The 72089-nt window shown below is 37.0% G+C and overlaps 2 protein-coding genes, 2 long non-coding RNA genes, 1 other non-coding gene and 3 pseudogenes across 11 annotated transcripts; 4 read left to right on the plus strand and 4 right to left on the minus strand.

The window, feature by feature from the left end:
• Positions 1 to 25713: 25713 nt before the first annotated feature.
• On the minus strand, positions 25714 to 26852 carry LOC145028759 (flavonol 3-sulfotransferase pseudogene; annotated as a pseudogene).
• A 1191-nt stretch (positions 26853 to 28043) lies between these two features.
• On the minus strand, positions 28044 to 28822 carry LOC145028760 (putative diphthine methyl ester synthase; annotated as a pseudogene).
• A 1783-nt stretch (positions 28823 to 30605) lies between these two features.
• On the minus strand, positions 30606 to 31906 carry LOC145030714 (flavonol 3-sulfotransferase pseudogene; annotated as a pseudogene).
• A 939-nt stretch (positions 31907 to 32845) lies between these two features.
• On the minus strand, positions 32846 to 35158 carry LOC145030715 (putative diphthine methyl ester synthase). The gene is made up of 6 exons (XM_078979113.1): positions 34950 to 35158; positions 34280 to 34404; positions 33950 to 34179; positions 33818 to 33857; positions 33264 to 33355; positions 32846 to 33180 (listed from the first exon to the last, which is right to left on the minus strand). Exons 1-6 carry the CDS (start codon positions 35097 to 35099, stop codon positions 32999 to 33001), a joined length of 819 nt encoding a protein of 272 aa, XP_078835239.1. The 5' UTR covers positions 35100 to 35158; the 3' UTR covers positions 32846 to 32998.
• A 101-nt stretch (positions 35159 to 35259) lies between these two features.
• On the plus strand, positions 35260 to 35341 carry TRNAS-UGA (transfer RNA serine (anticodon UGA)). Its single transcript has one exon. It is a non-coding gene; the product is annotated as a tRNA-Ser (tRNA).
• A 1829-nt stretch (positions 35342 to 37170) lies between these two features.
• On the plus strand, positions 37171 to 39857 carry LOC145028761 (uncharacterized). 2 transcript variants are annotated; one of them, XR_013676169.1, is made up of 5 exons: positions 37171 to 37525; positions 37707 to 38033; positions 38562 to 38664; positions 38750 to 39326; positions 39400 to 39857. It is a non-coding gene; the product is annotated as an uncharacterized LOC145028761 (long non-coding RNA). The 2 variants fall into 2 exon arrangements; XR_013676170.1 differs by having other exon boundaries at positions 37707 to 37814.
• Positions 39858 to 41554: 1697 nt separating this feature from the next.
• Positions 41555 to 45138, plus strand: LOC145028762 (uncharacterized). Of its 3 annotated transcripts, none has more exons than XR_013676172.1 (6): positions 41555 to 41995; positions 42121 to 42178; positions 42258 to 42796; positions 43063 to 43469; positions 44203 to 44265; positions 45008 to 45138. It is a non-coding gene; the product is annotated as an uncharacterized LOC145028762 (long non-coding RNA). The 3 variants fall into 3 exon arrangements; XR_013676173.1 differs by having other exon boundaries at positions 42121 to 42175; XR_013676171.1 differs by having other exon boundaries at positions 42121 to 42796.
• Positions 45139 to 56380: 11242 nt separating this feature from the next.
• LOC145030716 (putative HVA22-like protein g) lies at positions 56381 to 60150 on the plus strand. 4 transcript variants are annotated; one of them, XM_078979117.1, is made up of 7 exons: positions 56381 to 56648; positions 57069 to 57204; positions 57487 to 57539; positions 57641 to 57739; positions 57849 to 57905; positions 58412 to 58475; positions 59477 to 60150. In XM_078979117.1, exons 3-7 carry the CDS (start codon positions 57508 to 57510, stop codon positions 60062 to 60064), a joined length of 840 nt encoding a protein of 279 aa, XP_078835243.1. In that variant the 5' UTR covers positions 56381 to 56648; positions 57069 to 57204; positions 57487 to 57507; the 3' UTR covers positions 60065 to 60150. The 4 variants fall into 4 exon arrangements, with proteins under 4 accessions (XP_078835243.1, XP_078835241.1, XP_078835242.1 ...); XM_078979115.1 differs by having other exon boundaries at positions 57499 to 57539; XM_078979116.1 differs by lacking the exon at positions 57069 to 57204.
• Positions 60151 to 72089: the final 11939 nt, after the last annotated feature.

Genomic DNA, 72089 nt, shown 5'->3' on the forward strand with positions numbered 1-72089 from the left:
TTACTATAACTAATTAGAAGCTATATTAAAACTAGCGTAGGCGTAGCTCACTTACAGCGGGTTTTTCGCAAAACCGGGCTTCGCTGGAGCAGCGTTTCCCGAGCCGAAAGGCTCTTTTCTCAGAGCTTTCGGGCGCTCCGGGGCTTCCGCCTCGTGCTAGGGAGTTACCCTAGGCTTTAGGGGGTTAGGGAGGCTTAGAGAGAGAGTTTAGAGAGAGAAAGAAGGGTTTGAAGGTGTGAGGAAGAGGCTAGACCCGGCACCTCTATTTATAGTGGAAAATCTGATGGACTCGTCGAGTCTGAGTCATGACTCGCCGAGTTGGTGCATGTGGCAACCTTCTGGTGGTGCCACGTGTCCAATTATGGTGGTGCCACGTCACCCCCTATCGCGTATCAGCCTTCAAACTTAGAAAAATCATAACTTTCGCATACGAGCTCCGTTTTCGACGTTCTTTATATCCACGCATAGGTAAAATCAAGATCTACAACTTTTGTTTAGACTCTGTTGGCGAATTCTCGAACGATCTCAAATTTAACAGTAGGAGGCGTTTAGATTGTTCAATGACCGCGAAGAATTCATAATTCCTTCATACGGAATCCGTTTTCGTCTGTCTTTTTACCGTTGAGTTCCTATTATTGAGATCTTCAACTCTCATTTAGGTCGCTTAAGTCAAAAACCGCTCGAACTAAAATTCGAGTTTCGGGTTGTACACTGCTTAGCCGAATCTTAGAAAAATCATAACTTCCTCATACGAAGTCAGATTTGGGCGTTCTTTCTATCGACACTCTTAGTTTAACATATTCTACCACTTTTGTTTAGATCGCTAAGGCTAAATCTCGCTCTATCGTAAATTCACTATTTACACTTCCCGGTATTATGTCGGTTCTGTCGCGAAACTTCAACGGGTCGTAACTTCTTCGTTATAACTCGGATTTCGGTGTTCTTTATATGTACAGAAACCTTGAGACATACTCTACAACTTGGTTAAGATTATTTATTCTAAATAATCTTTTGTCAAAAAGTCGTTTTCGACCCCTATTGCCTCTAAATTCACTAGCCCGGACCTGCGGGCGTTACAAGGATGCCTTATGTGCCTGTTATATGTACTTTTGATCTGCATGATAGTGCTGAATAGACAGTAATAGGATAGCCAGATTAGGTTATGCCTGAGTTTATGAGTTGTGTTGCATGCTAGTTCAGATTCTTGCTATGTAGATATGATTGCTTGAGTATGTTATGGATAGATTTTCCCTTTGTATGAATGCTGCTTGCTTTGTGCATTGTGGGATTCTGAGTGATGGGAGTTAGCCATTAGGTGGATGCGGTACGTCACATGTGATCAGGGTTGAATAATCTCAGAGTGTTGGGTTTGGTCCTACTGCGCAGCTCTTGTTTGAGTCCAACCGTTGTGGGAACGAGTCCTCTACTTGAAGGATTATCTGAGCCTCGTCACATGTGATGGTATCCAGGTAATCGCTAATTGGCATCGCAAGGAGACCTTCAGCAGCTGAGGGCTGGTTTGAGTTGAGTTAGAGGTTTCCCTAGGGCAGGCCTAGGATGAGGAGTGGTGGGAGCAGTAGTAGTAGCAAAGGGACCTGGTGGAGTCAAAGCAGTTCTTGAGGAAAGTACGGATAGATGTGGAAGGTAGTATGGGCCCGTACTACTGAAAGGAGAGGATCTGTACTCGATTCGGGAAAGGCCAAGACAAGACCGGGAACCTGGTAGTGAGTATGTTTGGTCTCACAGCAGTGAGGAGTATTCTGATAATGGTTATGTTATATGTTTCAGTATGGTGACGTTGCAAGAGGGACCAGCAGGTGGATCAGGCGCCGGAGAGGGATCAGGCTCGGGTTTGGGGACCGAGCAACTCGAGGAGCGGATGAGAGGGTTGATATCAGCTGAGGTTACGCGCAGTATTCTAGCTCAAACTCCTGTGATCTTTGGCACGGTCAAGGAGGGTATATTGGAGATTTTGGATGAGAGGCTGGGAGCCTTCCGTACTGAGATGATGGCTTTGTTGGGAGCACGTACCTTGACATTTCGGGAGTTCAGGGTTTGCGGGGCACCAGATTATCATGGGGAGAGGGACCCCATCGCTAGCAGCAGATGGTTGGCTGATGTTGCCAACGCATTCCGTACGAGCCGGTGTCCTGAGGAGGACAAGGTTAGACTCGCTTCCTGTCTTCTGAAGGACAAAGCGAGGGATTGGTGGGAAGAGATTAGTCATGCTTTGGGTGATGATGTCGCGTTGGACGCGATGACTTGGAGTGATTTCTCAGCTAGGTTCAGGGCGGAGTTTTCGCCGATTATCGAGGTGCAACAGTTGGCCCGGGAATTTCAGGATTTGACGCAGACCACTGAGACTGTGGCGGAGATCACCGCCAAGTTTAGGGAGAGAGCACTTCTTGTTCCGCAGTATGTCACGGATGAGGAGATGAAGAAGGCCCGATATCACGAGATACTGAGGGATGACATCAGGGAGTTCGTGAGCAGGTCCGACTGTAAGATGCTGGAAGATATGATTTCTCGGGCTAGGGAGAGGGAAATTGATTTGGAGCAGATCCAGAAGAGGAAGTCGGATGAGGTTCAGGTAGTCGCAAGTTCGGGCAAAAGGCCCAAAGGATCGAATTCGGGATCGAGGGATTTTCAGGACCGCATTCGGTGCGGGAAGTGCGGCAGGGCGCACGGGGGCTCGTGCAGGAGTCGTAGTGGTGGTGAGTCTGGCTACTTCAGGTGCGGTCAGTCTGGTCATTTTAGCAGGGATTGTACTGTTACCGTCACTCAGGGATCAGACTTGATATGTTTTCACTGCAATCAGTGGGGCCACAAGAAGGCCTAGTACCCCGGTTTGTTTTCAGCAGGACAGGTGATGGCACCTGCCCCTGCAACCTTGAGGATCACAGGCGGCCGTCAGGACCGTGCCGAGGCGCCTGCAGAGGCAGGGCTTTCTAGATGGCTACTTTGGAGACGTGAGCAGCACCGGACGTTGCAGGTATGCGACTTCCGTTTTCAGTTCTTTTATTTTGTGCATGATTATATTGTTATGGTTCTGCATCATTGTCGGTTGAGCATTTCATTTTCGAGCGGTTTGATTGTGATCGAGTTATATTCCATCTGCATACCTTGGATATTTGGTTAGTAGTTAAGGGATGGGTTCTATTGGAAAAGGTTACTTAGGGTGTAGTATCTGTAGCATGCCTTGGAGGGACTCGGAATGTCTCGCTAGTTCGGAGCCGTATAAGTTTTAGAATGGACAGGTTAGATCCCTAGCTATGGTAAGCATGGGATTCCTCAGCAGATTAATTATGGAATGGTGGCAAGGATTTGGAATTCTATTCATTGAGCAGCTAGGTGTGAGCAGGATCGAAGTGGGGGAGAATCCTTCGAATGAACAAGGGTAAGAGCACGCAAATCCAGAATGAGTATGTGACTTCTGAGAAGGAAAATAGGTAGTTCAGCATTTGATGGATTGAGTAGTTCAGGGTTGGGAGTTTGAGAAACTCCCCATCAGTCCGTGCGTGTAAAGGGTAATGGTGAGTATGTGGTTTGGATGCAGGTTGAAGGGTCGCCAGTAGGACTCGTGTGAGTCGGAATGAAGATCTTGAGGTCAGATAGCATGGGGTGTTTTTGTGTTAGTAGTCAATGGTAGAAGCAGCATGTAGAGCATGGAAGAGTGGCGGGAGAGCCTCAGCTTTCTTCAGCAGCAGTCGTGGTGGGAAGTGTTGTCAGACTACGGGGTAGTCGTAGTATTCCGTAGTAGCTTCGTTGGCGGAGTCGGGGCGAGGCCCTTATCTCCTAGCATTCAGATAGGGATTGGGAATGGGTAATGGATGAGAATGGTAAGGAGTTGCCTGTATAGTCCTTGAGAGGTGAGACCTTGGGAGAGGCCGCTCTAGGATATATTCGGGTGAGACCCGTGGGCGAGGCCCGTATGAGAATAGCAGTATAGGTGAGACCTGAGAGCAGGGTTGCTCAGTAGTATGGTTGGGTGAGACCCGTGGGCAAGGCCCGTGCGAGAGTTGTTAGACAAGTGGGACTAAAAGGATAGGGATAGGTGAGACCCGTGGGCGAGGCACATAAGTTTTAGCAGCACAGGTGGGACCTGGTAAGGATCTTAGTGTCTAGATAGGGGATCGGGGATCCCAGAATATTGTAGTGCCAGCCTGGTAGAATAGATTAAGCAGTATAGGTGGCGGAAGTTTCTTCGAATGTCGCTGGGAGCGACTAGTGGTTGTGTTGGGTCAGCAATCGGTAAGAGTCGGTAATCTAGATATTGATAGGTTGGTAGGGACCAGGATGGTATCAATTCATCCGGAATCCCAATAAGGAATAGAAGAATTTCTAGTCAGTAGCAGTGCGGGTATGCAGAGTATCGTGGAATTCAGTTAGTCGATCGTGGGAAACTCGACACCGAATGATAGTAGAAAGAACGCCAAATGGATATTGGTAATGATGACCCGTACTGAGTAACGGGAGTAATAGATTGAGTGAAGACAAGGTCTTTGTTGGGTTTTGAGCAATCTAACACTCCTAAGTGTACATGCAACCCTAAATACCTTGGATCTATGTTTTCTCTATTATACATGCAAATATCAACTTTCCAAGGTATTGTACTATTCTAGCATACAAAACTTTAAATAACACAAGTTAGAATAACATACCTTTTGTTGGTGCTTGTCTTCATGAAGCTTGAGTGCCTAGTGCCCCAAGTGTGACACCTCAAATGGTTCACACAACATCAAGTACAATTGGAATAACTTGAGAGAAACTTGAACACTCCATGAAATCGTTTAGCCCTCACACACACATAGTATCGATTTCTTGAGCCATGAGTTTCTTTTATATGGTGGCTATTAGGGTTACACCATGTAACTCATGACTTTACCCATTCCTTATGCTCCATGGATTTTAACCTCCATGGAGCATCCATAGGTCACCCCATGGACTTAGTCCAACATAAGGAATCTTGGATCACAAGCCCACATATATAAGAATGAATGATTTACACAATCAACCCATATATTTAATTAGTCTCCTTTTGATCACTTAATTAATTCCAAATTAATTCTTGATCAATACTAATTAAATAACCTTATTAATATATTAGAACTTATAATATATTAATAAACCTTAAGTGTTATTTCTCTCATTTTAGTCTATCCAAGTGCATGATGCCATGCAACCCAAATGGACCATGCCGAGTCGGGTCAAGTTTTACCAATTATAGTTATGGACGTAGACATTAATCCAACAGTCTCCCACTTGGATAAGTCTAAAACTATTATTGCAAGTATGACTTCAAAACCCGACTAGTAATCGTATCTCTCAAAAGCTTCTATCGAACTCTGACCTTGTAGATGAACTCTGACCTTTGTCAATAACTTGTCCATTAGATAAGGGATCATATATTCCTCCATTCTAGATATCATATGGACTGAGACATGGATTATAATCATTCTCTCTGTCCATTTGTGGTTTCCCGATTTCTGATTTATGACGACTGACTAATTGAACAAATCAAATCAGTCCTGGCCCGGCCGAGCACTTCCATTTGTCATCATCAAATCATCGAGGGGCTCACAGATATCGCTTTTATCCTGAAGGTAAAAGGAATGGATAAACTTCGACTCATATGCTTGTACTAACTATTTGTTGAATCATACACAAAGGCACATTTTATAACATCGAGTTACTAATGTGTTTACATGCAATCAATGTATAACCAACTCATAGTCAACAACTCATATCTCTAGGTTTGAAGAATATAAGATATTATCGTCTCATGCTTCACTCGTGATAAAATCCATGAAGTGAATCCAAATGAGCGTGGGTTGAATCCAATACTCAGCCCTTATGAGTACTCATGAACGTTGTAGCAACTATTGCATTGTCTAAAGCACTTTAGACAAATCATACAAGCCAAATTCATGACAGTCTTGATTCATATCTACTTCCAACATATGATCGACTGTGGATGGTTTGAATAACCTGTTCATTCGGGAGAATGACCTAGTTATTCTGGAAGTCAAAACATGCAAAGTGAAACACAAAATAATACTAGTCCTATATGGCCTCAACACTTTGAGCGTAAATAAAACACCTTTTATCTAAGCACCATATTGATCACTCATTATTCATGTTTCGATTAATCAACTTAATACTTGAATTGAAACAGTAGTGATGCCATGCTCCAAGCATGCATACTATGTTTCTCTAAACAATAGCTATGCCATACTCCAAGTATGCACACTATGTTTACATATGGTCATCTCTTTGTGAAATGTATATCAATTGAACATGACTTCTATGATTCTCATTTCACAATCCCAATCCTTATTGTAAATGTAAGAATACCAAGTTCTTGTCATTTACCGTAATCTATGCAATGATCCTCTTGTAATGATATTCACACAAGTCACAAAGACTTGGCGACAAACATTACAAAGTATTCCAATGGAAAGCAATTCCATGGAGATGAAGTCTTAAATTCAAAGTACATTCCTTTGAACATCCTTCTTTGCATAGATTCAAAGAATAACTTCCACCTATGGAAACAATTCCATATTCCCATCTTGACCATCACTTTTGAACAAGAGTTGCCTCTTTCCAAAATATGTCAATAAGATCCTTACTCTATACTTCCAATTGTCCATGAGTAACCAAACTTTGGAAAACCCCAAATTGTTCTCGACAATTGCTTAATCATCTTAGTCATATCCAGTTCTAATCCCTTTTCCCTTCTTAACGCCCTAAGCATTAGGAAAATTTAGAATGGATGAATATTATAACACATGCAATCGATCCTATATCCGAAGCATATTGGATACGATTCATGCTATAATATTTTTATTTTCCATGTTCTCATAATTAGAACTATGAAGAGGGATGTCGTAATCATAATCGAATTTTGAGAAAGCAACATATATAGAAATTCCTTATGTTGAACCATTTCAACATAACATTCATATATATTCTTGACTAAAGTTGATTAAAATCTCAATCTAAGCTTGTAGAATTGAAATGAAGTATAAATTTCTCTCCCTTAATTATAGTAAAACAACTTTTTCAAAGCGAGTTGAAACTTTTGTTTTCTATAATTAACATTTCTAACTTTCAACATAATCATCATACTCCCACTAGCATAATGATTATTATCTAACTAGCATAACACTTTATGCTCCCACTAGCTTTGACATGTACCTAGAAATCAGTCAGATTTCAGATACTAGATTGCCTTGATAATACTTTATCAAATCATACACCTGGAGTCTAACCCTCTCCTTAGATAGCTCACGTGTGAGTCAAAACCTTTGCCATTCTCATTAGTTAGTGTGCCGGTTAACCACACACGCTCCACTAACGACATGAGAATGCAAACTTCACACTTGCTATCCACTTAAATCTACTTAGTGAAAGAGTTTCCTCACTATCATTTTCATGAATCAGAGAGAAACCTTATGACACTTATATTTAATGGTGTATGTGTTCTTATCCATGTGAATTGTCAAAACCATAGTCACAAGACAAGGATAATGACAAATCCAAACTCATATGGACTGAACTCAATCTAATTTATTGCCACCTGGCAGCTCAAGGGCCTGCCATTACTTCCAAGTTGTTATGCAACCAGTTGAGAACTCTTAGAACTCCAATGCAAAACCAACTTTAACTGGAATGGGCATAGAATATGTCAACATGATAGGTTACAAACCTCAAGTCGTGGTCTAGTGATTAACAAAACTCTTGATTAGTTCTTGAATCTATCTTAAGATCCTTTTAAGGCTCCCACTGACCTCTTGACATATAAGATTCTCTATGTCAAGAACCATTCCTTGACAAAAATGAATATTCAAGAGTTAGTGCAGATTCTTATCAAGTTAAACACTTCTCACAATTGGTCTTAGTTGGTCTTTGTTTTATTCAAAACATCACAACTTACCAATTTCAAATGTACAAGAGTAAGAACACATTTTACTCTACATTTAACAAGTGTTATAAACCTTTCTTAAGATTATGTCACTCAAGGCTTAATCTTGGAGTATGACTCTAAGATTTAATTTTGGAACGAAGTATAATTTATCTTTTGATCTAACCATTTCAACAATTCACGATTCCTCTCCTTAGTCAAACAAAATGAACTAAGGTGTCCTCAGAGGATCAATTGTGATATGGTTTCATAATCACTAAGATAATCATAACACAAAATACACAAGTACTCTCCCATCTCTTCAGATTGGAGAAACTTTTATCTTTCTGCCTTATTTGATTCTTCTTTTTCATTCTGTCATACATTGAAACTTTTCCAATGTTTCAGAATTACACTTAAACTTGTAAGCATAATCATATTTACTAAACTTTAGTAAATCTTATCAACCTTTGTGGTGGACCTGACCAGCACACAACCAAGTGTACCCAATCCTTTAGTCCTTCACTTGACTCACATGCGAATGTGAACAAGGAATTAGTCTTAATTTACCAAAGATGAAAATTCTCATTCATCACACAATACAACTTGCATGATTCTAAGTTTCTATCCAACTGAAACTTGGGTGATGAGAATTTTTCCTTATTTGGTAAACTATGACACTACCACAAATGAAAGAATCAAATCCATTTCCTATATTGCTTATCAATGGAAACATATAATCAACAATTTTTCACAAATACCATTGTAAGGATACTTAAAATAAATAAAATCGAAACCATTTTCTTTTATTTTAAAACTTTGCAGAAAAATTAATCCTTACAATCCATATGGAAAACTTGTTGTTATCTACTCCTAAGCAATATATCATAACTCTTAAGTAACAGCTCAAAATTCTGATCACCGAACCATGCGATCGAAATCCATCTTCGCGATCAGAATCAACATATACTTCCTTTAAGTTTCTTCACCTTTTCTTTGATTCTTAAAACATCAACATGTGACCTCGTCACATTATGCAATAAAAATCTCAGAATAAAAACTTAATAGAGTTAGACAATGGACTTTACCTGAAGTAGAGTCAAACCTATTGACTTTACCATCCTTAAGATGTTTCAGGTAAATTTAGCAGCTTCGCAACCAAAATCTTTCCTTTGGCAACAGAATCATATGGACTCTTTGGAAACGTACATGGAACTATCATAGACTTAACCTTTCTCTTTACCATTTGGTCAACCGACTTGACTATGGCCGATCCTTATCCATTGGGAAGAGAAAGTTTTTCCTGGACCTCCAATGTCACCATTTTCAATGTCCAAATAGGTTTGGAAAGTAGATCTTCCAATCCAATTTGCTTTACTAATGCTCCAAATCATTTCTGATTTAGCATTATCGAGCAAATAGGTAAGATCATTAAGGGTCTTGTCGCGACCTGTCATTAGGGAGTGACTGAAGAACCAAGTCAGCAGCCAGCTACCTCGAGACTTCGACACCCGACTCTCCCGACTTGTCAATATGTGGCTTAATCCCCAAGATCTAAGCACATATAAACTTTGCTTGCCAATAGGGATTGAGTGACTTAGAACTTATCAAGTCTTAAAACTTGTGGGATAGGGAGATTTATTGGAGGAGGTGGATTAAGTGAAGTATGATTTCTGGTCCCACAAATGCCCAACAAAGGGATTGATCTTTCACCTTCATTGCCATTTGGGATATCATCTTCATTAGGAAGCTTGTTCCTAAAGATTTGGGAAGACCATAGTTGTCTAAACTAGACATCTATAATGGGAGAAATTCAAGTTAGTTAATTTAAAATCCTTAATACAACACCCAATATGAAGTATTAAGGCTAGGACCCAATAACGTATAATGCCGTAATCCAAGTTATAAAATAGTTAAAGGTAGGCAAATGACGATTTACCAATTTCCACCATGAAAACGAAATATTTTATTATTAGGTTTTATTGATTTTGAAACTCCTAGATCTTTTGAGATACATTGAACTTTTCAATGGCATGTTTGAATCTCGATTGTGCCCTTTCAAATTTGTGACTGGGATGCCGAGGATCACAAACAAGGTGTGAATAACTATACAAATTGACTTGGTACCCTCAACAATATTACCTAATCGATGTGTCGGTTAACCACACACGCTCCACCAATCTATAATAAAGTCAAGTTACCCTTTGCCACTCTTACTAGTCCATGTTAGTGTGTCGGTTAACCACAGACGCTCCACTAACGACTTGGTAAGGTACAAAGTGTAATTTTATGGGCTAGCACCTTTTCACATTTTCCTAAGTAACTAAGATTGGGAATTTATAAGTGTTTAGTTACTTAGTATTTTTCATTATACTTTTAATGAAGGGAGAATTATAGTCCATTCCTACCCGTTCGGCTAACGACCCTCCACCAGTCAAGGAAGCGGTGGGTGAGAGTGGACACCCATTAAACTGCCATTTTATAGGCAGTAACCTTATACCCCCCTTATAGACCGGCTTCGTGAATGAGGCCTACTAACGGTAAGATTGACTTCCTCTTATACATATCTATATAATTAAAATTATAATAATAGTATAATGGTTGAATTTTAAACTTTTTTTAAAATTTCAATGTTCAATTTGGAATTAAAGTATACATGAGGAGTAACTTTTCAAATTCCAAAACTTGATGGCAAGTTTTGAAACTATTTCAAGACTCTTTAAATCATAACTTACGAGTTTAATGGTTCATTAAAATGAAGACTCTTCATTTTAATGTAACCCCTTATTCTTTAAAAACACTTTAAAGAAGTGTCTCTTCAACATCTATAACTTGAGGACAAGTTATGGAGTCATTAAAGTATTTAATGGAAAAAACTCTTACATTTTATGTAACCTACAAAACTTTTATGAGTTTTTAATATTCATAAATATGACTTTTCACATAACTTGAAGACAAGTTACAAAAACATATTTTATGAACTTCTTTTAGACTAATAAGGATTGAAAACAACTAAAACATAATTTTTCATTATCAATCTAAACTAACTCATAAATCAAGGAAACATAAAATTATTGAAAATTCATAACTTGAGGACAAGTTATGAACTCCATACAATATTCAACAAGATCATGAATTATATCAACAAACAATTTGCACACAATTCCTATGATCTAGCAAAACTCATAAGCATGATTATTCATAATCAACAATTTTCAAGAATAACATGAACACATATAAACTTGAAACTTTTATTATAGCAGTGAAATTGCTTTAACATAATCATTACCACATTCAAAACAAGTTTTATAAGCCCAAAACAGTCAAAGGTAATGATTCTAGACCAATTCCAGCACCAAAACTCGTAAATATGCTGTCTGGGGGTCCAACTCGTCGAGTGCACGAACAAACTCGGCGAGTTGGATGCATTTTGCCTTGGACTCGTCGAGTCCCTTCATGGACTCAGCGAGTATGCTGGGCAAACAGCACCAAAAGTTGATTTTTAAGCAGTTTAAGCAAGTACATCAAGAAAACAAGCCTAGGCTCTGATACCACTGTTGGGTTTTGAGCAATCTAACACTCCTAAGTGTACATGAAACCCTAAATACCTTGGATCTATGTTTTCTCTATTATACATGCAAATATCAACTTTCCAAGGTATTGTACTATTCTAGCATACAAAACTTTGAATAACACAAGTTAGAATAACATACCTTTTGTTGGTGCTTGTCTTCATGAAGCTTGAGTGCCTAGTGCCCCAAGTGTGACACCTCAAATGGTTCACACAACATCAAGTACAATTGGAATAACTTGAGAGAAACTTGAACACTCCATGAAATCGTTTAGCCCTCACACACACATAGTATCGATTTCTTGAGCCATGGGTTTCTTTTATATGGTGGCTATTAGGGTTACACCATGTAACTCATGACCTTACCCATTCCTTATGCTCCATGGATTTTAACCTCCATGGAGCATCCATGGGTCACCCCATGGACTTAGTACAACATAAGGAATCTTGGATCATAAGCCCACATATATAAGAATGAATGATTTACATAATCAACCCATATATTTAATTAGTCTCCTTTTGATCACTTAATTAATTCCAAATTAATTCTTGATCAATACTAATTAAATAACCTTATTAATATATTAGAACTTATAATATATTAATAAACCGTAAGTGTTATTTCTCTCATTTTAGTCTATCCAAGTGCATGATGCCATGCAACCCAAATGGACCATGCCGGGTCGGGTCAAGTTTTACCAATTATAGTTATGGACATAGACATTAATCCAACAGTCTTCACAGTGGCAGAGGAGATAGATGGTTATGGAGCGTTGCCTTGGGAAGGCAAGGAAATCACGCAAGGAAAGAAGGGGTGAACCCCTATGTTGCAGTACTCAGAGAATACCAGAAAGATTGTCGGTTGAGTAAGTTGTGTTTCCAGGATGTTCAGGGTCAGGATGCACCCGAGATTATTATCGGTAAGGATTGACGTTAGTCGGAATGACTGAGCGGAAGGCCAGTGAAGTTAGGCAGCTGGTGTTAGAATGAATGGTGGGGTATTGGAGGCAGATCGCAGGCAGTGGAGTATAGTAAACTTCGAGGATGAAGTTTAGTTTAAGTGGGGCAGAGTTGTAACACCCAAAGTTTTGAAGGCCAAGAAAGGAAAGAAAATCCCTAATTTTAAGGGTAGACTCGGCGAGTCCAAGGAGGGACTCAGCGAGTCCGAGCGGGATCCGGGTCGAGGAGTAAGCGACCGACTCGGAGAGTCGGCCAAGGTGACTCGGAAAGTCTGGTCTGAACGAGGAAAACCCTAATCCCGAGAGTTGTATCCTATTTAAAGGGTGTTATGTCCCTCCCTCAGCCCCCATATCACCCTAGAGAACCAGTACACCCTTGATTTTGTGTGAGCTTCCATCATTTGAGAGAAATAGCTTGGAGGAAGGAACTTTGGGAAAGGAACTTGAAGATCAATAAGGTTGCTTCAAAGGAGGAGGTGTAGATCCGAGATCTACTTCAGTGGTGTTCATCTTGGAGGTAACAAGCTGCTATTTTCCCTTCTTTGCACCTAGATCTATGTGTGTATTTGGGCATTCATGGCACAAGAGTAACCTTTCGAGCTAGGGGTTCAGATCTGAGGTTGCTACCTCAGATCCATGCTTATTTTGATCTAAAACCCCGTAAAGTATCAGCCCTTGAGTGGATCATGGAGCCTCTTTGCCTTAAACCCTAGTTTATAGCATATTTCGGCGAGTAGCATGAAGTTGTGGAGAAACTCAACGAGTGGGATGAACAACTCGTCGAGTCATATGAAGATTCCCTTGTACTCGGCGAGTCTGTTCTTGGACTCGGCGAGTCAGGTCGTGAAACCCCCCCCCCCCCCAAACACTTCGAGTTGAGACTCGAATCAGTGAGTCAGGTGGAGACTCGATGAGTTGGACAGGTCAGGACTCAGAAATCGGCAGACTCGGCGAGTCATGGATTGACTCGGTGAGTCGAGTCGCGAATGGAAGGAATCTGATCATTTTGAACTCGGTAAAGTCAGTAGGGTGACTCAGCGAGTAGGGTTGATCTGGAAGGTAGACTTTGACCAGGACTTTGACCTTGACCAGGGTTGACTTGGTTGTCTTTCGGGGGTCAGTTAGACTCAGTGTTGCATTGATATTGGTAGTTCGGGGAGCAAGGGGAGCAGGAGTTCAGTAGTTGCAGGGCAGCAGCTAGTGAGATCATCAGCAAGTTCAGCCAGTGCAGGTGAGTTTCCCTTTGTGTGAATGGGTCTAAGGCCACAATGCTGACCCATGTAGTTATGAGTAGAAGACCCGGGGGTTAGCCCTAGGCATAGTATGCTAGTATGATTTTCAGGACGAGGTCCAGTAATACCTGGCGGTTGCCCAAGGATTTGTTTATATGATAGTTTATACTTGTTGTCTGTGTGATACATGTATGTGCCTGGTAGGGAGGTGAGTGTGGGCGAGGTCCCGTATCTCACCAATAGCAGAGTGTGGATGGGGTTCCACATCTCAATAGTCGCATAACAGGGGCGAGGCCCAAGTTAGGGAAGGAGTGAGGGTGGCTTGGGCCCGTATCTCACTACCATTAGGAGCGTGGATGGGGTTCCATGACTCATCAGTAGCAGTACATGGGCGAGGCCCAGGATAGGCGAGGCCTTAGGACAGAACCAGTTGTATGTGTTTAGTTATGTGTTGTGATATGTTTATGTGATATTAATTGTTGGCGGGCGAGGCCCTATGACAGGCGGGGCCTACACCGGCGGGGCCATTGTAGCGGGCGAGGCGCGAGGTAGGGGGCGAGGCCCAAGATAGCGGGCGTGGCCCATTATGTGCCGTATGTGGTTATGCATGGTATGTGGTAGGGTGGGGAACTCACTAAGCTTCGTGCTTACGGTTTTCAGTTTTGGTTTCAGGTACTTCCGGTAGCGGAGGAAAGAGCTCGGGGTGATCGCATGGCACACACCATAGATTAGACAACCTGTGAACGTTTACTCTGATAATGAACATGTATTTTGAAAACTTATACTCATATTATGTTTTGGAATGATGAATTGCTTTAAGTAATGTTTTATTAAAAGAAATTTTTGGTCCTAAATTTTGGGTCGTTACACACGTATGGTGATAGGTTGGGAATTATATCATGGGGTTTTCATGATCGCTTGAAAATGTGGATTGTGCGGAGAAAGAGCAGTAATACAGAGCTCTACAAGGACAGTCATGACTTTAATTCTTGGACCAGGGTGGATCTTTCAGAGCTGTCTCAATCTCCCTTCTCAAATCCAACAAACAATCAATAAGCAACCAACTTCAAACATTTCCTAGAAGACCAAGTGAATAAGGGATTCCCATCAGTGAAAGCTGTTGAATCAGTGATAAAGCACTATCCAGATATCATTGATCCTAAAACTAATCATCCCCTCCAGGTGGTGATGTGGCCTGCTACAAATCAGGTCAAACAAATTCGAGTGCTTTTAGAGTTATCCAGATGGATCCTTGAGTTCAATGATTTACTGGGTATTTGATGAGACAATAGCATCTGCTGTCATCAAGCTGAAGGAAGGATGCATTTGTTTATATGACAGAAGGGTTTGTTCCAGTTTAGAAAATGGGACATTCATCATTTGAGCAATTTTTAGATCCAAGTTGTTGAGGAGATTTTCGAATCGGTCGTGAAAGAGTACACTACGATGGTTGCTGAGATTATAAATAAGAGAATGTGGAATGGAGCTATGGGGATAGATGATATAATGATCGTGGACAAAGATTGACTTAAAGCTAGCACCAAACCAAGGGGAGATTGAAGGGTCTAATTATTGTTTTGGTCTAGGATTTCTATGTAATAGGTTCTTTTGGTCATTTGATAGCTTGTAGTAGTTTGTGTGGAGTTTACGGCTACTGTAATGAGTTTACGGTCGTAAACCTGTTTACGGCCGTAAACCCAAGGCCAACCCAAGTTAGTATATATAGAGATGTGCTAGGTCTTTTTGTAGTTTTTGATGCCTCAGTATTCTTGCCTGCTGTAAACCACAAGTTGTACCAGAAGTTATTCTAATAGAAAAGCATGTGCAAGCTTGTTTGTTCTTGATTCTACTCGTTCTTTATTGCTAACCAATTGTATTTTGCTATTTAATCACTGGTAAGATCCGTTTCAAGACCTTACACACCCCACCAAATATCGGAACCCATACCCGATTGCATTGGGTCAATAATCCTCGACTATCCTGCACAAACTAAGTGTTCTCACCCATGATCCTCTCCAGCTTCTAGTTCTCAGGTCGCATGCCCTCAACCTAAGCATCTTTGATCAGACTCACAATCGGAGAATCCACCGCTATCCTCATACATATCGCTGGGTTGGATGACCCAACTGACTTCCGTCTCAAGGCGTCCGCCACTACATTCGCTTTATCGGGGTGGTAAAGGATCTCGCAATCGTAGTCCTTGACTACATCCAGCCACCTGCATTGCCTCATGTTCAGGTTCGGCTAATCCATGATGTGTCTCAAGGTCTTGTGATTCGTGTATATGGTACAAAGGACCCCATATAGGTAATTTCTCCATATCTTGAGAGCCAACACCACCGCTCCCAGCTCTAAATCATGCGTAGGGTATCTCATCTCATGCGGCTTCAGTTGCCGCGATGTGTAGGCTATCACCCATCCTCTCTGCATGAGGACCGCCCCCAAGCCTGTGATGGATGCATCACAGAACACCACAAAATCCTCAAATCCCTTTGGGAGAGTCAAAACTGGAGCCTCGCACAAACGCTAACAGAGGGTATCAAATGCCCTTTGTTGCTCAGGGCCCCACCAGAAATCCACCCCTTCCTCGTCAGACGAGTGAGGGGTACTGCAATCTCCAAGAAATCCCGAATAAATCTTTGGTAGTACCCTGCTAATGGTAGAAAAATCCTGATATACAAGGGAGATCTCGGCACCTCCCACTGCATGACTACCTCGATTTTGGTCGGATCGACCAAAATCCCCTCCTGATTAACAAGATGTCCTAGGAACTGGACCTCTCGCAACCAAAACTCACACTTCAAGAACTTAGCATACAACTGTTGTCGTCTCAGAACTCTGAATAACTTCTTAAGGTGCTCCTCGTGCTGCTCTCGGGTCTTGGAATATACCAAGATATCATCAATGAACACTATGACCAAGCGATCAAGCATCGGTCTGCAAACCCGATTCATCAGGTCCATGAATGATGTTGGCACGTTGGTGAGTCCAAACGGCATTACCACGAACTTGTAATGACCATAACGAGTCTAAAACGCGGTCTTCTCCACGTCCTCCTCTCTGACCTGGACCTGATGATATCCTGACCTCAAATCTATCTTGGAGAACCAAGATGCACCATGTAACTGATCGAAGAGATCATCTATCATCGGGAGTGGATAACAGTTCTTCACCGTCAACTTGTTTAACTCCATATAATCAATGCACATTCGGTGCGAACCATCATTCTTCCTGATGAAGAGGATCAGTGCTCCCCATGGAGAACTACTAGGTCGAATGAACTGCTTGTCCAGCAGTTCCTGCAGCTATGAAGATAGCTCCTGCATCTCGAGTGGTGCTAACCGGTATGACGCCTTGGCAATAGGAGCCGCACCCGGCACCGGGTCGATTCGGAACTCGATCGGCCTCTCCGGAGGTATCCCTGGCAACTCCTCCGGAAACACATCAGCAAAATCCCTGACTACTGGAACCTTTGAAACTGAAATCTAATCCCTGGCTCGCGTATCCACCATATACGCTAGATAACCCGTACACTCGTGCTGAATATACTGCTGAGTCGTAGCAGCTAAGCAGAACCCTGATCCCACTCTGGTGCCCTCGCCATATAAAATCAGTTCTCCCCCACTTGGGGTTCGAACTACCACTCGTTGGCCCTTGCAATCTATCATTTCACCAAATCAACTAACCTAGTCCATCCCCACAATCACGCATACTTCCTTCATGGAAATCAGAATCAAATCGATCGGAAATGACACTCAGAAGATTTCAAACTCGCATCCTCGTTAGACCAAAGAAGCAGAAACTTCGTGTTCGTTGGTGATAGAGACTCTCAATGGACACTCTAGCTCGCCTACTGGCACACTGAACTCCCTACTAAATGTCTGAGATATGAGAGACTGACTCACCCCCGAGTCAAATAAAACCAAAGCAGGCAAGCAGTTCACTAAAAATGTACCTAAACACAGGTACCACAAATAAGCATAAGACAGATATAAAAAATGAGACAAAGGATAGAAACATACCAGCAACCACATCCGGTGCTGCCCTAGCCTCTTCAGCTATAAGTTGGAAGGCATGCCCTTGAGCCTTTGGAGGCTCCGCCTTAACTGTCCTCCCATCCCCAATCCTCAACATAGTCGGTACTGGAACCTACGTCGGTCTAGCTGCAAGTTGTGGACAGTTGGTCTTCACGTGACCAACCTGATGATAATGATAACATATCCTCATATCTGCTACAGGGGTAGACTGGCGACAGTCCCTAGCATAGTGCCTTTCTTTGCCACACCTGTGGCACCAACGACCCGCTCGACAAACTCCAGAATGACCCTTCCCGCACTTTCCACAAGTGCAGCTCTGCTGACTCCCGGTCCAAGAACCAGCGGTCTTAGACCGCTTCGATGGCGGCTGAGACTATGTCAGGGCTTGATGCTGCTCCTTCAGTTGCAGCTCAATCTCTAACTCACGCCGCTTAGCAGCCTCCTGTAGATCTAGAAGAGTATCACATCGATGTGTGGCAACAAACTGACAGATGTTCGTCTTGAGCATACTCAGATAACGATTCATCTGAGCTTTCTTAAAAGAAAACTTTGGGCAGAACATCACCCTCTTGGTGAACATGCGGGTGATCTCCAACACCAACTCCCTATCCTGTCTGAAACTCAAAAACTCCTGTAACAATCACTCCGGCTCAACCCGTGGGATGTATCGGGCACGGAACATATCCCTAAACTGCTCCGAAGTAAAATCATCTCTCTGGTCATCTATTTACGACCAATTCGTCAATCTCCATCAATCCTTTGCCCCGGACCTAAGCAGGTTCATAGCATACCTGACCTTCTGGTCAGTACAACACGATCAAGTAAAGAAACACCCCTCCACATCAGAAATCCACCTCATAGCCTTGATGGGGTCTTGAGTCCCCTCAAAATTAGGGGCTTCGTGTTATCGAAGTCCCTATACTGGAAGCCCCGAGTGGCTCCTACTCCTCCCCGTGCCACTGATACAGCCGATGTGGTTGCAGCGGCAACCGTCTCCGCAAGGGTTGCATATCTCTCATCGAAGTACTCCATCATAGTGGTCTTGATAGACCCAAACAACTTTGAAATCTGACCCCGGATAATCTCGACCACCTCCTCGCAGATGATCTCCCTGACTCGATCCTCTATGAACATTGGCCCCTCCTGACCGATAACCTCAGGCACTGTTGGGGCCTCCTAATCGCCCTGGCCTGATCCCAACCCGGGTCCAGACACAAAAAGTCTCGTAACTGAAAATATAACAGGAAGATATCAGACAATCCGCATAAATAACTGGGAAACAACTTCCAACTAAACCCTAGGGGTTGCGGCTTCCTTGCTACACGTATGGGTCATGTGCTTTTAGTAGTATGGTCCCATACTACCTTCCACACCTACCCATTTTGTCTCAAGTATCATCACAACACCCTAACACTATACATGCATATGGTGGTCGCTCAACCTCACTCATCCATGAGACTTCCACCAACCCCACAGCATTAGTGTATGCTAACCATACATAATGTTGGACCCTATATACTTTCGAATATCAAATCCTACCCTAAGCCCTAATTAATAAGAACAGAACATAAGGCCAAATCAAACATTCTCAGGCTATAAGATCTTAATTATGTACAGTCGTGATACATACACGAGCAACTATAGTAATGATGTCAATCTCATATAAGTAAAACCCTAGGTTAGCAGGCATCATATAATCAGGAAATTCTATCATGCAATTCCTGAGAATCCCTAGCCTAGTACTAGTATGTTGTTCTAACATATCACATAATCAAATAACTATATGGTATTTTGGGGTTTACTTACTGGCTCCGGATGATCATACACCCTGCATCCTCCTTTACTTATTTTGAAAACCATTTAAAACCAATTTGAAAATCATTCCTTGATTTGAGACTGGATTCACACGAATGTTCCTCTAATTCACGCAAACCAATGCTCTGATACCAACTTGTAACACCCATAAAATCACGCCAAATTAAAACTTTTTTCAACACACTTAAAAACCTTTTAATCATCACAAAATTTGTTTTCAAAATAATAATCATCAAAGTATCCTAGTTTTCAATCATATAACATAGAAGCAGAAGGAGCAGTATGATCATGCCTTCGCCTTCCCTCAATCACCAGAAGTACCCAAAACAACAAACTGGAACTGTAAGCCCGAAAGCTTAGTGAGCTACCCTAAAATACCATCCTTACATATCCAAAATCATATCATATCAACAAATACAGGACAACTTGCATAATGATCCTTCAGCCTGACTGGACCGCCTCGCAGGGCCTACAGCCTATCTGGATCGCTCCCGAGCCTTCGGCATGACTGGACCGCCTCGCAGGGCCTACAGCCTATCCGGACCATTCTTCGGGTATGTTGGCCTACCACACAAAGTAGGACCACCTCAACCCAACCCCCAGTAAAATAGACATATGCACATAAATATCATATGCTAGCTCATATCATATAACAGTCAAACCGGTCTAACAGATCACTAATCATAGCAATATCCCAAAATCCAGGATACAGACCTAATCGGTCACTAACATAGCATCATTCTATAACCAAGACACTGACCTAACCACGTCACTAACATAAGAATATCACCATCCTAACTACCAGGATGTAAACCAATAATTTGGATACAATCATAAAGGGCCGGCCTTGGTGCCTTAGATCCTACTGATATAGTGAGGATAACTAACCTCGCAACTGTCGACTCGTAAGATAAGGTCAAATTCTCATATCACTGCCACGAATTCCACCACCTATATTCATTGTAAAACCATACCTGTAAATTTCCAACCTCCCAAAACGTCCTTAGAAGCCCATTGGTCAACCCTTAGTCAAAGTCAAAGTCAACTATCAAGGTCAACAGTCCATTTTCACCTCAACTCGTCGAGTACCCTCAGCTACTCGCCGAGTTCCATGCATAACTCACCAACTCTCCAAGTCACTAGAGTGACTCGTCGAGTTCCTAAGGTTTGCGGCCATAAACTCCTTGGTAGACTTGTCGAGTTTCCTTGCAACTCGCCAAGTTCATATATGTCCAAAAGTTGGGAAAACCCCATCCGACTCGTCGAGTCACTCATCCGACTCGCCGAGCCAACGATAATCTTCATCAGACTCGCCGAGTTGACCATGCCACTCATCGAGTCCCTTCAATCCTGCATGCAAACAGATGGTTTTTAAGCCATGAAAAGGTTCCATATTGCAGATCTAGGTTCCCAAGTCATGCTTATCATGTAAAGTTGAAAACTTTACGTGCATGCAAAGCACTAAAGCCTTAAAATGACAAAACTAAGTTTGCAAAAAAGTCTTACACTTGAGGGAAGGTTCATACTTGTCAAAGCTGGCAACTTTATGGACTTAGAGACCTAAAATAGTTCATATCTGGGGTTGCAACTTCAGATCTTAGCTCAAACACAATAAAATCCTTCTAAAAACCATCCAAAAGAGATCTAGGAAGAAATAAGCCAAGGTTACAGCTTAATACCTTCAAAAAGGGTGCCCATTGAAGTAGACCTCTGATTCCCCACGAGTTTCTTTCTTCTAATCACTTGTTTTCCCTAAGCTTTTCTCACCAAAATCCTTCTTCAAAGCTTAACACACCAAGAAAGCACACACACACACACACACGAATTTAGGGTTTGGAATGACAAGAGTTTGTAGAGGGGAGGCTGTGGAGGCCAATGATCCTTTAAATAGGGTGCAAAACCCCGGAAATTAGGGTTTCATCCTCCAGCTCCTACTCGTCGAGTCCCTCCTTGGACTCAGCGAGTAGGTCACTTAAACACTTGGACCAACCCGCTGCTACTCGACGAGTCGAGCAACCAACTCGTCGAGTAGACCTTGAAATCAAAAGATCTTATAACCAAAGAAGACAATACGGGGCGTTACACCTAGCCTACCACTTCGGTCTCTTTCAACCGGTAGTATGCCTAACATATTTGGGTGTTGTCCTACCACTTCGGTCTCTTTTCAACCGGTAACTGCCTAGCATATCATGGTGTTGGCCTACCCCTTCGGTCTCTTTCAACCGGTATTCGGGGACTATTTCACCCCTACTACTACCACATAATATCCTACCATATACATATAATTCTTGTACTGCCTAGCATATCTGGGTGCTAGCCTACCCCTTCAGTCTCTTTTAACCGGTGACCTGCCTAGCATATCTGGTTGTAGGCCTACCTTTTCGGTCTCTTTCAACTGGTAATTGTGGACTATCCGACCCCTCCTATCACTATCACATAATAGCATATCATACTAGTACATAACGTATAACAGATGGTGGCGTACCAGACAATTATCAGACAGACAGTCATCTCAACTATAATCAGCAACTAGTGAGCCGATATTGGTGCTTCGACCAACTTCTACTGGAAGGTAACTCACCTCGATAAATCGAAATAGCTGCAAAGGCTCCGGATCTGAAATCAATCTCTCTCACACACCTACACATAAACATTTCTATTAATTACCCTTTCACGCTCATACCCCTTTAAGGGTCAACTTTGGTCAAATTCAAAGTCAAGGTCAACACCCTGGTCAAAGTCAACCTTTAGATAAATTCAACATCCTGATCAAAGTCAGCATCTAGTTGACTCAACTCGCCGAGTTGATCCATCAACTCGCCAAGTTCCATAAATCAAAGAACCTCAAACTCACAATCTAACTCGTCGAGTTGCCCTCTAACTCGCCGAGTTTTTCCTTATGACATAATCAGGGCTTTTTGTTTAAACTTGTCGAGTCCTTCCTAGGACTCATCGAGTCCTCCAATCTTCAAAACCTTGAAAACATGGGCAACTCACTGAGTCATCTTCTAGACTCACTGAGTTTGCTCAGTAACCAGAAAAGGTTAGGGCCACGATCCAACTCGTCGAGTTGCATGAACAACTCGTTGAGTTCCCCTTAGTCTATATCCATTAAGTCACTTTCTGTTGATCTCAGTGCTTCTAAGCCATAGATTTGGTCTCCTAGGGTCGATATATCATGTAAAGTTGCTAACTTTACATCCATGCATAGGTTATTTAGCTCGAAAGACCCTAAAATGTGGTTCACGAGTTGCATGGGACTCCCATGGCCATAAATTTGGCACTTTTATGCCATTGGGTCCCTCAAAGGCCCTATATCTGAAGGTTCTTTCCACAAGGGACATCCAAATCCCAAAGACCACCACTATTGAGCCAAAACATGGAGAAAAGGCCCTAAAACTAGATCTAAACACTCAATAAGCAAGGTAAGAGCTTTATACCTCAGGTGAACCAAAAATGAAACTCTACTTCAGGATCTACTATTCTCCTTCACTTCCTTGCTCCTTCCTCATGTCTCTTCTTCTTCAAAACCTCAAGAAAGCACCACGAACACACAACAATGGTTCAAAAACACTCAAATATGGATTAAGGTTTTGTGACTAGGTTTGGGGTGATGGAGGCTGCAAATGAGGCTAACCTTTTGAGGTTAAGATGCTTAAATAGGGTGCAAAACCCTGAAATTAGGTTTTCATTCTAGCAGCCCTACTTTTCGAGTCGAGGCTCACAACTCGACGAGTACAATTCAAATCGCGCATCCAAATTTCCATTCTTACTCGACGAGTTTGGGGCCTCCAACTCGTTGAGTTCTTGAACAAAATGAATAAGTTTTATTTAAAATACATACCAGGAACCGGGCGTTCCACAAGGTCAAGTCAAAGGCAAAGGCAAAGTCAACTCTCCAAGTTGACTCAAATCGTCCCGTTTACCCTTCTATTCGTTGAGTTCCCATGAATCATATAATCGCGAAATCGCAATGCTACTCATCGGGTTTTCCTCTAACCCATTGAGTTCTTCCTTTTAATAGAATCGAGACTGTTCGACCCAACTCATCGAGTTACTCCATGAACTCGTTGAGTTCTTCATAATTCTTAACCTATTAAGCCTTTTCCTCAGATCTAAGGTTCCAGAATATAGATCTACATTGTTTCCATGGTATACATCTGTAAAGTTGACAACTTGATGGCTTTTATGCCTCAAATGGACCTAATCTTGAGATATAGCAACCTACTTCTATGGATATGGTCTTTTCTTGAGTATGAATGGTTTTAGGACCTCTTTAATGAATCTAAGTACCAAATAACACTGAGAATGGAACTTTTTAGCGTCACAACTATGAGTGTTTATCATGCTCCAACCATGGGGTCAAAAAGATCCATAAAACAAAACCAAGAGAGATCTAATCTATTAAGCATCAAGTTTGAGACTTTTTACCTCAGAAAGTTGCGAAAGACGGATGAGATCCCAGATCTAGTGCCTCTTGTCAAGCTCACTGACCTCCTAGCTCTTCCTAATCCTTCACCAAGCACAAGAAAACCAAAAATCCACTCAAAACCTCTAGTTTCTCAACAAGGAGCTCACAATATGATTTAGGGTTTAGGAAGGATTGTGGCGGGTTGGTTAGGGAAGATTAAGTCCTTTAAATAGGGTGTAAAACCCTAAAAATTAGGGTTTCATCTCAGTTGGTCTACTCGTCGAGTTGAGGACTCTCAAATCATCGAGTAGGTCACTTATTTACGTGGCCCTTATAATCTCTATTCGACGAGTTTGGGGCTTCTAAATCGTCGAGTTGCTCTTATAATTTGAATAAATAATAAATTAAATCATACCAGGAACCAGACGTTACAAATTTTGTTATGTGACAGTATGTTATTGTAGAAATAGTTTAGTTTTAAAATATATTGTAGAAATAGGTGGGAGTTGTGAGGGGCCCATTATTTTCATTTTTTATTTTTATTTTACTGTGGCAATAAATATGTATTTAAACCCCTACATGTAACATATATCACCTTTTAATTATTATTTTTTGTTTAAATCTTTCATAATTAATTCATCTTTTTTACGTTTATTATATATATATATATATATATATATATATATATATATATATATATATATATATATATATATATATATATATATATTCAGTGTTTAATTTATATTCTAATTTAGTATATAAATCGTATTTTAATATCGTTGTTAATTTATCTTTTAATTTCGTGACATAGTATATTCAATATCGGTATCTATTTGAAGATATTGGTATTATCTATTCGATGGTATACTTACTTAAGAATAATACATAAATTATAATCATATATTTTGTAATAAATTATATATATATATATATATATATATATATATATATATATATATATATATATATATATATATATAATAAATGTAAAAAGATGAATAAATCATGAAAGATTTAAAAAAATAATTAAAAGGTGAAATATATAACATGTAGGGGTTCAAATACATATTTATTGCCAGAATAAAATATAGAAAAAAATGAAAATAATGGGCCCCTCACAACTCTCACCCATTAATTCTACAATATATTTCAAACAATCATTTTTCCTCTAAGAAAACCCTTAAAATGGAATCCATCGATTAAAATAGTAGGTCGTCATAGATAAAGCACATTAATAGCATGTCCAAAAGCCTAAAAAACATATTTGAATGTCGTTGCATGTGATGAGCTATTTAGACAATAAATTCACAACTGTATCACGATTTAAAGGCGACAAAGCTGCAATGTACTTGGGAAACTCATCAAAGTTACTCTCCCAAGTTCCATATATAATATATATGGCTTCCGCCCGGTTTCGCATATCATGTCATGCTTATCATAAAAAGCATCAACATTTAAACTATTTTTAATATGTGATTGTATAGTTTTCACTAGATAAACAACATCCTTGCAATTGAATGGAGGTTGTATGAGCCAATAGTTGTGGAGTATAGATTTTTGTTATTATTGCCAATACATGATCCAAAACAACTGTGTACATCCACCCAACGAGTAATCTTCCACATGTGATGATTTTTCTTCTTAATTGAACAAATATACCATACACAACGTGGTGTATAGTTCATACTAATAGAGCCTTCTCCTTTATTTGATAGTCTTACACACACACACACACCAAAAAAAAAAAAAAAAAAAAAAAAAAAAAAAAAAAAAACTCAATCGTGTAGGAAACATATTTTACAACTAGCCTATTGACACTTACAATGATACACCGAAAAGGTGTTTTCATAAACCACTATTGAATCACGGGCCAAAGATCAATCCAGAACCTTTAAATTTCTCATCGATAATTCCATCAATGCGTTGTTTCATCTCATCAGAAAGATAGTTACTCCAATCTCCAATCACACCTTTCCTAAAAAATTCACGATTCTCCACCTCCACCTTACCAAACTTTTCAACACCTTTCTTATTCACCTCCAGATTACTCAAATTTTCAAAGCTACACAGCTTCACAATGTTCTCCACCACACCTTTCTCAACTTCCTCCGCCGTGAATGGCATACCCATGAACGCCGCCAACCTCCTCACCACCACCTCCGGCTGCCTCTTCACTTCCTCATACTTCAAAAATAGAATCTTCTCCGGTGACTCCAAACTCGCTCTCCAGTACGACAGAACATGCTCCCAAAACGGCCCATAGTTCGAAACCCCTTCACAGAAAAGATCAAACGCTTCATCCAAAGAAAACGGAGGTAGATCTTTCTCTCTAAGTTTGCTCATGAAAAACCATTTCGAAACCAAAACATCTTTCGGCTCTCGACAGATGTAAACGAACTTGCATGAAGCCATGGATTCCGGTAAGAGGGTGCGGGGGAAGTGAGTTGCAAAAAGTCGGGGAGAAGACATATGTGTGAAGTCAGTTATAGGGAAGTTTTCGCATTCACTTTCGAGAAAAGGAAAAGTGCTTTGTGGGCCATGGTGGTGTAAGTAGTGGTCGGAGAAGCTGTAGAGGTGGCGGGTAAGGGTGGAGAAGATGAGAGCTTTAAGCCATGTGGTTCCTGATTTCATGAAAGATGCCAAAAAGATGTCAGTGGGTTGAGGTTTGAAGTAAGCGTGAAGAAGCAAGTTGGCTTTGATGTATTTGGGGCTTATCCAGAAACCATTGTAGTTGTAGAGGTGTTTCACCCTCCATCCATTACCTTTGGGCATTGTTTCCATTAAGTTATTGTAATCCTCGCAGATCTTGTTGTAGCGATCTTCATGTTCTTTGGATTCTACTAGTGTTTGTGGAAATAGAGATTGATCAGAAGTGGACATGATGAAGTAACATAAAACAAAGTGTACTAATTTGTTGTAACGTAGGTGTGACCTATGTGGCTATATATTAACACAAATGAATGGATAATAATTGATATATACTCTTTTGACACTGAATTAGAGCATCTCCAATGGTAATTTTTGTATAACTTACTATTATTGACCTTTATTTTTATATTCAATATCTAATGACATTTCTTTTATGAAATATAAAATTATAATGATTATATAATTTTTTTCAATGTTTTTATCACTATTCAGTAATGGTTTTTTCGTATTTATTTTTCCAAACAATGTGTTGTAATGTATTTATTTTGAAACAATGTATTATAATATTTTTAATAAAATCAAAATACATGTGTTTAAAAAAGTATAATTAAATAAGATGGTTTTATAGAGCATTTTAGATAAATAAATATGGATAAATTAGTTAAAATTTTATTAATAATATATATATATATATATATATATATATATATATATATATATATATATATATTGATGAGGTTAACCGTTGGAGTGGTTATTTAATTATAGGTTAATTTATTACAATGATGATGTGACAATAATTTTAAGTCTTAATATGACTTAACCATTAGAGATGTTCTTAGTGTCCCAATATCTGAGTGAAGCCTATACCATATATTGATTATATGTCTACTGTTTGTACTTATTCGGCCTCTCGAATTATATAAATTTCAAAACATATCCCTATACATGTCTTTTTCTTAATTTTGTTTTAAGCAAACGAATAAAATTATTTTATGTCTATATTTGATTATTTAACTTACTTTTTGTACATATACAGTAAACATTGGCTACTTCAGGTTAAACAGAATAAATGACTTTAATATAATTTTCAATTTGTACACATTTAATCTTTATTTTTGCGTAGTCTTTATTTTTGTGCACATTCAATACTTATGATCGGTAATATCAAACACTTATATTAAGTTGCATGATATGAAACATGTTTATAATATTTGGTACATTTTCTACACATACTTATATTATTATTCTCCTTTAAATCATAATATCAAACATGTGTAAAACGATATTTCATGAAACACAAAAGCTAATAATATTTGGTACATTTTCTTCAAAAACTTAGTAATATTCTATTTTACCGCATGATATCAAACATGTTTAAACTGACATTCCAAGAAAAAAAAGTAATAAAATTCGATACATTATCAACAAAAATGAAGTTACATTGTACATAAATGGTTTCAACTTCTATAGAAATCGGGCATTTCTTCTTTCACAGGATGATTTTTACCTACTATTGTGAGGCAATGAAGAGGTTGACCAAAGCCAACTACTCTTAATTGCTTCATTGACCCAGCCACCACCTTTTGTTTCTCATTTCCTAACCTTGCAAATCCTACACACAGTGTTTCTTCATTGTAAGCTGCCCAGATAAAAAAATAAAAAAATTTAAAAAATACTCATTTTTATATATTAAGCAAAAATACAAAATAAACAAATCAAGGAAATTACCTGATTCTCCAGGTAGTTGTTCAACCTCTAAGAGTTGATCAATAGCAACTCCAATTGTCATGAAACTAGGAGGCTCGTATTGTTTTTTTCCTCTGAAACATAATAAAAAATATTTAAAAAGTTGAAAATATTTTTCAGTGTATCAAAAAATAAAATCAAAACTACACATTCTAACATGCATAGTGATTCCAATGAAGGTTCTTTAACTTGTATATATGCAATGCCAATGGAATTATTAGTACCTAAGGGATAAATACTCATTTATGCAACAATTTCTCACAATATTGTTACCTAACAAGCATAGAGTATGTAGCCCTAGTCCTAGATTTCATTGAATTTTCCCATAAAAACTATCAGGTCTCCATGTCTCTATAGAGAAAGGTAATGAAACAATTTCTCCATCATGATAAAGTTGCAAGCCACATACTCCAACTGCATTCATTATTGATGCATTATATATCAACTTCACTTCCACCTCCAATTTCTTTTCCCTTACAACCAGGTCACTATGTGTTGGTCAAAGGGTTTAGTGCCCAGGGCGTAGGAGCTGAGTATGTTAGGCGTACTTAGTTGGGTTGACTTTTTGTTGATCGTTGACTTTTGACCTTGGGGGCATTTTGGGTATTTTGTTATGAATCCTTAGGTTTGGGTCTCTCCCTGTGTTCAGGTGATCTGTGAAATTGACTAGTGGAGCGATATTCTTTTCTGCCACCTGTACGGATTTGCAAGGTGAGTTTTCCTCAGTATACTTGTGGGTCGAAGACACCAAGGCAGACCAATTAGATTAGAAATTATGTTATGTGATAGTATGTTATTGCGTTGTAGTGATATGTTAGATCGGTATCCTGGTATATAGGATGATTTTATGCTTAATGATATGTAAGATCTTTCTGTTTGTTTGTTGACTGTTATATATTTTTATCTGTTATGTATATGTCAACATGTTATGTATGGTTGGGTTGAGGCGGACCAATGGAGACCGAAGGCCAAGAGACCCAGAGCGGTCCGGATAAACTGAAGGCCCGTGAGGTGGACCAGTTAGGGCGAAGGCCCGGGGAACGGTCCAGATAGGTTGATGACCCAGTGAGGCGGTCCAGTTATACTGAAGGTTCTGTGAGCAGTCCAGGTAGTCTGTAGGCCTGCGAGGCGGTCTAGTCAGGCTGAAGGCTTTATATGCATATTGTTTGTTGTTATGTGTATTATGTGTTGGTACTTTAGGGAAACTCACTAAGTTTTGGGCTTACAGTTTTAGGTTATGTTTCAGGTACTTCAGACGATCACGGGAAGGTGAAGGTGTAACCGTACACATCCTCGTGTTTGACTTATGATTTTGGGAAACTCTGATATGGAGCATGTTTTGAAATTTGTGTCGTAACAATTTATGATTTTGGGTTAGTTTTAAAAGTTTAAATTTTTCATGATTTCATGGATGTTACAGCTTGTATATAAAGAACATCGAAAACGGGTAAGAAACGAAGAAGTTATGCCCGCTAGAAGTTGGGGAAAAAATGTCCCAAAATTGAAATGGAATCAACCAATGAGCTACTATGAAGCAGCTACTGTAGTGCGGTGGATAGATTGCCACGACATGGCGGGAGTTCGTCATATAGAAGAAGCGCAATGTACTTTTTCCATGCGGTACAATGTATGGGCACCACGACGTGGTGGCCAAAGTAGGATGTTGCTGACAAAGAGTACCACTATGTGGCAATTAAGTGACCACCTTCGACCTTGGTTCAATAGTGACATTTATAATACCAAAAAATAAATTGATTTAACAATTCACTCAATTACTTATATTGAGTTTTCATCAACAGTGGCATTGTGGTCTACATAACACTTTTTCTTTTACAGTTGAGTAAAGAATAATGACATAACTATACTGAGTTTTCACAAATAATGAAAATTCATACTATACATTTTAGGCATTGTAGACTAATGATTTTCTCATATTTACGAATAAACAATAATAAAAATCATTATGAATATTACGATTTAGTGTTTAATGTATATTTTAATTTAGTATATAATGTGTATTGTAATATCATTTTTAATTTATATTGTAATTTCGGGACATAATATATTCAATATCGGTATTTATTTGAAGATATTTATATTATCTATTCAATGGTACAACTACTTAAGAATAATACATAAATTATAATCATATATTTTGTAATAAATTATCTATGTGTGATATATAATAAATGTAAAAAAAAAACGAATTAATCACAAAAGGTTTAAACAAATTTTTTTTAATTAAAAGGTGATATATGTAACATGTAGGGGTTTAAATATATCTTTATTGGCACAATAAAATATAGAAAATAATGGGCCTTTCACAACTCCCACCTATTTCTACAATATATTTTAAAACTAAGCTATTTCTACAATATTATTTAAAAAAAAAAAAAAAAAAAAAAAAAAAAAAAAAAAAAAAACCCTCCTTTATACGACATATTTGATATTTTAGAACTAGCCTATTTACACAACATGATACACCGAAAGAGCTTTCACAAACCACTACAGAATCCAGATTAGGCACCAAAGATCAAGCCAGAACCTTTCAACTTCTCATGGATAATTCCATCAATGCGTTGTTTCATCTCATCGGAAAGGTAGTTTCTCCAATCTCCAATCACACCTTTCCTGAAAAATTCACAATTCTCCACCTCCACCTTACCGAACTTTTCAACACCCTTCTTATTCACCTCCAAATTACTCAAATTTTCGAAGCTACACAACTTCACAATGCTCTCCACCACCCCTTTCTCAACTTCCTCCGCCGTGAATGGCACACCCATGAACGTCGCCAACCTCCTCACCACCACCTCCGGCTGCCGCTTCACTTCCTCATACTTCAAGAACAGAATCTTCTCCGATGACTCCAAACTCGCTCTCCAGTACGACAGAACATGCTCCCAAAACGGTCCGTAGTCTGAAACCCCTTTACAGAAAAGATCAAACGCTTCATCCAAAGAAAATGGAGGCAAATCTTTCTCTCTAAGTTTGCTCATGAAAACCCATTTCGAAACCAAAACATCTTTCGGCTCTCTACAGAGATAAACGAACTTGCATGAAGCCATGGATTCCGGTAGGAGGATCCAAGGGAAGTGGGTTGCGAAGAGTCGTGGAGAACACATATGAGTGAAGTCGGTTATGGGGTAGCTTTCGCATTCACTATCGAGAAAAGGAAAAGTGCTTTGTGGGCCATGGTGGTGTAAATAGTGGTCGGAGAAGCTGTAGAAGTGGCGAGTAAGGGTGGAGAAGATGAGTGCTTTGAGCCACGTGGTTCCTGACTTCATGAAGGAAGCTAAAAAGATATCAGTGGGTTGTGGTTTAAAGTAAGCATGAAGAAGCAAATTGGCTTTGATGTATATAGGGTTTATCCAGAAACCATTGTAGTTGTAGAGGTGTTCCACCCTCCATCCATTACTTTTGGGTATTGTTTCCATTAAGTGGTCGTAATCCTTGCAGATCTTGTTGTAGTGATCTTCATGTTCGTTGGATTCTAATGGCGTTTGTGGAATTAGAGATTGATGAGACATGATGAAGAAACATTGAATAGGGTGTACTAATTTGTTGTAACGTACGTGTGACCTATATGGCTATATATTAACACAAACGAATGGATAATAATTGACATATACTATTGACACTTCATTTGTTCTCGATTAGTGTCCCAACGTCCGATTGAAACGTGTGCCATATATTGAATCTATCTATTATTTGTACTTATTAGGCCTTCTCAAATTATATAAAGACTAAATTACACGAATGGTCCCTATGATTTGGGGTAATTTGAACGTTTGGTCCTAACTTATTTTTTTAACTCGGAAGGTCCCCTACTGTTTATTTTTGTTGCGCGTTTGGTCTTTGTCTTACCTAAAAAGATTATTTTACCCTTGATTTTTTTAATTTATTTAAACAAACATACCCTCAACTCCACTTTCATCTCATCTTTTATTACTTTATCTTACCCATCTTATTTATATAAATTAAAAAATCAATGGCAAAATAATCTTTTTAGGTAAAACAAAGACCAAATACGCAACAAAAATAATCTGTATCTTTCGAGTTATAAAAATAAGTTATTCACCAAAAGTGCAAATCGCCCCCAACCATAGGGATCATTCGTGTAATTTACTCTTATATAAATTTCAAAACATATCCCTATACATGTCTTTCTCTTAATTTTGTTTTAAGCTCTAACGAATAAGATCATGAATTATTTTTTGTCTATATTTAACTATTTAACTTGTCATTTTTTCACACATTAAGTAGAACAAATAACTTAATAAGTTAATATAATTTTCAGTCTATACACATTTAACCCTTCTTTTTATACACATTCAGTTGTTATGATTGGTAATATCAAACACTTACATTATGTTGCATGATATCAAACATGTTTATAACATTTGGTACATATTCTACAAATACTTATATTATTATTCTATTTTAAATCATAAGATCAAACATGTGTAAAATGATATTTCATGAGACACAAAAGGTAATAACATTTGGTACATCTTCAAAAACTTAGTAATATTCTATTTCCCCACAAGATATCAAACATGTTTAAACTAAAATTTCAAGAAACCAAAATAAAAAAGTAATAATATTTGGTACATTTTCTGCAAAAATGAAGTTTGTTGTTTGTTGTAGTTGTACATACATGGTTTCAACTTCTATAGAAATCAAGCATTTCTTCTTCCACAGGATGAGTTTTACCTACTATTGTGAGGCAATGAAGAGGTTGACCAAAGTCAACTGTCCTTAATTGCTTCATTGACCCGGCCACCACCTTTTGGTTCTCACTTCCTAGCCTTGCAAATCCCACACACAATGTGTCTTCATTGTAAGCTTCCCAAATCAACAACAAAAAATAAAAATCTTTTTTTCTATATTAAACAAAAAATAAAAAATAAACAAATCAAGGAAATTACCTAATTCTCCACGTAGTTGTTCAACCTCTAAGAGTTGATCAATAGCAACTCCAATTGTCATGAAACTAGGAGGCTCGTATTGCTTTTTTCCTCTATAACATAATAAAAAATGTTGAAAAATATTTGAGTAAATTACACGAATGGTCCCTATGGTTTGGAGTAATTTGCACGTTTGGTCCCTAACTTATTTTTTTAACTCAAAAGGTCTCTACTGTTTGTTTTTGTTGCACGCTTGTCCCTGTCTTACCTAAAAAGACTATTTTGCCCTTGATTTTTTAATTTATTTAAATAAACACACCCCAACCCCACTTCCACCTTACCTCACCTTACCTTACCTTACCCACCTTATTTAAATAATTTAAAAAATCAAGGGCAAAATAGTCTTTTAAGGTAAGGTAGAGACCAAGCGTGCAATAAAAACAAACTATAGGGACCTTCCAAGTTAAAAATAAAAAACAAGTTAGGGACCAAACGTGCAAATTACCCCAAACCATAGGGACCATTCATGTAATTTACTCAAAAATATTAATAAAATGAAAACTACACTTTCTAACCTGCATAGTGATTCCAATGAAGGTTCTTTAACTCGTATATCTGCAATGCCAATAGAATTATTACTTTATTAGTAACTAAAGGATAAATAGTTAAATACTCATTTATGCAACAATTTCTCACAATATTGTTACCTAATAAACACAGAGTATGTAACCCTAGTCCTCGATTTCTTTGAATTTTCTCATAAAAACTATCAGGTCTCCATGTTTCTGTAAAGAAAGGTAAAGAAACAGTTTCTCCATAACGATAAAGTTGTAAGCCACATACTCCAACTGCATTCATTACTGATGCATTATATATCACCTTCACTTCCACCTCCAATTTCTTTGCCCTTACAACCAGATCACTATGTGTTGTCGCCCTATTTTTTATAAAATGTACATAGTCAACAATTGAAAGGGTATTTTTTTTTTGAAAAAATTATTTATGATTCAAATATAAGTGAGGAAAAGTATCATTACCCAAAAGGGTCTCCAACAACAAGGAAAGCAACATCAAATTCACGAGCCTCTAACAACATATCATCAGCCTTTTCCTCTACCATTTCCCTATCTGCAACTGTAAGTGGCTTTCCATACAGCTTTTCCTGTTAAAAACGAAAAAGATCAAACTCAAAAGCAAGAAAATTACAAAGGATATATGAGTTGTAAACATTTTATACAATGAATGAAAGAAAAGCTTAGTGATTCAAGTGTCACAAATCCAAGTCATCAAGAGCTTGAAGAATCGATGCTTTAGTAACAATCAACCTAAACCATGATCTTTAAGCTCTATTTGGGTAAAATGTGTAAGAACATGTTCTTGTACTCGTTTTCTTTCTGAAACTGCGAAGAATCTCCCACACCAAATCCGAATCTCTCTAAAGATACTTACGTATCATAACTTCAATCAAAACATTATCATTCGGATTCTTAAAATCGCAATGACGGCTTTCAAAACTCAAATACAGGAAACCCTAAATCTGATTTACTCAATTCGTCCCAAAGGAGTTTTCTTACAACTTTCGAAGGTAAAACGTTTACTTAATTAACTTCAAATACTAATAAGAACCGATTATTCGGTAGCAAGTAGTGCAATAGAAGTATCTAAGTTACAAACAAAGGAAAGATACGAATAGAGAAGTGAAATTACCAGGGTGGAGATGCCATCTTTGGAGATACCAAAGGAAAGGAGAGATGTGTAGGATTCAATATAGAGCTTTTGGCATTTCTTCACAGCTTCTAATCCTCTTAATGTGATGTCTTTTTCGTCGCCCAGTCCCAATCCGATTATATACAACATCTTCAATCCCTCCCTCTGCTGAATCTGTTCTTCTCTGTTGTAAACTTGTAATGTGATTTGATCCAATGTTAAACCCTAACCCTCGAAAAACCCTAACCCGTGCAGAAGTAGATATGTTATTTTTGGTTATCTATATATTTGTGTAAGTTTTTGACAGAAAGTCGATATGTCCGAGTGGTTAAGGAGACAGACTTGAAATCTGTTGGGCTTCGCCCGCGCAGGTTCGAACCCTGCTGTCGACGAAAAATATTTTCTTTCTTCTTTTCGTTGACTATGTTACTACTTCATACATTTCAAAGCTTCAAACTAGTTACAATCACAAGGTATGTTCTTTTTTGACATCGTTTTCATCATCTTCAAATATTTATTTGGACATTTGCGATTTCCTTTTATGTTCCCATCTCATAATTCTACGTTGTTATGGCATAAAAAACATGGGCCTAAATTAGATTTTTTTGGTCACTTGCAATAGACAAACTCAGTAAAAAAATAATAATAACAACTAAAATCATCCTAACTTCTTGGTTGAAACATTTGGTTACCCGTTTTTTCTACTACCCATAAATCTGAAATCCAATTGCAGATGAAATAAACAGAACTTCAAATCCAATATAGTGAGGGTGGACCTGTATGTGAAGAATGGTGTGCAATTGCACAACTTGTGGAGCCTGATTCACCATTTGAACTTATAGTCATTTGGCAAACAAAGCATTAGTGAGTTCCTTTATGAAATTTGACCTCAAAATACGTCATGTTTATCATTGTTTTTGGGCATGGGCCGTATGGTCTTATTGATGAATTTTAAGTCAACCAACTAGTATACATATACATTGAATTCATGTAACTTATAGATGTAATGTATTCCACAAAATCTCTCTCTCTCTCTCTCTCTCTCTCTCTCTCTCTCTCTCTCTCTCTCTCTTCTTTTGTCGATGTAGTTGGTCAGTCTAATCGTGTGAATCACGTAAATTAATTGTGTTCTTATTATTTAATTGCATTATCACTATGTTATGCGAATCATTTTGTTGAAGTGCTTCAAATCTAACATGAATATTTTTCTTAAAAGTATTTGCACTTTCTATGATAGATCTTTTTAACGTTAGTTTCCTTGTATGTAACTTTTTTTTTCTTACATATTTTATATTAGTATGCATGTATGAACATTTTATTTTAAATCATAAGTAAAAAACGTTTAAAGAGTAATATATTTTTAGTTATGGTTTTATAGAAAACGTTCATACATACATTCATATAGAGCACATTAATATAAATATCGTAAGTAAAAATATATTACATTTTAACAAAGTAATTTACACGAAAGTTGTAATAGACATAAGCCAAACCACATGACCGCAACAACCAATCAGTCGAGGTTGCGATGGCCAAAAACACAAGTAGCCCTGAATACACTCATTATTTAGTGTCCCATGTAGAATATCATGAACAAAACCTTAAAAAAATATGTCATAACGATTCAATATGTTCAAAAACAAAATAACTTATTTTTGCAATAAAAAATATTAATGATTAAATGTATACAAACTAAGAATATAAAATAACCAGTTCTAAGGATCTAATATATTAAAAAAAATTAAACAGATAGATATGAAAAAAATCAATGATAAAATATATACATAAATAAAAAAATTATCATTTTAGAGAAAAAAATTATTTATTAAATTGTATAATCGCCCCATTTAATCCTTTTTGACATTGCCAAAAAATCACAACCAAAATCTAAAATTAATATTCTTTTTATTATACTATATATATTAAAATTCTCCACCCTTAGCTACAGTAAAGTGGCTAAGGGTTGGCAAAATTAGTCATTTGTTTATTTGTGCATGTTCAATCATATATAGATACTAATTCTAAAGTGCCACTTGAACTTGGTTGTGATTGATTGGAATTTTTTTTTATTTCTTATATTTTGTGTAGTTTCTAATTTAATTTTATATAATACTTCATTGAGATATCATAAGTCGATATCTGCAACGTGTTGCTACGTGTATGTATGTGGTTTCTTATTTTTCCACGTTTCATTGACAGTTCATTTCCTCACCGCCTCCCATGCCCAATCACATAATTTCCTTCCACCGTTTTCAATTTCTTCCTAGGTTAGAATGGTATTGCCTTCTAACTGATCTTTATTAATCCTCTTTCTCTCCAACGGTCGCCTCCTCCTCCCTCTCACTCCATCTCCTATATGCAACTTCTGCCTGCCTCCCTTCGACGGCGGTGGTGACAGCCGCGTTCTCCAACCTCGATGACTTCCTCCAACTCGCACGTTTACTCAAAAAATTCTCATCATTACTCAAAAAATTCATCAACGGCGTGGTCTGCTACAACGGGCATCCGCTCAGTCATTGGTCTCCCATGAAGATGAAGATTGTAGGACGCAGCTGCTTACGCCGACGGTAACAAAGGTATTGTATTCAAATGGTCCACAACTTAGATGCCGACAACTCTATCTCAGGTTTTCAGATTTTTCAACGATTAGGGTTTTGATTGACTCTCTCTATTTCTATTTGGGTTCGATTTTAAGAATCTAAAGCACGATTTCTGGGTTTTGATATTCAATCGACTCACCAATTTCTTACTTTGTAGATTTGATGTTCGTGATTTTATCTCTTTTTGGGACTACACGATATATTGCTTACTCATACCGCACCCTTCTAATCGTCAACGTCTTCTCCGCCGTCTTCGGCAGTTTAGGTAACTCGACCAAGAAATAAATCTTCCCAGGTTCAAGATTTTCTTCTAGATCAACAGGAGTAGCTCTGATCCCATATCTCTTAACAGCATTCGATTCCAATACAACATGACCGAAGTAATCCTAAATCACTTAAAAAAAATTAATGGGGGTTCATAATTTGAAGATTTCGTCGTCGATCTTCATCACTTTGGCCTTCTTCTTCCCTCCTCCGACACCTGGTAAACTATTCCCCATAGCCGTTGCATATGATAGAGATGTAGGGGATTAGTTGGTTGAGGTTTTTTTTATGATCAATTATGGGGAAAATCCAAATTGGATTTTGAATTGAATGATTATATTGTTAATCAAAGTGGACTATGATGATTTGGTGATGGGAATATGAACACAATGGATTCTGTTTGGATGAGATTTGAGTTGGGAAGAAAGTGGGACATGCCAATTGCTTTCTGTCGACTCCTAGCATTTTATGATCATATCTACATTCTAAATTGGAATTTGGGCCGACTATTGGTTGTTCTTTGATGTGGTAAACTTATGTATACACATTTGATGGAACTAGAAATGAGATAAATGCCCTTTGTGTAAAGAAATGCATACAAACGCAAGAATTAACAATATGTTTACTGTATTTTCATTATTATAACTTTATACTTCTATTTATTGTTATTGACCATTGTATGTAAAATTCTACATGCTATAGTAGATGTTTCTAACTTCGTTGTCTAAAACTTGAACTCCTTTTCTAGACCAACAAGATTTCAACATTTGGATGTCAAAGCTCAAGAGGAAACAAGTAATAAGTAGTCAAAATCATCAATTTCCATCTATTACATCAAATTTTGCTTCTTGGTTAGTTCTCATTTGCTAAATAAATATAGTTGTACTCTATTAAGCATTTATTATCCCAATTTTTTCTAACTCTTTAAATATCAAGATTCTTTTGTTTTCATGAGTTGAGACGTATTGACGACGTTAAGAGGGTTAAGATGGTGGATGGTGGCTGGTGGTGGCAGCTGCATATGCTTCAAATATTGAAAAAATTAGGTCTGAATCTGGGTTTGATCATTTGTAAGAGGCTTATCAGAAGATGAAGATGGTGATGATTACATTGCTTCATAGTCTTTACAAATATTTCCAAATTTAATGATGATTTTGTTCAGGTCCCAAATGGAAGTACAAATTGATCAATGGAAGATCCAGGAGGCATATAGTTTTAATTATGATTTTTAGAAATCAGTTCATCATCATCAAAATGGATTTTTTTGTATATGGGCTTAATATGGACCAGACTTCCTCCCTACAAATGTTTTTGGTTTTAAGTTTGATCGCTTTATGTCATGTTCTTTGATTATGTTCCATATTTTCTAATACGTTCACTTAACTTGATTAATTTTTTCAATGTTCTTAAAAGTCATTAATTTTGTTTAGATTTTTTTTCAGGGTAATAGGCAATCCCATGCGTTTTTTAAAGGGCTTTGGGGCTTGGCATCAATGATTTTGACCAAGAAATAGTTAAGTTTGACAACTAAAAAATCACATTATGTTTTGATATTTACTATTTTAATTTTGATTTTTTGGTTGTAGATCTTCTCTCAAATGTTTAATCTGGACGACAGTTACGGATCTCTGCCCTCTCATCCAATCTGTATACCCAAACACAAGTTTTTAGGTTAAATACCAAATTGGTTTCATCGAAGTTTTGTATTAAAGATTATTCATCTACAGCCCTTAATGAGAGCCGAAGAGTGCAGGTTATTAATTCAACTGACACTGGCCCAAGAGATGCATCTCCAGTTTGTAAATTTGTGAGTGTGAATAGACGAATGTTTGTTAAAACATTTAGAATAAGTTATAGAAAGTGTTGGAATTGCAATTAGTAACAAATAGAATAGACTGATGTAATTTTTTAGGAAAATGCTCTCTCAAATGTATCTACAAAGTAAATGTGATGGACTCTTTGGCGTGTCCAACCCCGCGGAGCGGGGATTCTTCCCTAGTTATAATTATCTTTTATATATATGACTAGGTTGAATTTCTTTTTATTATATTTATCTTTTATATATATGACTAGGTGTGAGACTCATGTATTATATGAATTTATTTAAAAATAAATAAATATAAAATTTTAACAATTTGAAAAGTTTGAATTTATAAGAAAAATGAGAATTTGTTTGAATTATTAAAATTAATGAGGCTTTAATGTATTGAATACATTACATATATAAACTTTTTCTAATAAATACCTTACATATATATTACCTTACATATTAAATGTGGAATTTTAATTTAATAAAATGAAAAATACAATAAAATGACAAGTGGAAAATAGAAATTTTAAAATTTTTAAAAAAATGACATGCATCCAAATAAATGAAAAGATGACATGTGGCAAAAAAAATCTTCATTTATTAGAGTAGAAGATGGACCCTATTGATTTTTGTTCTAGACTACCACTTTACTATAATATACATGGGACGAAAAAATGTAAAGATTCAAATCATATAAATCGGATAGACCCAAGTACCCGACCACTAAGCGAAAAGATGCCATCTTCCATGTTTTCTTTGATTTTGAGACTAAGCAAATGTAACAAGTAAATGCTAAAAATATTCAAGTCATTAATCACACAATTCACATTTAATATATATTATGATGAAAACACAAGAACCCACCATGTAACAAAATTTCGGAAAGGTGCGGTGGAAATCAAAATTTGGTTATAGGAGTTGGTAAATGAAAATCAAACCACGAATGATAGAAATGGACATCACATTGATCGATTCCATTTAACTTTTTGAACGATACAGTCATCACATAATGGAATGAAAACATGTTTGATGGAAATAGCAATAGCTAACTTGTAAGATTTTTGAAGATGGTGCAATAAAAATGTATTATTAAAAGTTTCGAAGTTGTTTCCTTCCTTGATATCGAGGGTTTAAATCTCATATGATATATAAGTGGATGTAAGAGTAAATTTGTCATTTAAAAAAATATATATGTTGTGCAAAAGGTGTTTTAATTCTTTCATGAAAATCGTTAATATTATAATTTTTTAAATGTTAAACAATATAATTTGTATGTTCATAGGTCATCTGCAATGAATTAAACCATAGAAAAATGCATATAAAATGTCAAGTAAGAAGGAGAATACTTAAACTTTTAAAAAATTCATAAACTTTCATTAGAATTCTATTAAAGAGTTGGATGTTCATTCAAGTCTATATTTTTTTGTATTCAAAATTATTCTATTAAACTCTGATATAACTTCTGATATGAATGATCTTATTTGATACATTTATTTATTATTATTATTATTATTACAACTTCCAATATGGTTGGCCTTACTTTATACATTTATTATATATATATATATATATATATATATATATATATATATATATATATATATATATATATTAAAATTCTCTATTGTTAGCTACAATATCATATTCTACTTTTTGTCACATTTTGCCCTTATATTATGTTAATGTTGTCTTCCTTTCCTTCATTCTCAGATGTCCGTTGTTCCCTTTCTATTTAATTATTTTTTATGTATTTCTTCATCTGCTCATTGCTGACACATCTTTGTATTTTATACGAGTACCCCTCTACTTGGTTATGAGTGGGTTATGGGTGAGGTTGCAACTGTGTTTCTTTTCTTTTAGGGGTTATTTTATGTCAACTGGTTCAATCCACAAGTTCTTCTAATCACACGTGTTTGCTTCTTCCAGGAGTGATACATCTTCTGTACAGGTGTCAACTGGTTCCTTCACCTGGTTAACCATCAACAAATTCCACCGCCTCAAATACTTCTTTATTCTTTTTAATCGCTCACTTCCTCACTTCCACCACCTCTCCCTTATTCTGTTTGTCTCTATTCTTCCTGTCGATCGTCTCCACCGCCTCAATCCACAAGTTCTTTTAATCATCTTCTGAAGTTGCGGTGCCACCGCCACCGACACCACCTGCACCGATTATCCCGGTGGAAGGGGATGAGGAAGACGAGGAATATGAAGCGAAGAAGAGTTATTCCCACCAAACGACCCACCCACCCTCGATGAATAACAGATAGTTTGGACCCACGCCATCACCGGTTTAGTTGTTGGCTCCAATACCGCCTGTTTGGAGTCCGAGTTGCTTGAGACTCGCCGCCTATCCCTTTCTCGACTTCGATTAGGTACATCACTCTTCAAATTCTGATTTAGGTTTCTTCTGATTTTAGGATTTCCACGATAGTTATCAGTCGTTAAAATTTTTTACATGTATGTGGTTTGACTAGGTTTCTAATTTTCTGGCTTACAGATGTCTGGTCAAAGAAGATGTTGAACCAGGCGAACCAGGCTTAAAGGCTTTCAATGTTGTGAGCACCACTTCTTCTCTTAATCCTACTAAAATGATCTTCCAATTTTTTTATTGATTTTGTTTTATACATGTTAAAGTAGCGGATTTATCATATGTTAAGGAAGGTACATTGTGATTGGAGCTCAGCATACAATGGAAGTTGTGGCAAAACAGAATATGGATACAATTACGGACCACCATGAAGGCAGGAAAACAGAGGAGTTTCTTTAGTTGGGATGCATATTACCTATTTGATAGAATGCCTAAACTAAAAGAGTTTCAAAAACTTAAATTCCCATGAAATCTTCAATTATGTGTTCTTTTTTATTTATTTCTTCGACCAACTTTCAAACACATATATAGTCGTTTAGTTTATTGAAGACCTCAAAACCATAAAATGAATTCGTTTAGTTTTATAAAAGAGCACAAAAACATATAATGTATATAATTTTTTAATGCTCTCTATTAATTAACCTTGATGGAATTTTTGGGGTTGGATTTTAAAGTATTAACAATGATTTTTTTTTATATAACCCTAATTTGAGGTTTAACTTAGGGCCGATTTGTAAGTTGGAAGAAGAGCAAAAAATTCTCGATGATGTTTGTGGAAGTGTTATAACTACCGACTTGAAGAAAGGTATAAAGACTTCAATTTTGTGTTTATTTTTTATTGAAAGAAGATATATGTGGTAAATTTTCAATTTTCTTTATAGATGAAGCTATAATTTTTATTTGGTATTGACTTAACATTATAAACTTCCTTTCATGTGGAAAGTTGGCTTATGTGATGTTTCTGTCTTTTTGGCGTTAATGCTAAGTTCAGTCAATTAGATCAACACAATTATTAACTCATGATCTTAGATTTATGTTATAACATGATTATGTGTACGCTTTTACTATCAGATATGTAACGTCCCGGAATATCAAGAGTAGAGTTGAAGGGCTAAAAGTGTAAAACTGAAGGGCAACTCGGCGAGTCCATGGATGGACTAGGCGAGTAGGGTCGCGACTTTGGTCGCGTGTCAAGTGGCCTACTCGGCGAGTCCAAAGATGGACTCGGCGAGTAGGTGCTGAGTGGAGAATACCCTAAATCCGGGGGATGAGCCCTATTTAAAGGACATTATACCCTCTCCCCATCCTCTTTGATCCCCCTTGAAGTCCAGAAACCCTAGAAAGCGTGATTGTGGAAGATTGGAGTGCATTTGGAGCTTGGGAAAGTGTTTGTTGAAGAAATCTTGAAGGAGAAGAGGCTTGGATCAAAGGACTTTGTTTAGATTCAGATTTCCTGCTGTTGGGGGCTTCATTTTGAGGTAATATCTTGTTCTTGGGCTGTGTTCTTCTAGATTCATCATTTTGGGGTTGTGTGGGAAGCTTAGATTTGTGGCATCTTGAGTTTGAAGGATAGATCTGAGGTTGCTACCTCAGATCTGGAGTGAAGAAGGTCTTAAAAGCATTAAAGTCCCTGTTCTTGTGTAGTTGATGGAGCTATCTTGTCCCAAACCCCAAACCCTAGAGTAAAAATGCTTAGATCTTCATGGATTCACGTAAAGATTGCCACTTTACGTGATGGATGGCCTTAGGAGAAGTAGATCTATGGTTTGGATCATCCGCATGGCTTGGAAAGCTTCTGTATGGATTCAGACCCGGTGGTACTCGGCGAGTCACATGGGTGGACTCGACGAGTTGCTTGAAGAAAGTCTGGAACTCGACGAGTTGGATGAAGATGGCCTGGAACTCGGCGAGTTGGAAGAACAACTCGGCGAGTAGGTTGAAGATAATCGTAGACTCGGCGAGTCTGTTCTTGGACTCGGCGAGTCTGGTCGTAGGGTCCAAGTTTCTTTTGGAAGTGCTGTGACTCGGTGAGTTATGTGCGAGTGGGCTCAGAGCTGTTGGACTCGGCGAGTCATCGGGTTGACTCAGCGAGTAGAGTCAGTCAGGGGTAGACTTTGACTTTGACTTTGACCAAGGGTTCACCAGTTGATTTCCAGGGGTAATTTGGTAATTATTGGTATTTATTGGATTCAGTCTTTTGGGTATTGGCAGTGTTGGAGTTCGGGTCGGAGGCTGCAGCAGCGTGATTTTATCCTTTCGGTCAGCAGTTGCGAGGTGAGTTATCCTCACTATATCAACAGGGTATAAGGCACCAAGGCCGGCCCTTTATCGGATTGAGATCCGGGTATTTGTTGTTATGTTATTGCTTTGATATGTTTGCATCCAAGTAGTTAGGATGGTATTCGTTAGAGACCTGGTTAAGGTCGGTGTCCTGGTAGAGACCCGGTTAGGTCGGTATCTTGTTAGAGTATATGGTGTTATGTGATCTGCTAGATCGGTTTGCCTGAATATGAATTGTTATGTGATTGTATGTTTATGCGCACATGGTTGTTTGGACTGGAGTTGGGTTGAGGCGGGTCCTGCTTCATGCTGTAGGCCAAAATACCCAGGGCAGACCGGTTGTTCCGAAGGCCCAGTGAGCGGTCCAGATAGGCTGTAGGCCCCACGAGGGCGGACCAGACGTGCCAAGGCTCGGAGAGTGGACCAAGCCGACTGAATGCCCAATGCGGGCGGACCAGTCGTACTGTAGACTCAGAGAGTGGACCAGGTGAGTTGAAGGCCCGGTGCGGGCGGACCAACCACACTGCAGACTCGAGGGACATGAATGGACTCGGAGGGTGGACCAGGTGGACTGAAGGCCCGACAAGGCGGACCAGTACCACAGTAGACCCGATATGCATGATTGTTCTGTGATTCGTTATGAGATAGCATGTTATGTGTATGGTATATGTGGTTGGTATTTTGGGGGTATCTCACTAAGCTTTCGGGCTTACAGTTGTGGTTTAATGTTTTTCAGGTTCTTCAGGAGACTGTGGCAAGGCAAAGGCGTGATCGTACCGCTCCTCGTGTTTATGTTTTATGAAGTGGACCTAGGAATACTCTGATAATAAATGTATTGAAAACCTTTTTGTAATAACTTAATGAATTGGGTTGTTTTTGAAAAGTTTAAATTTATTTGAAAATTTTGGTCGTTACAAGATAGGTTAATTTTAAATTCAAGTTAAAGATGATTTCATCTCCCTCAGTGTCTGTCGAGTAAGTTTCTGCTACACTCCATGCAAAGCAGGGGTAAAAATAATAAGTATTATGGTGAAATTGTGTATTTTACTCTTTTAATCAATATAAACAATCTACTTTTTACCAATAATAAAAAAAAGTTAAAAGGGGTATTAATGTAAATATACAATAGGGATTTATTTATAAAAATATCTACCCATATACTAAAAAAAAATGGAAATTTAAAATTCAATTATATATATTTACAATAAATAAAAATATATTTAAATAAAACTAAAATTAGGGAATTATTTAATTTTATTATTGAATCTCATTTAAATTCCAGGAAACAAAATTTGTAACATAATTTTATTCCCATGTTTCATTCTCAATTCGTTTTTTTTTTTTTTTTTTTTTTTTTTTTTTTGTGGTTGTTTTCTTCAGGAGAAAAAAAAAAGCGTTTATTATGCATTGAATGATCATAAGGGGTGATAGGACCTATTATTTTGAACCGTCGGCAAACACTTGACAAGTAGAAATTAAATAAGCATGAAAACATATCAAAACAATAAAACCCTAAAAATAATATAAAAAAAATTGTTAATAAATTTATTGATTTTATGTTCTTTTACTCTTCCAGATCAACTACTTCCCTTCAAGACATGACATTACTCAACAATTCCCTATTTCTCTTGTTAGGTTGTTAGGAAAGCATGATAAGGTTAGTTTATTTATTCTATATTTTCTTAAAAAATTTCATCCGATTGTTAATAAAATGGGCACTATACTTTATTTTTAACCCATAACAGCAACATACTTTTATTTCTTTAATGTACAGTTTTATACTATATCTTATGAGTAACCATATGAATGAGTTGATGGATTATATGTTGGTTTGTTGCAGGTGCTTGCTATTGATAGAAGAGTCGTGATGTGAAACCATCAAAAGCTTATTTGCACATATATTTTTCCCTGAACTGAGACTTTAGATAGCTACAAAATAAGTATCAAAAAAATTCAATTAAATAAGAACACACAAAAGGTTTTTTCCCTAATTGTATGAGGTGTTGCATTTTGGGTAGCCATTTTCTATATGCCATGTGATGTTCATTACGGGAAAAACTTCTAAATCATTCCACCTTTATAGGTTCATCATTGAAGGACTATTTTTTGCTACAGTTGTCCACATAAATCCCCAAGGACATTGTTAAATATAGGCTACATTGCACGAAATAACAATGCACTTTACTTTTTTACCCATACTAATATACTTTTCACTACTGTATTCGATTCCGTATTACAAACGAATAATCATTTACACAGGATGCCACATGTTGTAATTTTCTGCAGACTTTGGTAGGTGGATTGAATGTGCAAATTTATACCATATGGTTGAATTGACTTTAGTGACTTAGAGTGTTCTTATTGGAGGATTTGTTGGAGTTGGTGATATAAAGTAAGTAAAACTCACACACACATACACATACACATACATAATGCATCTACATAAATGATATATGTGTAATTATGTATCTATTAAATGATCAATAGTTGCTTAAATATTCCAAAAAAAAAAAAAATGGAAGTGCTGCAGATAAGTGGTTCAAGGAAGCCAAAGACAGGCTTACAACTTTGAATGCAATTATACATGGAAGCATAATTTATGCACATTGGTGAGTATTCATTTATAATTATATATTTTAAATTTGAAAAAAAAAATTGTAACACTCTGAAACACACACACAACGCCAAGCGTTCAACATGGAGGCTGCTGAAGCCTTGGTGAGGGAGATGGAAGAAGAGAGCATTGATGCTACAATGGATATTTACCAGACAATGATGGACGGTTATACAATGATTAAAAATGAAGATAAAGAGGGAATATTTGTATTCGAAAATATTGTTAGTTTTGATTTTAAAAAAAAAAAAAATCCAACAATTTGTGTCCTGTTTGATCGAATAAAATTTTCAAATAACAAACAACGGAAAAAATTATCGCATCGGACCCCCGCAACGCGGGGTTCCCATCTAGTTATTATTATTATTATCTATGTTCTTACTTCATACATATATTTATTATTATTGTCCAATGATATGCTTCTTATAATACCAAAAAGAGATTTTGTTTCCTAATGATATATTTGGTGTATATAATCAAAAAAAACTCAAATAGACATTTAACGAGATCCTTTCACGCATTGTGCTCAGGATTTTAATTAATTTAGCCGTAGTGAAAATTGATTAAAGTGACGCGGTGAAATTAACCAAATTTTATTTATTGCATTCAAACAAAAAAAAAATGCATATTAAACATTCAACTAGCTGGAAACAAAAGTTTTCATGATATTTTTTATTTTCTTCTTCAAAACATTTTAAAACCTCTTTTAGGGATTCAATAAAAACATTATAAAATATGGTTTTATTCATTATAGAATGTGATAATGACGTAGGTGTTTCATCCCTTATTGTCTCAAAGTCTTTTTTTTTTTCACATTTATGATGTTTGAGGTGGTTTTGTACTTTCTAGTGCCAAATGGGTCATCTAGTTTAAGGGTGTGCAAAATGTACAACCGTATAGAGTCTTGAAAAAAATAAGACCCGATTTTTAGTCAATTTATATAGTTATATATTATATATTATGTTACACAATAATAATAAACGATTTCCAGTTTGATTGGTTTACCTTTTGCTGTTTCTGCCCAAATGTCTAGGGTTTGATTCCCATCTAGTAATTTTCATTATATATATATATATATACCTTTATGTAAAATTTTAACAAAATGTTCTATAGCTTAGCTGGCTTCAAGGCATACACATTGTTAGCTTCCTTATAAATAGACCGGGTTCAAACCACTTGCCTAATGCCTTTTGAGATGATTTTTGTAACCAATCATTTTTCTTATATTAGGGCCATTATTATTTTTAGCACATGCCCCTCAAAATTAACGGACCAGCCTTGTAGTCACTAGTTAGTTATAAGGTTACAAGTTTTTTCAAATAAGAAGACACGATCAGGGATTGTGTGTCATTATTTTGGAAAAATTAATTATTTAGTTCTATAACCTGTTGAACAAGTTAAAAATGGCTAAAATGAATAAATTAGCCGATTTTTTGGGCTTTTCTGTTCAAAAAGTTAAACAGTCGAGACTTTTTTATTAAAAAATAAATTTAAGACTTCATAAAAATTTCCTCAAAATATTAAGATTTTTCTTAAGATTTCTCAAAAAAATATATAGATAAAATCCTTCCTTTTTAAAAACTCATGTTTTGCATAAAAACACTTTTAGTATTAAATAGGAAATATAACTTATTAAGGTAATTAACTTTTCGGTTTGTTCACATCTAGGTAACTAATTTTTTGTATACATCTAGGTAATGAACTTTTTAAAAGTGTTCACATATGACCACTATGACTTACTGTAGCAGGTTACATCCGGTCATAATGGTCATATGTGAACACTTGCAACAAGTTCGTTACAGAGATGTGTAAAAAAATAGTTACCCAAATATAAAGAAAACGAAAAGTAAGATTAAATTACACTAATGGTCCCTGTGATTTGGGGAATTTGTACGTTTAGTCCCTAACTTGTTTTTTTTTTTAGCTCGGACGGTCCATACTGATTATTTCTGTTGTGCGCTTGGTTCCTATCTTACCTAAAAAAGACTATTGTGCCCTTATTAATTTACTTTTTAATTAATTTTCTTATTGATGTATTTATTAATATATATTTAAAAAAAATTAATAGACCCCACATATTTGTATATCCTCATCCTAAATCTGAAACCACATTTGAGAAATTTAATCTGGGTCCCACCGCTCATCATTTCACCTCTCATTCTCCCCAACTTCTATTTCTTGTACATCTTTAGTGACATTGACACCTTCACCATCTCTTCTTTTTTCGGTCCTTCAACTCCGACGAACCAACACCACAACCTACTGTCTCTTCATCGAATTTTCCACCACCACAACCTGAAACATCCCAAAAATATAGTCCAAAATTTTCGTTTTTAGATCCTTAATAAAACCATAAATCATCCATCATTATAAAGAAAATCAAGAATCATATGTCTCAAAACATCTTATCAAATATTGTATCAAAATCAAATGAGAAAATATCAGAGTCTAAAACAATCACAGGCTGAAACTGTGGTGTGCGCTAGGGATGAAAGCGGGTCCAAACCCGGACCGGATGGACCCGGACCTGGAAAACCCGGAACCGGTTAACGGGATCTTGTAGAGCTGAAAACTGGACCGGTATATAGGAATCGTTTCCGGGTACGGTACCGGGTAAAGTGGGACTAGAACCGGAAAACCCGAAAACATCAGAGTGGGTAGGTTGGAACCGGATAAAGTGGGTTTAGAACCGAAAAACTCGAAAAAATCGGAAATTTTTGTTAATTACTTACTACTTAGTGGTTTGAACTTTGAAATTTTTCATATTGATATCCCGACTTTGGGGGAATGTAACTCATTGAATATGAAACCAAAATTGACAAAATTATAGTCTAAAATGATGTATAAACTCTAAACTACACTCTGGAGAAAACCGCATGTCAATCCGACTTTAATATAATGAGATATGCATGTGTTAACATTTTCACAAAATACAAACTACAACAACAAATAGCTAAAAAGTTAAAAATTTTCAGTTTTGATATACCGACTTCGAGGGACTATAAATCATTGAATATTAAACCAAAAATAACAAAATTATAGTCTAAACTTATGTACAAACTCTAAACTACACGTTGGAAAAAACCACATGTAAGTTCAGATTTAAACGAATTAGATATGCATGTTTTAAGACTTTCACAGAATACAAAAAAACGAAAAAACTAAAACTTCCAACTTTGATATCTCGAATTTCATGGACTATAAGTCAATGAATATAAAACTAAAAATGGCAAATTTATAGTCTAAAATCATGTACAAACTCTAAAATACACGTTGGAAAAAATCGCATGTCAATCGGAGTTGAAACAAATGAAATATGAATCTTTTAAACGTTTCACAAAAATCGGTTCTTGCCCTAAAAATGGTTCCGGTTCCAGATAGCGGTTCCGTTTTTTAGACCCGATTTACCCAGACCCAATGGACCCAAATCCTGATTACCCGGAACCCAGATAAAGCAAAATTTTAAACCCAGAATCAGAACCGGTTCTATATATTTCGGTTCTAACGGTTCCGGTTCCGGTCCGGTTTTCCGGTTCTAAATCTCATCCCTACTGTGCTCCATGCGATCATCCCGAGCCCTTCCCCTTGCTAGTGGAAGTACCTGAAACCAAAATTGAAAACCGTAAGCACAGAATTTAGTGAGCTCCCCACAAACTACCACAAACCATACACATAACATATAACATATCTTGGGCCCGACCCCGCCCCTGCTACATCGAGACTAGCTCGGCATCGACTGGTCCGGCATCGGGCCCCGCACGACATCGAGCAAGTCTCAACATACATATTAACATATAACATAACACATATACTATCAAGTAAACATTCCTCGGGCCCCACCCGACATCGGACCAAGATCCAGAAGCATACTATCACATCATACTAACCAAACATTCTTCGGGCTTGCCCCGACATCGGACTGAAATCCCGAAATTCCTAACATATATCAAATACATGCAAGAATCACAAAGACATCAAGCATAAAGACATACAAGCATTCCTCGGGACCAACCCGACATTAGATCGAGATCAGGAAAGCATATAACACTACATCGGGCCTCTCCCGGTATCGGACCGTAGTCCGGAACTACTAGTAACTAAACGGGCCGACATTGGTGCCTTAGACCTGTTCCTACAGGAGAAAACTCACCCCGCAAAGCTGTCTGTGAAATCTCATGGTGAGGAATATCTGGTAGTTGATCCAACGACTTCCCATCTATCAAAATCACAATAATACTTAGTCACTATTTGTAACTCCTTCTCAAGGTAAAATACCCATTTTAGCCTTGGTCAAAGACAATGCTCTTGTTAAAGTCAAAGTCAAGGTCAACTCCCAGTCAACCCAACTCGCCGAGTTATCTGCTGACTCGTCGAGTTCTATGCTATCAGACCCGATGGTAAATTGAATCAACTCGTCGAGTCCCTTCGCAGACTCAACGAGTTCCATCTATACAAAATCGGGACAAAACGAAACAATTCGTCGAGTCCCTTCACGGACTCGCCGAGTTCTTCAACTTCTTGGTCTAACTCTTGTCCATCTGGTTGAGCTTCTTCCCAACTCAACGAACTTCACTCGGGAAACAGAAGAGGCTTGGGGACTATGACCCGACTCGCTGAGTCCCATGAACAACTCGTCGAGTCCCTTGCATGCCAAAACCATACAGTTAGTTCTAATTGATTCCAATGCTTCCAACTCATAGATCTGGACTCCTTAGGCTAGCATAACACGTAAAGTTGCTAACTTTACGTTCATGCATGATGATATAAGGCCAAAACACTCATTACAAGCTGGAATGAAGGTCTAAGTCATGGCATGGGGCTATGGTTGAATAAAGGTGACAACTTTGAGCTTCTAAAGCTCAGTAATGCCTAGATCTGAAGTCCTTTCATCCCCCAAGTTTCAAATCTTGAAAAGACCTTGGAAATGAACCAAAAAGTGGCAATAACAAGTCTACATGAAGATCTAAGTGGATAGAAGCCAAGGTATAAGCTTTATACCTTTAACAAGTCTGAGATGTCACAAAAACTCTAGATCTTCTGCCCTCTTCTTGTGTCTTCACTCTTTTCCTTCCTTCTCCTAATTTCAAACCACACAAGATGCAAGGAAATGGCTCAAGAATGCACAAGATCGATTAGGGTTTCGAGAGTGGGTTGGGAAGTGATAAAGACTGGAGTGGAGGCTGGATATGATGCTTAAACAGGGTACAAACCCTAAAGATTAGGATTTCCTCCTGACGGAACTACTCATCGAGTAAAGGCTTCTGACTCGTCGAGTAAAACACTTAAATCCCGCATCCAATTTGGCATCTACTCGACGAGTTAGGGCTACCAACTCGTCAAGTAGATCTTACAAAATGAATACTTTAATAATTTAAACACGTATCAGGAGCGGGGCGTTACACAACCCAATGCATCAAACTTCTATTTAAGTTCCCTCTTTTTGAGATGTTACATGAACCGCCTCATAGGGCCTACAGCCTATCCGAACCACTCTATGGGCCGCCGACCGGACTGGGCCGCCTCATAGGTCCTACAGCCTATTCGGTCATCCCCGGGTGTCTTAGCCTACAACCCAAAGTAGGACTGCCTTAACCTAACACGATATATCGACATATGCAATAGATAAACATAAACATAGAGCCAACAAATACATATAATCATACATATCTACTTAACAACTACAAACTAGCATAACACTATCCTAACCAGGATACATAATCTAGTGGGTTGGCACTGGTGCCTTCGACCCATGGATACAATGAGGAAAACTCACCTCTCAGTCAAATGCAAGCTGAATAAATCTCTGCTCCAAAATTCAACTCAACAATCACCTAACCCAAAATCAGGACCTAATCTTAATTAACAGATCAAAATACCCAAAATACCCCTATGTCCAACTTGATCAAAACTCTGGTCAAAGTTAAAGGTTAACGAGTCAACTCGATCAACTCTGTTGAGTACATGGGGCGTACTCAACTTGTATGTTGGGCGTACATGGACCTTGACCGGGATTGGTCGATTGACCTCGTATGCACGACGTACATAGTGTTACGCATAACGTACGCACCAAAGTCCTTTATTCCATAAGAGCTTACTCTATTAAGCTCTTACGTTCCAATTGTAGATCGAAGGCCAAAATACAACTCAGAGTCATATATTTTCCAACTTTATGACTTTTCATTCCCATTAAGTGCTTAATACCAACATTCCAAACTTCTTAACACCTAAAGACCTTCTAGAGCATGCATGAGGAAGGACTAAGCATCAAGATCTCATTTTTATGACTCAAGACCCCTCATTGGGCCTCAGAGGACGATTTATTTAGTTAAGAGAATACCATGCTCAAGAATCACAAAGATTGGGACCAAAATGCCCTAAATGAAGGAATATCTTGATCTATAAGAAAATATGATCAAGCTAGGAGCCTTTTACCTCATGAAGGTTACTATCAATGAGAGAATCCCAGATCCAATCTTCTTCCAAGCTCCTATGTCCTTCTACAACATTCTTTTTCTTCAAGATTACCACCAAAACACACAAATGAGCTCAAGATGCATTCTTCACACTTAGGGTTATTGGGGCCATAAGGAGATTATATAAGGTGCAAACCCTCAAACTCATGGTTTTGGTCTGAATAACGTACGCACGATGTAGCTGCTAAGTATACCCAATGTACGCGTGCGAATCCTATGATCCTCATGCATGAGTACACATGTGTACACCCCGAGTACACTCGGCGTATAGACTAAAATGACAAGAATTAAAACATTTTAGGGTTAGAACTAAACCTTCTCGGAATGGGTGTTACACATCACTTGCTTTATGATAGGAGTTCAAAAACATTATTAATCAATACATTCTTAAAGAATAAAATTTGATTCTGAAAGAATGAAATCGGTTACAAGTAAATTTTTATTTTTAAAGAATCAAATCGTATTTTCTTTAATTTCATGCTTTATGAGTATTGTATAAAAATATATTGCTATTATTATATAAATCATGAATGAAACTGATTCTTAAAGAACAAAATATGATTAATGAAGTAGAATGATTCTTAAAGAATGAAATATATTTCATGCTTTGTGAATATTACAAATTCTTCAATACGTGATTATGATAAATGATTTTATTTTTAATAGTATATATTTGGATTTTATTAATAGAGTTGATTCAGTTTCCTCAAATTTAGTTACTTTCCTTTTATCTCTTTTAATAAAATATCATATTTATCATTTAATATATTTATAATTAATTAAATATAATTATATAGTTATTTTTATCACATGTTAATATTGTGTACCTTAAGATCACATCCACTAATTTCTTTTAAACTAGTGAGCACAATTTGATCACACATTCACATAATATTTATGATTCACATTTGATCCCGATATATATATATATATATATATATATATATATATATATATATAATAATAATAATAATAATAATAATAATAATCTTATTATATATATTTAATAAAAATCCAAGTGTGACTTTTGACAAAGATTGCCCATAACAATTTATTAATAGAGTTGATTCGGTTTCCTCAAATTTAGTTACTTTCCTTTTATCTCTTTTAATAAAATGTCATATTTATCATTTAATATATTTATAATCAATTAAATATAATTATATAGTTATTTCTATCACATGTTAATACTATGTACTTTAAGATCACATCCACTAAGTTCTTTTAAACTAGTGACCACAATTTTATCATACACTCACACAATATTTATGATTCACATTTGATCCCGACCCTATATATATATATATATATATATATATATATATATATATATATATATATACACACACGTAATCTTATTATATATTTAATAAAAATCCAAGTTTGACTTTTGACAAAGATTGCCCATAACAATTTATTTCTCTTTCATAGAACTAAGACTACTAGGGAGATTGTTTTGTAATGAAATCCCAAACACCATATTAAAATGCAGGTGGTTTTGAGATCTAAACATAGTTCTCATGGTGTCGGTGGAAAAAGGTAAACATGGAAATCTAATTGTAAGGAACAAAGTGTTTCCATGGATGGAATTGAGAGATGCCCAGTTTAGAGAACCATATCAAATCGATCTTTATCAAGAAAAGGTAGTACGAGTAGTAATCTAAATAATGAAGTTGAGAAAGTGAAACCATTTTCAAGAAAAGGAAACAAAATCAGAGATAAATCCAACAATGGAGTTGAAGAAATTAAAGGGAAACCAGAGATGATAATGAATGAGATAATAGAAAATAGTTCAGTTCAAAGCTTAGACGAACTAGATGTTGCTTGTGGGGAGAAATGGATGGCAAATGACTTGGGAAAAGTCAATTTTCCTTCGATTTTTACTCAAGATTGTGAAGATGAAGAAACTTTGAATGTATGATTTAAATGTATAAATAGTCTTCTTAGTAAATTACATGACTTTGTCTATAACATCTTTCCTACCTCCATATTTCTTAGTCAACTCATCCTTGACTCCTACAAGAAAGCCACCAGACTCCATAAATCCAGCTGGAACAAGGTAGTTGAAGGTGTGGTCATCTTATTTTCTCTGATGATTTATGAAGCTTTCAAGTTGATGTTCTCTTTGTTGAAAGTTAAACCATACACAATGCATTTTATACAAGCTTTATATGTGTCTTTTCCCATTTTAAAGAACAAATCAAACCCAAATTCCAAATATTGTTTTGTCATTGCTCCATTTATAAGCCTTAATTTGACTATGCCAAGCAGATATTATACTTTGCAACGATGCTAGCAAAATTCCCGATGAACTTCGTATACTTGGAGAGAATTTAATGACTACTATCACATCCCTCCAATGAAATTAGGGCATAGTGTTTGTTTAAGAGTGATGAGCCCCTGTTCGATTTTTGTGATATATGTTCGATTAAAGGAAAAATTGATGGTTTTGTTACCTAGCTATGATTTTTTTTTTTATTATTATTATTATTATTATTATTATTTTTAATGATCGGTAGACAAACTCTTATATAAAGGAGGAGGTTGGAGGAGATGAAACTTGTAATATTGAGTCAAGTGACCTTATTAACAAGTAAAAACAGATTTTAAGCATATAAATTACAATAAATAAATAAATAAATAAAAATTCATTAAAGACGTTAAACCTAAAAAATTTGTAGGGCTATAATGATAGGGAATATCACTTGTTAAGGTAATTAACTTTTTGATTTTTTCACATCTGAATAACTATCTTTTTCGTACATATCTAGGTAACAAATTCATTGAAAGTGTTCACATATGACCGGTATAACCGGATATAACATACTACAACAGGTCATATGTGAACACTTCCAAAAAATTCGTTAACTAGATATGTAAAAAAAAAAAAAACAGATAACTACCCAGAAATAAATAAACCGAAAATTTAATTACCTTAATAAATTACCGATATTATTAACTAATTAATCTACTAAGACGTGGGTTCAAGAGGGAAGTACTTAATGACTAGAATTTGGAAAACGTAAAGATATAGATGGGTTAGAAAAGAGAAGGAAACAGAAGTCAGAAACTCCTCAAACGTCTCAAAATCCTCTCCCCGATTTCTCCCTCTTCCCTCCGTCCAACGTAGCTGCTGTTTCCCGTCGCACTACGGCGGCGACGCTCCCCCGATATAATCGGATTCTGCACCAAAATTTATGCAAGTTTGCTTATCATTTATCGACACTACTCCAATTTCTGCAACTTTTCTTCAGCTCAACTATTTTCGCCAACAACCAGTAAAACCTTAGGTAACTTCTACTTTTCTCTGTATTTATTCGAGGTATTATACAAGTTTTATGCAGTTCGTGATGCAATTTGCCATATTTTTTTTAAAATTTATATTGATTTTTCGTTTTTGTGTTGTTTTGCCAATTTCTAGGTTTGATTTTTTATTTTATTTTTGCTCTTTCACCTGACGAACTTTTGATCGGCAAATGGATTACATGGAGTTACTGCTGTTGTCAGTAACTTTGAATTTGTTTTTCGTCTTCGTGACTTTTCGTCTAAGATTCTTAGCTTGATTCGTAGTTCGGAAACTTGTTGAAATGTGATTCCTTCAGTGGATAAGATTTCTTCTTATAAATTATGCTTATAGGGATTTTCCACTTTATATAGTACATGCAATCAGAAACAAATATATCGCTAAAAATCTGCAAATGTGATTTCAGTTGCGACAGAACTGGCATCAATCTTGTTAGTTTCTTTGTCTAGCTGTTCATATCGACAAAAAAACTGCAACATTCAGTCTACGATGGTAACCAGTGGCCATAGTACACATGACATGTGCTACTTTTAAAAGTAAATGTACTATTTTCTGCCTTAAACTCGTGTGATTCTGTTCGTTGAACTAATAGGTTTTGAAGTAAAGATGATTAGATGAAGAATCATCCATCAATTTTCTGTTTTGGTCAATTGCTGTAATAAATTACCAACTACCCAACATTTCAGTTTTAACAATTTGTCAGAACACCTATGGATTTAGACTATGTCTGATTAATTTGAATCTTGCTTCATAATTCCCTCCTTTTGAATTTCTCCTATTGGGATTATGAATTTTCATTTTTGTCATGTAATGATTGTGTTTAGTGTGTTTGACAGGTTTACAAGATGATTGGATCCTTTCTTACAAGAGGGCTTGTGTATGTGATCTAAAATTTGTTTTTTTTTTTTTTTTTTACTTTGTTTATGGAGAATCATAACTGGATTTCTTTTAACTATTTGACTACTTATTTACATGTAGAATGGTGTTTGGATATGCATATCCAGCCTATGAATGCTTCAAAGCAGTTGAGAGAAATAAACCTGATATTGAACAACTTCGTTTTTGGTGCCAATACTGGTATTATGCATCTATACGTGTTAGATTTGAATTATAACAAAGGCAATTGAATTTGAATGATTGATTGATAAATTTAAGAGTTTTCTAAATTGTTTGATGATGTTTTCAGGATCTTAGTTGCTGTATTGACTGTTTGTGAGAGGATTGGTGACACGTTTGTTTCATGGTAAGCCTGTAATTTTTTGGTATGATGGAATGGAATGGAATGTTTGATTCCTTTCATTTTGTTAGTTTCTCCATTTCCTATGAGAAGGTGTTTTCCATTCCATCATGGAGTGGAATGAAAAATTGTTAAATAACCCTTTTTTTCTTTATGTATTTTTAAATAATCAAATGAAAAGTTTTCTTAATATTTTACGATTTTAATTTTTTTTTTTTTTTGGGATAAAGTGATATCTTGTGGCAAACTTTATTAGAATCAGAAGATTTACAAGGCTAAAGGAAAGTATATTTTATTATAATAATATTATTTGGGTTTCAATGAGCTTTTATTATGTTTAATGTTTTACATCTGTAGATACAAAGTTCATTATTTATTATAAAATAGTGTAGAGTAGAGTCTAAGTTATACATTGTATCTACATATAATAAAAAAATCATATATTAATTTTTACAAGCCAATAATAATAAAATGTAATAACTTATTTGTTTTTGTTTGTTTTACTTGTGAAGGGTTCCAATGTACAGTGAAGCAAAGTTAGCATTCTACATATACTTGTGGTACCCAAAAACGAAGGTAATTTTTATTCTTTACATTTAAAGGTCTAAATATTTATATTTCGAATTTTCATTATCTTAAATAATGTTTATCTTATTTTTTGGGGGTTAATATCATAAAAGACCCTATATTTTAAGTTTTTTCCTAAAAAAGACCTTGCATTTTTCAGTTATTCCGATTTGGCCCTTTTAGCAGGTTTACTGGTAACCTTTTAATCTTTTGGTTTTAGACAATATTTTCTGGAAAAATCCGAAAAAACCCTCATACATATTTAACATCTTTTTTAAAGGTTAATCTCATAAACGACCTTAGATTTTATGTTTTTTTTCCGGATTAAACCTCAAAACTTTTTTTTTTTTTTTTTTCTTTCTGAAAACAAACTTGCATTTTTTCTTTCTTTTCAATCCGGCCTTATTTGTCATGTTTTTCCGAAAAAACTTGTAAAATGTGAGGGCTTTTCGGAAAAACCTAAAAAAGTTGAGGGTTTTTTCGGAAACAGATAGAATGTTGAGGGTTTTTTTCGAAAAAAATGGTTAATCTCAAAAAAGACCTTATATTTTATGTTTTTTTCAGGATTAAACCTCAAATTTATTTTTTACCTGAAAAAGACCTTGTATTTTTTTATTTATTCCAAAAAGCCCTCAATTGTATTTTTTTTTTCTGAAAAAAACCCTCAACCTTCTAAATGCTCCCAAAGTAAACCCTCAACTCTTTTTTGTTTTTTCTCAAAAAAACCTTCACAATTTTCAATTTTTTGGAAAAAAATGACTAAAAGGACGAGATCGGAAAAAATAAAAAAATACAAGGTCTTTTTCAGTCCAAAAATAAATTTGAGGTTTAATCCTGAAAAAAAAACCAAAGTAATATATAGGGTGTTTTATTTTTATAATGGTTAGTGATTTGTACACAACAATTTTTATTTTATGCTTTAGATGATTGTACTGTACAACTATATAAAGCACTGGCTAAAACTAAAAACTATATTAAAGTGTATTTTTTTTTGGGTTAAATTATTTCAGGGAACAATATATGTATATGATTCATTCTTCAGGCCATATATTTCAAAGCATGAAACAGACATTGATAGAAATTTAATGGAATTAAGAACAAGAGCTGGAGATATTCTTGTTTTGTATTGGCAAAGAGCTGCAACTTATGGTCAAACAAGAATCTTTGACATTCTTCAATACGTTGCTTCACAGTCAACACCAATACCACAGCCGCCTCAACCCGCTAGACCTCGACAACCGCCACAAAACCGCCGACCACCACCACCATCTCAACAAGAACCAAAAGAGCCGCCATCACCTTCTTCCACCACCTCCTCCTCAGCATCATCATTTGATTCATCTCCTCAACAAGACAACCCAACCGCCAACCACCGCCCACAACCACCACCTGCCGCCGCTGCCATCTCAAAAGCACAAAAAGCAAGCTCGTCACAAAGCGTGGCGGTGGTGGCACCGCCTGATGACATGGAGGTGGTGGAAACCGAGTCAAACCCTAATCCGAATCCTTCTGTGAAAGAGATTGTGATGGAAGAACCTACAAGGGTTTACACACGTGCGAGGTCGAGGAAAAATAATAGTGTTGTTAATGTTGAATGATTAGGGAGTAGATTATGGAAATGTTGGAATCATGGGTGTAACATGTTTGTGTATTTTCTTGCAATAAAACTGTTTATTTTATTTTATTTTTACTTATTATTTGTTGGTAGGAGGTTGGAGTTTTTTTTTGTAAAAAAAAAAAAGAACAAAAAAACAAACACACACATTGATCCGACTTTTTTCGATTTCTATACATAATAATAGGCCATGTTTTGTTCACTTAAACACCAAAAGACTAATTTCTAGCACCCTTTTTACGAATAAGGGAACTAATTAGTTAGCAAATACTTTAATTTGGAGACACCCGACATTTTTATTGCAAGACTTGAATGGGATGTGTTATTGACTTTTTAGGGATGCTTTTGATGGTGAGGGTATTTACGTCTTTAAGAAATAAGAACTAGTGTATGTCCCAAACTGATGAGGGTATTTACGTCTTTGAGAAATAAGAACTAGTGTATGTCCCAAACGCAATACACCTTGTTTAGTTGTTTGGTAGCATCCACCTCTTGCCGAAGCCTCAAAATGTCACCTTGAAACCAACTTAGCTATATTATGGGTGTAGGATGTGTTTGTTATACAATTCAAAGATAAGATTAGACATATTTAGTAGAGTATTTCCAATCTTGAGGGCATTTATGTCTTTTGCATCGATAACAAACCAAGAGGACGTAGGAGTCCAACCTTGTTTCACATTTTTGGGAGGAACAAAAATTATGATTTTTGTACTATAAATATCAATCGATCCTAGTCTAATCCATACAAAGCACAATACAAGTTTTGTGTTCTAGTCTAACAACTATGACATTCGAATAGCAAACAAATTGATTTATTGAGTTTGAAAATAAAAATAAGCTAAAAAAATTGAAGTTGAATTCTTATCAAACTTTTAAGTAGTTTGATGCAACATCTATACTTATTTTTGGTTCAAAATTGAATCTTGAAGATAGTTCTCAACCCCAATCTCTTTTTAAGCCTACACATTAATTTCAAACCTAGCCTAGCTTTGAGTTTGGCTTGGTTTGTTTGTATCACTATTTGTGGTGCCGATTCAAACATATTCGTGTGTGTGAGAAGAAATTACGCAAGATCATGCACCATACATAAGCTTTCATGTTTGGAAAGAAATAAAACAAGTGATGAATATGACCACAACCATTGATGCAACCATACTCATCCCTTTTAACATATTATGAACATAAACTTAAATACCGAATTCTGGATGTTATCATTTCCCACTATCCCACAATCTCCATCTCCGTGTTTCTTTTCCCATAAACTTGACCAACCCTTAAGCCCTCCAAAGTTGGATAAGTATTAAGCCCTCCAAAGTTGGATAAGTATTTTCCTTTTCATGAAGTTGTCCTTCTAAAAGATGGAACAATATGCAATGCATTGGTCAGTAGCATATTATCAATGCTTACTTTCAAGCTATTTTGAACTCTACCCCTTTCTTTTTTTTAGCTCCTAAACTAAAACACTCCATTCTTGGTTTAATAGTTTAAAACCATTTTTAAGTCTATAATTAATTAATTAGAGACATCGTTGCAAAAAAACAGTCACATTCTCAAAAAATTCATAGGTTTTAAAAGTGTTTAAGAGATGATACACAATCATAATATCATTACATAATAAAAGTAACCACTAAATAATTGTGTCTTTCTTAAATATCCAAGATCCTCTAATTCACCTCTTTCATTTGAATACATGTCATAATATTTGTTAGGGGTTGGAAATGTCTAGTGAGTAAAACCAGATTGATACTTTCTATTAGCTGATTATATATATATATATATATATATATATATATATATATATATATATATATATATATATATATATATATATATATATATATAATTCGAATTGTTGAATATTCATTCCTATTTTATCTACATATTCTACAGTTGTATTATTTGTATTTCTCCCTATATATAGGGGATTGTTAATCTGTTGAAGGCATCAAATCTTTATACCAGAACCTCTATTATGGTATCAAAGCGGTAAACGAACTCTAAAATCCTACATCGCCTGCCTCTATCAATCAAAGCTACAACTTTGCTAATCTCATATCATCATCTCTATTCTCCATGACCAAAGACGATTATGGATCAGGTGAGGTAAAGGCAACGACCTTGTATTGTAATGAATGTTCAGAAAAAGATTCGAACCTTGGAGGCACCAAAGTTACCTATTCCTCTTGGACTAAGTTGTCATGTCTCCATGCCAAAGCCTACAAGGTAATCAATCACATTAATGACACTCCTCCGCCGACAGAGACTGATCTTGCTTATCACCGGTGGGTGGAGATCAACACCCTAGTATTACAATGGATCTATAGCACCCTGTCGAATTAATGGTTCGAATTTTGGAGAATGACACCACCACTCAAGTTGCGTGGAACAAACTGAATGCTAATTTTCTCAACAACAAAGGTTCACGTGATGCGGCTCTTAAACATGAATTGTCTAATCTCAGTCTTGGAGCGTGTTCATCAGTGGAATCCCATTGGTTTCTTTGGATATGAGCTCCCACTTAAGGAAGAAGCCCCTTCAAGCTATAAACACATTGTTCGCAGAAGGCTAGTAAAAAAGTATCTAAAAGACTTTTGGGGATAACCATAGAAGTACCACTTCTCTGATATGTATCTACTTTGTATTGGGTCTCACAACGAACGAATGCCTCACAACCCCATACTTTTATATGTGCTAGCGAGGTATATTTCCCAATCCACATCCCAAAGGGTGTCTTAGCAACCTTAATAGTTGGTATGAGGTATAGGATATGGGCCTCTGTCTCTAAGGAATAACCCCATAAACTTATTGGAAGTGCATCTCAACTCATCATAGATCAAACCATATATAATAGTGTTCGATCTCTTCTCTTAGAAACCACCTTAAGCTGTGGCGTTTTGGGAGGATATAATTCTAAAACTAATCCATAATTCTTAAGATGGTCGTAGAATTCAAGACTTAGATATTCTCCACCCCTATCAGATCAGAGCATCTTTATTTTCTTTGCCTGTATATTCTCTACTTCGTTTTGAAACTCTTTGAACACTTAAAAAGTTCTTGACTTATGTTTGATCATATAAATATACCCATATCTACTGAAATTATTAGTAAAGTTCATGAAATATTGTTCACCAAGACTTATGGAGGATCTGAACGGTCCACAAATATATGTATGGATAAGGTCCAACAACTCCCCACCTCTTTCACAACTACATATGAGTGGCTCCTTTGTCATTTTTTTCAAGCAAGCAAGATTTTCACATATCGTCTAACTTCAAGTTAAATTCTTCCAAGATCCCATCAAATTGAGCTTGAGTTTCTTGTTTAATGGCCAAGACAATAATGCCAAAAGCATGACTTATCCAATACACTTTCGGAAGAATCAAAATTGAAGATTAGATTATTAATATTACTCATGCAAACAATATTTTCATATTGTAACATCCCGATGTTGAGGTATTTTCAATTTTAACGCTTAGTATGAATGAATATTGTGTTTTAGTCCCTGAGTACAGCAAAGAGCGTAAATGGCCTATAGTGGCATTGTGGTAATTTTGGACTTGAGGTTAGTACGCTGGGCATATGATGTGTACGCTGAGAGTACTAGGGCAAACCCTAGTATGTTGGGCGTACATCTCATACGTTGGGCATACGCACATGATGTTATAATCACCATTATAACTTCATGCCTCATATCCTCAGTAGCCTCCCTCTGTGAAAAATGTCTTCAAGCAACTCTAAGTGAGAAAAGTACATTTTTGAGCCATAGGAGTGTGTTGGAGGTGTGTTTAGATAAGAAGAAGGTGGTGAGAAGAGCTTGGAGCTTGGAAGCATTTTGGATATGAGATTCCGTCATTGTTTGCAACCCCCGGGAGGTATAAAGCTTGCAACTTTATCACTCCATCTGGTAGATCTAGACATTTCATTCCATTAAGTTACTTTTGACCCAAAATGGTGATTCTTGAGCATGACATGTTCTTGACCCATTAAGTCGTCCTTTCAGACCTTAGGAAGGGTCGTAAGTCAGAAAAATGTGGTTTGGATGGTTAGTTTTGCTCCATGCATTCTTTAGAAGGTCTTAATGCATTAAGATGTTGTACTTTAGGGTATTGGGCACTTAATGGACATGCAAGGTCATATATTTGGAACTTTATGACTCTCAATGGTATTTTAGCCTTAGATCTGGAAGTTGGACGTGAGAGCTTAATACATTAAACTCTTAATGTGTTTTTGGGAAGTCTGGGCGTACAACATGTGTAACCTGAGTATGCAACATGTACGTGGTCAACCTCATCAACGGTGGTCAATGCTCGAGTACGCCCCACGTACTTCTGGAGTACACCCCACGTACGCGCCGTAAGTTGACTTGGTTGGAGTGACTCAGTTGACTTGTTAATTTTGACCAGTTTGGCTTTGACTTTGACAAAGGTTGACCAAGTTTGACTTAAGGATATTCTGGTTATTTTGGAGTGTTTGAGAATTTGGTCATTTGGTTGGATAGGTGATGGTTAGAGCTGAGATTCGGAGTGGGGACCTCATCAGCTATTGTCCAGACTTTGAGGTGAGTTTTCCTCATTATACTTATGGGTCAAAGGCACCAAGGCCGGCCCAATGGATTAGATATCCTATTATGTGATATTATGTCGTTATGTTGTAGTGTTCTGTTAGATCTGTCTGCTAGTTTGTTGGTCGGTTATATGTTTATTTATTATATGTGCACATATTTTAAGTTATGGTTGAGGCTTTACTACTATTTGCATGAGCCAATAGACCGGGGGCATTCCAACCCGATGGTTGATTGGGCCCGAAGGTGACTGGATCCATTGTATATTGGCATTCCAGCATGGGGTATTCCATCCCGAGGATGACTGGACCCGGAGGTTGACTGGTCCGGGGGTATTCCAATTGGATGGTTGATTGTACCCGACATGCTTGTTTGTATATCTTATCTATTTGTGTGGTGGTACTTTGGGGGAAATCACTAAGATTTGGTTTACGGTTTTAGTTTATGGCTTCAGGTACTTTTGATGATCGCGGGAAAGAGAAGGCGTGACCATACACATCCTCCGATCTGATGACGTTATGATTTTGGTATACTTTGATATTTGATAAACATTTGGAAACATTGGTTTTGTAAACATTTTTATAGCTATGGGTTGTTTTTGAAAGTTTTAAATTTTGTGATTTTTGGTGTCGTTACAAGTTGGTATCAGAGCCTTGGTTTGAGTGAATTGGAGGAACATCTGTGGGATTCCGGTCTCAAACTAAGGAATTGCAAAAGTTTTAAGAATGATTTTCAAAAAAAAATTCAAAATAATCAAGAAAGGATGTAATGTATATGATCAGTCGGAGCCAGTAAGTAGACCCTAAGTTACCACATTGTTATTTGATATTATGTTATGTACTTATGTTAGAACAACATGCTAGCGATAGGCCAGGGAACTTCAGGAATTACATGATAGAATTGCCTAATTATATGATGCCTGATAGCCAATGATTCTTTCTTATATGAAATTGACATCCTTACTATAGTTGCTTAGTGTATGCATCATAGTTGTACATAACTTAAATTTTATAGCCTGAGAATGTTTGGTTTATCCTTATATCTTGTTCTTGTCTGATGAAGGGCTTAGGGCAGAATTAGGTATTCGATTGTCTATAGGATCCAGTGTTATGTATGATTAGCATACACGAGTGCTGCAGGGTTGGTGAAAGTTTCATGCATGAGATATGTGGGGTCAGCCGACCAGTCGAGGGATATCTAGCCTTCCTCTCGGAAGTGAGAATAGGATGTATGCGTATGTTATTAACTGTTGCTAGGGTTGTTGTGATGATCTTATGAGACAAATATAGGTAGGTGTAGAAGGTAATATGGGCCCGTACTACTGGAAGCACAGGACCCGTATGCATAGTAGGGAAGTCACAGCCCCTAGGGTTTGTTGTTAATGGTCCCCATGGTATGATATGTGTTTTATCTGATATACCTCAGGTTTATTTTTAGTATGGCGGTTACGAGGGGATTCGAGACAAGATCCAGATCAGGAGCCGGAGCAGGTGGCCAGGATTGAATGAGGACTGGATTTAGGAGATTATCCATGAGGAGGTTGTTTTTTATTGTTCGGGGGCAGATACCATAGTTGGTTGGGTATATCAATACTGTTATGATGGAGTTCTTCGATGATCGATATGTTGCACTTTCAGAGAATACAACTGTTGCAACCACCACAGTCGTTGCTTCTGTGGGGATTAGCGTTGGGAGGGCTTTCCAGTACCAGTACTTCGACAATACAAAGCCCCCGATGTTTGACGGGGTTTAGGATCTGATCATTGGCATCAGATATTGAGGGATGATTCTTTAGTTGCTCTTGTCCAACTGAACAAAAGGTCAAGTGCGCTCTGAACCTTCTTTGGTCTGGAGCGAAGGATTGGTGCAGGTTGGTTACTAGTTCATACACCTCAGAGTAGCGGGTTGTAGTATCATGGGAGCAGTTCTATGAGAAGTTCCACTCGAGATATGTTCCATTGGTGGAGTAGGAGAGGCTGGCTCAGGAGTACTTGGATTTGAGGCAGGGAAACGAGTTGGTGACGGAGATCGCCAAGATGTTTACAAAGAGAGATATGTTTTGCCCTGGGTTTGCTGCTTCTGAGCAAGCTCAGATGACCCGGTACTTAAGCATGCTCAAGACGGAAATCCGTCAGTTTGTGTCTACACAACGCTATGGCTTATTGGTGGAGTTGCAGGAGGCCGCTAGGCGGCTAGAGATTGAGTTCGAGCTTTAGTCAAGGGAGCGGAGGCAGACATGAGACACTTGTGCATTCTCAGCTTGCATCTAAGTGCTTCAAGACCATTAATTTGAGATCAGGGAGTCAGAGGGGTCGCACTTGTGGCAAGTGTATCATGGTTCATGAGGGTACTTTCTGATCTTCATCTGGTTGCCACAAATATGGCAAGGAGGGGCATTATGCCAAGGACTGCCGCCAACAAGCTCAAGTACCCAACATTAGGATTTGCTATCAATGTGACCAAGTGGGCCATTTGAGGGCCCAATGTCCTTTGATCACGGCAGGATCAACACAGGATCCAGCGTCAGCTACTTTGAGGATCACCGATAAGCGACAGGCTCGGGCGGAGCCCCCGAGGGCTCGTGGTCGTGGGTCCAACTTACGGCGAAGGAAGACAGGGCAGCACCAGACGTCGTTACTGGTATGTTTCCATTTGTTATCCTGCTATTTTTTATGGTATGCTTATATTTATGTTTCTGATAGGTATCTTTTTAGTGAATTCATTGCCTGCTCTTGTATTATTTGACTCGGGCGCGAGTCGGTCCTTCATGTCTTGATATTTTAGTAGGGATTTTGGTATGACCCTTAGCGAGTTGGAGTGTCCATGCGGGTTTCTATCGCTAATGAACACGAGGTTTCTACATCCAGAGTGTATCAGTACTGTGTATTGCAGATCTTTGGGATGCCTTATCTGATTGATTTGATCCCTGTCCCCATGGGGGATGTATGCGTGATAGTAGGCATGAATTGGTTGATCAGGTTTGGTGCCATGATCGTTTACGAGGGTCAGCGAGTGATAGTTCGAACCCCAATTGTGGGAGAACTGGTTATCTACGGAAAAGGTACCAAGGTTGGATCATGGTTTTGTTCGACAACTAGGGCTCGACAGTATATTCAACATGGGTGTATGTGTAGCCTCCCGAAATATGATGACATAAAATTTTTATTTTTAGATTAATAAATTTTTAATACATAACATTTCCATAAAACCCAGGTAATTAAGATTTATCAAAACATCTTCAAATCAGAGTAAATTAAGAAATACGTAAACATGTGGTGTGTGCTCCGCAATCATCCCGGGCTCTTCCATTTGAAAATAGAAACACATGAAACATAAATTGAAAACCGTAAACAAAAATCTTAGCAAGTTCCCCAAGAAACCACATACCACACACACATAAAGCACATACTAGGTCCCCACCCGATCTCGAGTCCCACTCGGCCTCGAGCCTCGCTCATCATCAAGCCCCGCTTGGAGTATAGATCTGTCAATCACCAGGCCCCGCCCGATACACAGATAATCATATAACCATATAATCATATAAACATATAAACACATAACCTTACTAGCCCATGCAATAATCACAGAGACTATAGCATACCATATGGTCATCGAGCCCTGCCCGGCATCGGGCATCGCCCAATAACATAAAAACACAAATTGATAACTAGCATACAATATGCCTGGTATCGGGCCTTGCCCAGTAAGCATACCATCATATAACACATGAAAGAGTCGAACAAACATCGAACATCCTAACATATAAACCATGGACCGACATTGGTGCCTTCGACCCGCCAAACCCAGTGAGGAGACGCACCTCACACTGCCGAATCACACAATCGATCCCTGGCTGCTGGCTGATAGATCCCCGAATTATCAAAATCATAACAACACCCATTCAACACTTGGGTTCCAATCCTTAACCATAAATCCATACTCGGGGCGAAAAGACCATTTTACCCCTAACCTAGCTTGGACCAAGACTTTAGGCCCAAACTTAACAATCCAAAAGGCCTAAATACTAAAAATCACCCAAGGCCCAAACCATGGACCAATTTTCCAAATTGGGACCAAACCCATTATAGGTCTTCTCAAGATAATTATCAGCCCAAAACCTGATGGCCCATTATATCCCAAGACAACTAAGCCTAAAGATGGCCCAAACTGATGCCCAACATGCAAAATCCTTCCTTGTTGAGTATGCAGGGCGTACCCATCTATACGTTAAGCGTACTTGCTGATTTGCTTGTACGCTGCACGTACAGACTTGTACGCCCAACGTACTCACCCAATAAGGCCAATCCTTCCATTAAGCTCTTAATGCATGATTCCATAAGTCCAAAGCACAAATCTGAGTCCAATAAATGTCTACAACCATAACGTCAATGACTTGGTAACTTTACATGCCCCAAGAAGACCCAACCTCAAAATATAGTAATCTACCATCATGAAAAGGACCCAAAATCCTGTATGGATGGGTTTAAACCCTAAAGGTGCCAACTTTATGGACCTTGAACCTCAGAAACACCAAGAAGGGCAACTCAAAACTCCTGGAGTGGCATCAAGCCACTAGATCATATCCACAGGGTCAAAAAGGAACCAAAACTCATAAATGATAGATCTAATACATAAACGACCAAGTTCATAGCTTTATACCTCAAACAAGCTGGAAATAAAGCACATAATCAAGATCCAAAATCTCTTCCTTGATCCTCAACCTTGCATCAATCTTCTACTTCTTGGATATGGATCAAAACACACCAAAAATGGACACAATGAGCTCAAAATACCATCATGAAGGCTACAGGATGATTTCTAAGGTTTTGAGGACTTGGAGACTGGTAAAGAGGCCAGCCCTAAAGACTTAATAAGGTTATATAGGGTACATCATCAAAATTAGGGTTTTCATTAAGATGCGCGTACGCCCTGCATACTTGCCTGAAGGCACGATGCTATCTCACATCAGTACGCCCCATATACACAATTATACGCCTCGCGTACTGAACTAAGAACTAGTATGCCATGCATACACATATGTACGTCCAACGTATTGCTTAATCCCTTAACCCTAATATAATCCAAAGACCATGAATACCTCATTATCAATCCGATTTCGAAGATCCTTATATCCATGAAAAGGTAACAAGAAGCTTTACGCCTAATTAATATCATACCTGACTTAAAATATCTCAAATATACATCCAATTTCCATAAAATCCCAAGCTGACATATTACCAAAATACCCGTTGGCTCCAAAATGCAAACCGAAAACCCGATCATCCAAATTACATCATCCACCCCTAATTGAGTCCAAAGCTCAATTCTTCAAGGTTCATAAGTTTGCTAATACCCAATCCTTGATCACTACCCCGAATTGGGAAACGATTCGGAACAGGGCGTTATAGTATAGGTTATTGGGCGCATGTGGTTGATACTCGGGTAAGGGAGCAGACCTTAGTTTTAGATGTGCTAGTCGTCAGAGAGTTCGCTGATGTGTTTCTGAAAGAGTTTCCCGGCGTGCCTCCTACGAGGTAGGTTGAGTTCAGGATTGACTTAGTGCCCGATGTGGCTCCGATGGACAAGACGTCGTACCGCTTGGCACCACCCAAGATGCAGGAGTTGTCCTCTCAGCTTCAGGAGCTGTTAAGCAAACAGTTCATCAGACCGAGCAGCTTACCGTGGGGAGCACTGATACTATTCGTCAAGAAGAAGGATGGTTCACACCAGATGTGCATTGATTACTAGGAGTTGAACAAGTTGATGATGAAGAACCGTTATCCCTTTCCACGGATTGATGATCTGTTTTTAGGTACATATGATTATAATCACATGTGATTATAAAAATCATGAGTTTTAAATGTGATTATAGAAAAAATTAATTTTTTTTTTTTAAATCTCATGTAATTATAATCAGATTTGATTATAGGTACATGTGATTCAAATCACATGTGATCATATGTGCCACTCCAGATGTGATTATAGGTACATGTGATTATATGTACATGTATAATCATATATGATTATAAGTACATGTATAATCAGATGGTTAATGTACAATCATATGTTATTTTGTATTGTCATAGGTGGAACTAAAATATGTTGAAAAAGAAATGAACTGTAGCTGTGGACATTTTAATCGTTTCGGTATAATGTGTAGACATGCTTTCAAAATATTGATGAGCAAAAATTTTGATGAAATCCTGGATAAATATATTCTTAGGTGATGTAGAAAGGATGTAATATCTTTAAATTATCAACTACCAAGAGATCGTTTTGATGAAGAGGATGCAAATGTTACTAAATTGGTCAATGAAGTATTTTTCAATATTGAATCTGCTTTAGATATTGTGATTGATGATAAGCAGAAGTTTGTGTCTTTGGCTGAAAAAACACAACTTTTTTTGAATGATGTGAAGAGTAATTATCCAAATGAAGATCCTATTACAAATTTTGATGTCCTTTGAGACTTTATAATGTTACTACACCAGAAGAGGTTGACATTTTTATTCTAGATGTTCAGCACAATAAAGGATGTAGAAAGAAAATGCTTATTGGTGAAGTTGAAAAATCAATTATGAAAGTTCAAAAGAAGACCAGAAAATACTCAGTGTGTGGTAAAAGAGAACCGCATAACAACCGTACTTGTCCAAGCAGATTTGTTGCTCAGAAATGATGTATAGCATACAATGTTGATAACAAGTGATAATCATATATGATTTTTTAAGTCATAAAAATATTTGATTGTTATGATATTTATTTTTTGATTATTAGTTTTCTATTTTTTTTAAGCGTTATATGTTCAAAAAAATTGATAATAATCATATTTGAGTTTGTTTTCAATTTTCATTACAAGTGATAATCATATGTGAGTGTCTTTGATTTAATCTGTTTGTCTACATTACATTTGGTAATAATATGTGATTGAGTATTCAAACTATGTTTATGTTTGTAATCACATGTGATTGATGTATAAATCGTACATTGTTCATAATAGATGCGATTTAATCATATGCGATTCTTTCTGATTTAATATTTTTGATCAAGAATCTTTTAATCACATGTGTTTTTCGAAATCATATGTTAATTCTTTCGTAAATGATTATGAATATAATCACACATAATTTTCCAAATAATATGTGATTACATTCATAATCACATGCCATTGTGAAAATAAATGATTATACAAGAGTTTATATGTCTTTGTAGAATTTTTCTAATCATATGTGTTTATATTAATGTTTATATGTTTAATCACATATTATACTATTGTATTTTTTGCTTTTATATGTATAATCATATGTGATTGGGTATTCAAATTATGTTTATGTTTGTAATCACATGTGATTGATGTATAAATCATATAGTGTTCATAATTAATGCAAATTAATCATGTATTTGTATAATTTTTCTAATCACATGTGTTTATATTCAAGTTTATATGTTT

This window comes from Lactuca saligna, chromosome 2 (genome assembly GCF_052625555.1).
Source record: "Lactuca saligna cultivar CGN05327 chromosome 2, ASM5262555v1, whole genome shotgun sequence".
Lineage (NCBI taxonomy): Eukaryota > Viridiplantae > Streptophyta > Magnoliopsida > Asterales > Asteraceae > Lactuca > Lactuca saligna.

Coding starts and splice junctions, on each gene's coding strand:
- LOC145030716 (XM_078979117.1), top strand. CDS start 57,508: ATGATTGGATCCTTTCTTACAAGAGGGCTTGT. Junction 57,740..57,848: donor CGTTTTTGGTGCCAATACTG/GTATTATGCATC, acceptor TGATGTTTTCAG/GATCTTAGTTGCTGTATTGA. Junction 57,906..58,411: donor GGTGACACGTTTGTTTCATG/GTAAGCCTGTAA, acceptor TTACTTGTGAAG/GGTTCCAATGTACAGTGAAG.
- LOC145030715 (XM_078979113.1), bottom strand. CDS start 35,099: ATGTTGTATATAATCGGATTGGGACTGGGCGACGAAAAAGACATCACA. Junction 34,405..34,949: donor AAGATGGCATCTCCACCCTG/GTAATTTCACTT, acceptor CGTTTTTAACAG/GAAAAGCTGTATGGAAAGCC. Junction 34,180..34,279: donor GTTGTTGGAGACCCTTTTGG/GTAATGATACTT, acceptor TATAAAAAATAG/GGCGACAACACATAGTGATC.